The following is a 72,089-nucleotide window of genomic DNA, read 5'->3' as shown; positions in this document are numbered from 1 at the left end:
ACCGTCTCTCTCTATCTTGTGATGGGTGTGGCCCACTTAATCTCCACCGTACAAAGCCGTATGGGCCCACCTGGATGGATGTAACTGGTGGGCCATATGTATGAGGACCTCACCTTGATGGACATATTGTAACCACTGTCCAGTAGTGGATCGTCCAGGAATGCGTGAAAGGAAAAACAAATATCAGCTTTATTCATGGCTGAGGTGGGCCACATGTGTGGACCCACCTCTGATGCACGTGTTTCATCTATGCCATCTGTCTATCCATACGGTGAGTCCCATGCAACTTTAAGTTGCCATTGACGACACTAAGTTCTGTGGGTCTGTACCAGGTATGTGTAATACTATCCATCCATTGGCGCATGTGGGGCCCACCCCACATGTACTGCACGTGTGGGATGGGACCCACCTTAATGAACGTGCCTTACATCCTAGTCGTCAATCCTTTTAAAAAAAATAGTGGACCTTACCGTAATGTATGTATTTTATCTGCAACCCATCCATTTTTGGCTGCCGTCTGACCCACTCCACATGTGTTGCACGTGTGGAGGTGGGGCCCACACAAATGTATGCATTGTCTATTGGTGGGAGGATGTATTGTACATCCCAACCGTCCATCCAACATTCATGGATGCTAGAGCAGGTGTTTTATATATATATATATATATATATATATATATATATATATATATATATATATATATATATATATATATATATATATATTACATACATATGTATATCTGGTGGGCCCAACATGGGACCCACCTAGCATGGAAGAGATTGGCTAGTGTATGTTGGTCAGTAGCCATATAGATGTTGTATGCAGCAATTTCGGTGGGCCCCACACGATATATGTGGGTTTCATCCACACTATCCATCCATCAAGTGGGACCCAACTCCGATGGAATCTCGGCCGTCCATTTGGATGGTGGGGACCCTGCTGATGACGTCAACAAGTTATGTAGGTCCCGCATGATGTATGGAACTCACCCACACCGTCCACCTATTTTGTATCATCACTGTGCATTCGTGGGCCATATATGATAGATGTGTTTTATCCCTGCTGCATTGCATCCGTGGGACCCAAACACATGTGAACACCACCATGATGTATTTATTTCATCCACACCATCCAGATTGTGCTGGACGGTACTGGACAATGTTTGGACAGTGCTGATTTACATAGACAATGTTTAGACAGTGCTGATTTACATAGACAATGTTTGGACAGTGTTGATTTATATAGACAATGTTTGGATGGTGACGTGGGCTTCACCGCGAAGTATGTTGTACCCACGCTGCCCATCTGGTGGGGCCCATTTGCTATATATGCGGGGCCCACTTGTTATGTATGTTAGGCCCATGTGATGGGGCCCAACTTGGTGTACGTATTCTATATACACATCATCCACCTTTGGATGATGCCACATGGGGCCTACCATTGATGCATGTATTATATATCTATGTCGTTCATTGGTGAGGCCTACCATGATGTGTGTTGCATGCACACGGTTCATCCACTTTTCTAGGCCTATTGGTGCGGCCCATTGATGTGGCCCTCTTGATGTATATGTGTAACGTCTCGAAAAATCTGTACAAAGATCCGAGTACCACCTCAAGTAGAAATCCCTAAAGACCGTATACTATGAAAATTAGACGAAAATTAATTAAGTACTAAACTAAATTAATCGGTGGATTAGCTTGAACCACTATCTATACAAATTGCAAGACTCAAAACCATTAAAATCGCTAACACCACATTACTAAAACCTAGGAGAGAACCCAAAACCCAGTTGCTCTCGGGAGCACATTGAAACTCCGTATCGGACCAGTACCGCGTATCAAAAGTCCGATGACCATGAAACTATAGGGTTATGACCGCCTTATTGGGCTTAACAACCATCGCAGGAATCAATCTCAAATAGTATCCAGAAATGCACAACTTGAGCCCTGACCGAAGTGTGTGAGAAACACGAATATCCTTAGAAATTAACTTCAAACTTAAGTGATTTGGGTCATTCGCTTGTGTGTGAAATTGAAGACTTCAGACCGTCAGATTCTAACCAAACTTCACCCATGGGTCAGGGAAATTTCCCTGCACCAATCGGTATACTCATGGCCCTGATCGAGGGACGACGACTGTGGATCTAATACGGGTCCTTCACGGCCAATCAGTTTGTCGAATTGCACCATAAACACAGTCCTAGCATAGATCCATTGTCAGGGAACTTCGTAACTTAGGTGAGAAATGGACCTTCCTAAGGGCCCTGTTTGTTAAAAACAGGCACCATTTGGCTATAACCTAAGTATACCATGGCCCTAGGGCCATGGACATCACTCTAGGCCTATATAAGGACCTTAAAGCACCCCTCTCTCATTCCATACGAATTTCTCTAACCCTAGGAGAGAGAAGAGAGAAAAGAGGAGAAAAGAGTGAGTAAAGTGAGAGTTCGAGATATCGTTGCTGGGATTCACTCCCACTACACCACGTACCGAATTACCTCCCCACCATCACTAAACGACCCATTCTAACTTCAATTTAGGTAAGAAATCTCAACCTAAATCTTGTTTTAGGAATCCAAATAGAGGAATAGATGAAATAGTTAACCTATTTCGTGATTTAGGTAACCATTGTTCTGTAGACGGGAGCGTAGGATTCGAACCGAATTCAAAACAAGCAAACTGACAAAAGGTGTGGACTATAAATGCTTAGGTTATGGTTTTCAAGGCTTTCAATGTCAGCAATGATTTATGTCTGATTTGATTGCTGCCATATGATCCTAGTTACGATGTATTCGATAAATTATACATGTGTGTGAACTATGTGAATATATAATGCATTTCATGTGTTTATTGAAATATTTGAATGAAATTGCAATTATGATTAGTGTTGCCATGACTATTAATCTAGAATACATGTTTGTTGTATGTATGACAACTCTTTTATGAAAGGATTTGCCATAATATATGTTATAACTAATTTAGTTCATGTATGTAGTAAAGTGTAATCTAAGTGTTTGATAAAATGTCTAAATGAGAAATTGTTTGATGAATCATTTTTAATAAGGGTGTTGAAATAGTATTCTCAACTACCTTATCCATATCTATAGTTTCCTTCATGTAATGTAAATTGCTACTATATGATTTATGAATGAAACGCATATATATAACACATATTCAATGTGTTTGATAAAATGCTCAAATGAGAATTATGTTTGAATTGTTTGTTAAATGTTGTTATGATTAACATATGTGACTACCTATTGCATTTGAGTATGATTGGGACTATTACGTAGTCCAGGCAATCAGTAATGCTTCCCGATTGAGTGGTCAAACTAGTTTCACCACATTAGATACGTTCGATGAATCCGAGCTGTACAGTAATTATCAATAGTGGTTAGGCCATGTGGAGTGCTTATGCACTCCATGTCAATTAATTCAGCGTGCGCTTATACAAATCGAACTTGTCAAATAACCCGATTACACTATTATCTGTTTACCATGTATGGACACTACTGCTTGAATCTAAGGTACCACTTACCAATGTAAAAACCCATTTCAACCATGGTACCATGATCTGCTAAGACTCGTAACCCAGGCATAGTGGTATGGGACACTATGGTCGAGCTATTGGCATACGCTGGGGTGACGAGCCTCCTCGTAGTGTCCAGTGAGCAACCCAAACTTGTGAGCCAAATATGGTGGTGTATGGGACACTGTATTCGAGCTGTCGGCCTATGTTTAGGTGATGAGGCTTCCCGTAGTGACCTTGAGTATAAACTAGGCCTATGCTGAGGTGACGAGCCTCCCCGTAGTGACATCGAGTGTAAACTCTTGAACTTGCCTATCCACTACTTTCATTAGGAGTGACGCCCTACAACTTGCCTATCGTATGTGATTAGCTAGGATTGACGACCCTAGATGGATCTTTCGTTTGGGTTAATGATATAAACGGAGGTATCCTAGCTTCCCGAGTTTACTGTATGAATAAGCCTAATCAATTACTTGGCTAACACGACTATGCACCGCATTGCATGTGCTTTGGGGAGGAAGAGCACATTTAGGGAGTTTACCATGCGCGATCGTGAGATGAAGTTGCTGTGGGAGTGCAGGTGAGGGCATGCATCATTAGTGCATATCATTCCTACATAAACAAGAGTAATTAGGAAGTGATTGCTGTATTGCTTTATCATTACTGCTTGATTAAATTGATAACGCATTAACCTTTACCTTATAGTACCACTGAGTTGATCACTCACTCCCACTCTAGGACAATGTTTTAAAACACCAACCAGACTCTGATTTAGATACAGGTTATGGTGAGGCTTACGCGACGGAGCCAGATTTCATAGACAAGGAGGAGGAGTTCTCCTACGTGTAGCTCTTAGGCGGGTCTATATAGACCTAGAACTGCGTCGCCGGGATTACAGGGATTATATGGATTAGTCAGACATTCACACCTGGTCATTTTGGATATTTTGAAACAATAGTTGTATATATTCAGCCCGATAATACAATCATAATTTAGAGGTTATGAAACACATTTATACTTTATAAATTTTTCTCAGTCTTTCGCTTGCTTAATTACATTAACTCTAGAGTATGATATGTTGATTTAGTGTAATCCCTCTCATGTTTAATGCACTAGTATGGTCAACATTCAAGAGCATTATCTATGTTGCATAAGTGATGCGTTGGATCTCGGGAGTTGAACTTTGCTTAACCCCCGATTTTTGGGGTGTTACAAGTTGGTATCAGAGCATGATTTGATTAAACTGGACCTAGGTTATGGTAACACAACACACTCTGATGCACTTTGACTTAGGAGGGGGGCGAAAAATGTAGAAATGATCGTAAAATCCCAAGGTTATGCCAACGGGCGAAATTGGTCGTTGAAATGTGACCCATACGCGTCCGAGATCCTGTGAAATGATCTCGATTCTTTCTTAGGTCATCAATCGACTGGTTTAAACTATTAGTCGGTGAATCCCAAACTTAAAACATGTCAAAAGGTGTGAATATATGTGAAAGGGACCAAGAAAATACATTACATGGACGTAGGGCCCCATACCGTAAATTTCAGTGGGACCCAGGGGGTCCCCCGCGCCTTTTCGGAGCCTCGGGAGGGGGAGGCCACCGCCCCCAGGTAGCGGCACCACCAATAGTCCAGAGGACCGCGGCGGCACCGCCCGGTCGGCGGTGCACCACGCCCACCTCTAGCGGGCCGCGGCAGGCTCGCGTTTTCGGCGGCCCATTGGCCTCACCCACATGTGTGAGGCCACTCTATTTCTCCCCTTTTTGGCTATCCCACTCCATTTCACTCCCATTTCAAGCTCCAAACCCCTCCAAAATCTCATTTTCTCTCTCAAATCTCCATTCCATACACTCAAGCTTCTTCTTCTTCTACATTACACACCCATCCTCCACTATTCTCTCAAACCCATCTTCTACAACCTTCCATCTCCCTTATTTCTCCACATTTGAGCACACAAACCCATCTTTGTGTCTCAAAATCCATAAACTTTCGCATTCACTTCAATACATAAGCTTTCCCACTTCCATGGCACTCTTCGAGCTAGTTACCACCATATTCTCGCTCTCAACGCTCCTTTCCCTTATGGGAAAGAAGAGGCCATCTGTGGATGAAGTCGGGTCTAGATGCCCAACCCGTTCGAAGAAGAAGACGAGTGCTGAAGCAAGCACAAGCGCTAAACGAGAGAGAAGATTAAAACAGGATCTTGACCCACGGATCCCTACCAACAGGTGCCGAATTAGGTAGGTTCCATAACCGAAAAGTTGTATTCGAGGCTCATGTGAATGAAAGGCTGTTCAGGTTGTACCCAGTGATGGACATGCTCCTAAAAAATGGATGGGGTCCCATTTGAGGGAAATACCCATGCGAGTGAAGGAGAAGTGCGTGCCTTCTATGCTCATATAAGGGACCCACTACTGGAGCCACTACAGTTCACTATCCCTTTGGGAAGAGAGGAGGCCAAAGTAGACATGATAGCTCGTATCATGGGTATGGAACGTGGACTTATACATGCTAATGAGACAAACCTCGCTAGTGACCGAGAAAGGAATCGTCGCACCCGTTTTCTTTGTGGCCAGCTTGAGCGGTGAAGGCGAGAAAATATCCTTGCATCGACCAAAATGACAAATGATTTTCACCTGCTCCACCATATATTTATGTATAATGTATATCCCAGGTGGAGTAACCGCACGGAGTCTACTCGGGTCATGGTGGATTTCTTATACAGAGTTGGTCAGGGAGACAAGTTATGCCTGCTTACATTCGTATTGTCTCAGATTGTGGGTACGGCACGGTCTACACAGGGAGATGCCTCACTGCCCTTCGGTCGACTTATTTGTAAGATCACCCGAAATTTTAGCTTCCAACTCCATATGGAGAACCATGCCCCGATTCATATCATCAGTGATGCTACGCTCAACAATATGGGCATAGGCCCCAGGCAGTGACAAGCAAGGCTCGATGAGTATGGGGATGAGATAGAAGAAGAGGAAGAAAGTAGTGAAGAAGAGGAGGAAAATGAAATAGAGGAAGGAAGTGACAAGGAAGGAAGTGTGGGGGAAGGCAGTGATGAGGAAGAGCAGGAAGAGGAAGAAGAGGAGGCCCAAGATCTGCATAGGGAGCCTCTTACTGCGACACATGACGATCGCCATGATCAATCTGCCATAGAAGCTCGCATGGCCAAAATTGAAGAGGATTAGGCCTACTTAAAATAGAAATTCAAGAGGATGTCTCGCACACGTTAACTAGTGGGCCCGAGGCCTTACCTTAATTGTCAAACTGGCCATTCCTCAGCAAGAAGCCACGTACAAATTCACCTCCCAGGCTTATGGCTTCACCAACCTAGCAAAGGCAATCAGATCTATGGTGCACCTACTGTAAGAGGATGGGCCATTCAGACACCTACTGCTTTACTAAGTTGAGGGACAATGGTTTTACGCTACCTCAGAAGATCAACTGTCAGCCACCACAAGTTATATCAGCTCCACCTCTGCAATCGGCATGCCAGCACAGCCATTTTACCGACCACCTGTACCTTGAAATAGGCCACCTCAATGACCTATGGCAACACAACCGAATCGTCCTCAACAGGCACATGTACATGCACTAGCAACTGGTGCATCTGAGACAGCAACTGCAGTGCCTTTATCCTTTGAAGTCACTCCCACATTCAAGGTACACCTGTATTTCTATTAGTGGACACCGGGTCCACTATCTCAATAGTATCATGTTCTACAGTCAAGCAATTAGGGTTAAGCACTACCCCTACGGTTGGGGTGAGAGTCCTTACTACAACGGGGACTTTCTCCGACATTACTAAGTTTTATAAAGATTGCCCGATAGACTTAGGAAGTAGAACGATGCGCATTGACCTGATTGTCACCCTGCTGCATCATTACAACGTCATCCTCGGCATGGATTGGCTCATCGAAATGAAGGCAGAGATCGACTGCGATACCAAATTGGTGACAGCCCATGGACCTGAGGGCACGACCTTTACTTTCCCAGTTCAAGTCAGTTGGCTCTACTGTAAAAGTTGTTACGCTTCCTTATTAGAGAATGTTGATGGTCCAACACTTGGGGACACCCCTGTAGTCCAAGATTTGACAAACGTTTAGGACAATACCTGGACTACCACCTCGATGCGAGATCGACTTTACTATCGACCTTGTGCCTAGTGTGACACCCATTTCTTTACCGACGTATCGCATGCCTCCATGTGAAATGGATGAATTGAGGACACAGATTGATGATCTGTTGGATTCAGGTTTTATACGGCCTAGTGTGTCTCCTTGGGGAGCACCTGTTTTGCTTATAAAGAAGAAGGATGGATCGCTGCAATTGTGTATTGATTATCGCAGGTAGAAACAAGTGACAGTGAAGAACAAGTATCCTCTGCCCAGGATAGATGATCTGTTCGACCAGTTGAAAGGGGCACAGTATTTCTCCATGAAGACTTGCAGTCCAGGTATCATCAGTTACATGTCAGGGATGAAGATGTATAAAAAACAGCATTCAGAACTAGTTTTGGGCACTATGAATTCCTTGTGATGTCGTTTGGACTTACAAATGCACTAGCCGTGTTCATGGACCTCATGAACTAGGTGTTTCGGCCGTATCTGTACCGGTTCGTCATCATATTTATAAATGACATTTTAATATACTCTAAGAGCCGGAAGGATCATGAAGAACACCTGCGAGCGATCTTCGATACTCTTAAGAAAAATCAGTTGTTTGCCAATACCGAAAATGTGACTTTTGGAAGGAAAAAGTCAAGTTTCTAGGGCATGTGGTGTCCAAGGAAGGTATTTTTGTAGACCTTGTTAAGGTGACCACTGTACAGGACTTGGAAAAGCCTAGCTCGGTTACAGAAGTGAGGAGTTTCCTCAGACTTACAGGCTACTATCGCAGGTTTATCAAAGACTTTTCCAAGATAGCTAGACCGTTGTCTCAACTCACTCGAAAGGATCTTAAGTTTGCTTGGAACAAGAAAGTAGAAGCAACCTTTTAGGAATTAAAGGACAAGCTGATGTCCACACCCATGCTAGTATTGCTAGAGCAAGAGGTCAAATATACTATATACACCGATGCGTCTCGTGTTGGTTTAGGATGTGTTCTTATGCAGAAGGATAGGGTGATCGCCTATGCCTCGTGATAGTTGAGGAAGTACAAAGAAAACTACCCGACACATGACCTAGAATTGGTAGCAATTATTTTTGCATTAAAGTTCTGGAGACATTACCTCTACGGAGAGGAGTTCGAGCTCTTCTACAACTATAAGAGCCTCAAGTACATATTCACGCAGAGGAACCTGAATATGAGGCAACGACGTTTGAGGGAAACCTTGAAAGACTTCAAGTTTAAGGTCTCCTACCATCCTGACAAGGCCAACCTTGTGGCTGATGCATTGAGTCACAAGAAAAGAGTAAAATTTGTAGCTCCGTTGATGATAGAAGAATGGAATATGGTAGAGTTTGTGTGAGACTTCGAACAGACGCTTACAGTAGAGGAGTCGTTCGAGAGCATCGAACACATCCATGTACAGCCACTTATTGATGACCAAATCATTGCAGAATAGAAAGAAGACGAACTATTGGTGAAAATGAGAAGGCGAGCAAGTGACGGTGAAGACTCCTAATGGAGGGTTGGCTTAGATGGAGGTTTGAGATATCGCGGCCTCCTATACGTCCCGAACCTCCATGACTTGAGAAAGGAAGTCTCGAACGCCGCTCACAATTCAAGGATGGCAATGCATCCGGGCAGTACGAAGATGTATGGAGACATGAAGAGTTCGTACTGGTGGGCCAACATGAAGGCCCACATAGCAGATTATGTATCCCGTTGTCTCATGTGCCGGCAGGTCAAGGACGAGCATCGCCGACCTCCTTATTTGCTTTAGCCCAACCCCGTAGCTGAATGGAAATGGGACTTCATATCTATGCATTTTATTTCTAGGTTACCGAAGATGAGGAAGGGACATGACTCCATTTGGGTGATTGTGGACCGATTGATGAAATTGACTCATTTCCTCCCGATTAAAGTTTCAAACTCAGTAGATGATTTACCCAGGTTGTACATCAAGGAGCTTGTACGACTACAGGGAGTGCCTATGGAGATTGTCTCAGATCAAGACACGCGATTCACGTTCATTTTATGGACACGAATCCGGGAAGTGATGGGAGTGAAACTGAAGTTCAGTACCGCGTTCCGCCCACAGACCGATGGGCAGACGGAATGGGTAAATTAGATACTTGAAGATATGTCGCGAGCATGTGTGCTTGATTTCAAGGACAGTTGGGATGACTATCTTCCTTATGCCGAGTTTGCTTATAACAACAGCTTCCAAGCGAGCATTGGCATGGCCCCTACGAAGGATTGTATGGGCGCCCATGTCGAGCACCACATTGTTGGGCGGAAGTTGGCGAGAAGAGCCTGATTGGCCCAGATTTGGTTCAGGCAACCTCAGAAAAGATTGATATTATCAGGCGTCGACTTCTTGCAGCCCAGAACAAATAGAAGAGTTACGCCAATACACGACGGTGGCAGTTGGAATTCGAAGTTAGGGACCATGTGTTTCTTAAGGTTTCCCCACGAATGAGAGTACTCTGTTTTGGCAAGACAGGGAAACTCACACCGCGATTTATTGGTCCATTCCAGATTTTAGACTTTAACGCCCCAAAAATCGGGGGTTGAGCAAAGCTCAACTCCTGAGTTCCAACGCATCACTTATGCAACATAGATAATGATGTTTAAATGTTGTCCATATTAGTGTATTAAACATGAGTGGGATTATACTAAAACAGCATATCATACTCCAAAGTTAATGTAATTAAGCAAGCGGAAGATTAAGATAGGTATATAAAGTATATGTACGAGTTTCGTAACCTCCAAAGTATGATCATGTAGCTAGGTGAATATATACATAATTTGTTTCAAAATATATAAAATATCAAAATGTAAATGTTCAACTAATCCAATATCCCTGTAATCCCAACAACGCAATTCTAGGTCTACACAGACTCGCCTGAGAGTTATACGTAGGAGAACTCCTCCTCGTCAATGAAATCTGGCTCCATCACCAAAGCCTCATCGTAACCTGCATCTAAATCAGAGTCTGGTTGGTGTTTTAAAACACCATCCCAGAGTGGGAGTGATTGATCAACTCAGTGGTACTATAAGGCAAAGGTTAACATGTTATCAATTCAATCAAGTAATAATGATAAAGCAATACAACAATCACTTCCTAATTACTCTTGTTAATGCAGGAATGATATGTAGTAATGATGCATGCCCTCTCCTGCACTCTCTCAGCGACTTCATCTAACAATCGCGCAGGCAAACTCCCTAGACATGCACTTCCTTGCCAAATCACACGCAATGCGGTGCATGGTCGTGTTAGCCAAGTAGTTTATTAGGCTTATTCATACATCAGATTCGGGAAGCTAAGGTACCTCCCTTTTTATTATTTACCCAAACAAGGATCCATTTAGGGTCGCCAATCCTACTTAGTCACATACGATGGGCAAGTTGTAGGGTATCACCCCTGATAAAAATAGTGGATAGGCAAGTTCATGAGTTTACACTCGAGATCGTTATGGGGAGGCTCATCACCTCAGCGTAGGGCTAGTTTATACTTGAGGTCACTACGGGAGGCTCGTCACCTAAACGTAGGCCAACAAGTCAAATACGGTGTCCCATACACCACCATATTGCTCTCACGAGTTTGGGTTACTCACTGGTCACTACGGGGAGGCCATCACCCCAGCGTAGGCCGACAGCTCAACAACAGTGTCCTATACACCACCATGCCCGGCCCATGAGTCTTAGCGGATTTTGGTACCATGGTTAAATGGGCTTTACATTGGTAAGCGGTACCTTAAATTCAAATAGTAGTGTTCATGCATGGTAAACACATAATAAGCCAATCGGGTTATTTGACACGTAGAATTGATACGAGCGCACATTAAATTAATCGACATGGAGTGCATAAGCACTCCGTGTAGCCTAACCATTGTCGACAACCAGCGTACGGCTCGGACTCATCGAACGTACCTAATGTGGCGAAACTAGTTCAGCCACTCAATCAGGAATCGTTACCGATTGCCTGGACTATGTAGTAGTCCTAAACATATTCAAATGTAGTAGGTAGTCACACGTGTTAATCATAACAGCATTTAGCAAGCAATTACAACAAAATTCTCAATTGAGCATTTTATCAAACACATTGAACAAGTTATTAAACATATGCATTTCATCCATAAATCATATGGTAGCAATTTACATTACATGAAGGAAACTATGAACATGGATAAGGTAGTTGAGAATCTTATCTCAATATCCTTATTAAAAGCGATCCATCAATCAATTTCTCATTCAGACATTTTATCGAACACTTAGGCTACACATTACTACATACATGAATTAAATTAGTTATACCATATATTATGGCAAATCCTTTCATAAAGGAGTTATCCTACATACAAAAAATATGTATTCTAGATTAATAATCATGGCAAGCATAAATCATAATTACACTTTCATTCAAACATTTCAACAAACACATGGAATGCATTATATATTCACATAGTTCACACGCATGTATAGTTTATCGAATACATCGTAACTAAGATCTTATGACAGCAATCAAGTCAGACATAAATCATTGCTAACATTGAAAGCCTTGAAAACCATAACCTAAATGTTTATAGTCCGCACCTTCTGTCGGATCTCTCGTTTCGAACTTGGTTCAAATCCTACATCCCCATATATAGAACAACAGTACTTAAACATTGAAATAAGTTAGTTATTTCACCGATTCCTCTACTTGGATTCCTAAAACAAGATTAGAGTTAGGATTTCTTACCCAAATCGGAGTTGGAATCGATGGTGTAGCGAAACAGGAGAGGTGATTAGCCCGTAGAGTGGTGGGAGTGAATCCCAGCAACGATCTCTCTATCTCTCTCTCTCTTCTCCTCACTCTTTTATCCTCTTTTCTCTCTTCTCTTTCCTAGGATTTGGGGCAAATCATATGGAATAGAAATGGGGTGAAATAAGGGCTATATATAGGCCCAAAAGTGATGCAAATGGCCCTAGGGCCATGGTATACTTGGTAGCTAAAAGGCATCGGATTCGGGCCAACAGGACTCATCTGGAGGTCCATTACCTGTCTATGTCATAGAGTAAGTTCCCTAACAATGGATCTAAGCCAGGTTATGATTTCGGTACGATCGAATCAGTGGATCAACCGTGGAGGACCCATATCAGATCAACGGTTGTTATCACTCAATAAGGGCCACAAGTATACCAATCGGTGGAGGAAAATTTCCCTAATCCATGGGTGTAGTTAGGTCAGAATCTGATGGTCTAAAGTCTTCAATTTCACCAACAAGCAAATGGTCCAATTCACTTAAGTTCTGGTTCATTTTCTAAAGATATTCACGTTTCTCACACACTTCGCTCAAGGCTCAAGTTGTACATTTCTGGATACTATTTGGGCTCGATTCCCGCAATGTTTGTCAAGCTTAATAAGGTGGTCATAACCTTATAGTTTCGTGGTAATCGGACTTTCGACAAGCGGTCCAGGTCCGATACGGAGTTTCAATGTGCTTCCGAGAGTAACTGGGTTTTGGGATTTCTCTTAGGTTTTCAAGTAACGTTGAGTTAGCAATTTTATTGGTTTTAGGTCTTGCAGTTTGTATAAATAGTGGTTCAACCTAATCCACCGATTAATTCAGTTAGTACTTAATTGATTGTCATCTAATTTCCACAGTATACGGTCTTTAGGGATTTTCGCCTAAGGTGGTGCTCGGCTCTTTATACAAATTTTTCCTAGACATTAAAATCTACCCCCCTTAAAGAAAAATTTCGTCCCCAAAATTAGTACCTTTTCGTACTCCTCGAGGAAGTGAGTGTAGTTCTTATAGACTTCGGCCTCCGTTTCCCAAGTAGCCTCTTCCTCAGTGTGGAGTATCCATAATACTTTCATAAGCGGGATAACTTTGCTGTATAGCACCTGTTCCTTCCTATCCAATATACGTGTTGGTCGCAATACATAGGTAGCATCTTCACTTAGCTGCACCTACTCCCACTTGATAATGTGAGTAAGATCAGGAACGTATTTCTTCAGCATCGATACGTGAAATACGTTGTGCAAACTAGCGAGTGGTGTGGGCAAGGCGAGACGGTATGTTACCACACCCACTCAATCCAGAATCTGGAATGGGCCTATAAATCTCGGCGTAAGCTTCCCCTTCTTGCTGAAATGGAGTACTCCCTTCATGGGGGAAACCTTAAGAAACACATGGTCCCCAACCTCAAATTCTAACTGTTGTCATCAGGTATCGATGTAATTCTTCTGTCTACTCTGTGCTGGAAGGACTCGGCGTCTAATAATTTCAATCTTCTCTGAGGTCGCCTGAACCAAATCAGGGCCAATCAGGCTCTTCTAGCCAACTTCTGCCCAACAATGTGGTGCTCGACATGGGCGCCCATACAATGCTTGATAGGGAGCCATGTCAATGCTCGCTTAGAAGCTATTGTTATAAGCAAACTCGGCATAGGGGAGACAGTCATCCCAACTGTCCTTGAAATCAAGCACACATGCCCACAACATTCTTCTAATATCTGGTTTACCCGTTCCATCTGCCCATCTGTCTGTGGGTGGAATGCGGTACTGAACATCAATTGCACTCCCATTGCTTCCTAGATTCGGGTCCAGAAGATGGACGTGAATCGCGTGTCTCGATCCGACACAATCTCCATACGAACTCCATGCAGCCGTACAATCTCCTTGATGTACAGCTTGGCCAAATCATCTACTGAGTTTGAAACTTTAATCGGGAGGAAATGAGCCAATTTCGTCAATCGGTCCACAATCACCCAAATGGAGTTATGTCCCTTCCTTGTCTTCGGTAACCCAAAAATGAAATCCATATATATGAAGTTTCATTTCCATTCAGCTATAGGCATGGGCTGAAGTAAACCAGGAGGTTGGCGATATTCGGCCTTGACCTGCTGGCATGTGAGACAATGGGATACAAAATCTGCTATCTAGGCCTTCATGTTGTCCCACCAGTATGAACGCTTTAAATCCCGATACATCTTTGTACTACCGGGATGCATTGGCAATCTTGAATTATGTGCGGCTTCCAGAATCTCTCCCCTCAAGTCATGGAGATTCGGGACGCATAGGTGGCTGTGATATCTCAAACCTCCATCTAAGCCAACCCTCCATTCGGAGTCTTCACTGTTACTTGCTCGTCTTCTCATCTTCACCAACAGTTCATCTTCTTTATGTGCCTCAATGATTCGGTCATTAATAAGCGGCTGTACATGGATGTATGCGACGCTCTCGAACGGCTCCTCTACTGTAAGCCTCTGTTCGAAGTCTCTCACAAATTCTACCATATTCCATTCTTCTATCATCAGCAGAGCTACAAATTTTATTATCTTCTTGCGGCTCAACGCATCAACCACAAGGTTGGCCTTCCCAAGATGGTAGGAGACCTCAAACTTGAAGTCCTTCAAGGTTTCCATCTAACATCATTGCCTCATATTCAGGTCTCTCTGCATGAAGATGTACTTAAGGCTCTTGTGGTCACAAAAGAGCTCGAACTCCTCTCCGTAGAGGTAATGTCTCCATAGCTTTAATGCTAAAATGACCGCTGCCAATTCCAGGTCATGCGTTGGGTAATTTTCTTTGTGCTTCCTCAACTGTCGTGAGCTATAGGCGATCACTCTGTCCTTCTGCATAAGAACACAACCCAAACCAACACGAGAGGCATCGATGTAGATAGTGTACTTGAACCCTTGCTCTGACAATATTAGCATGGGTGCGGATGTCAGCTTGTCCTTTAATTCCTGAAAGGCTGCTTCTGCTTTCTTGTTCCAGGTGAACTTAAGATCTTTTCGAGTGAGTTGTGATAACGGTCTAGCTATCTTGGAAAAGTCTTTAATGAAGCGGCGATAGTAGCCAACAAATCAATGAAAACTCCTCACTTCTGTAACCGAACCGGGCTATTCCTAGTCCTGAACCGTGGCCACCTTGGCAAGGTCCAGGTGATACCTTCCTTGGAAACTACATGTCCCAGAAACTTGACCTCTTCCTTCCAGAAGTCTCATTTCCGGTACTGAGCAAATAACTGGTTCTTCCTGAGAGTATCGAAGACTGCTCCCGGGTGCTCTTCATGATCCTTTCGACTCTTGGAGTATATCAAAATGTCATCTATAAATACAATGACGAACCGGTACAGATACGGCCGAAATACCAGGTTCATGAGGTCCATGAATACGGCCGGTGCATTCGTAAGTCCGAACGACATCACAAGAAACTCATAGTGCCCAAAACTGGTTCTGAATGCTGTTTTCTGCCCGTCTTCATCTCTGACATGCAACTGATGATACCCCAACTGCAGGTCGATCTTAGAGAAATATCGTGCCCCTTTCAATTGGTCAAATAAATCATCTATCCTTTGCAAAGGATACTTGTTCTTGACTGTCGCTTGGTTCAACCTGTGATAATCAATACCCAATCGCAACAACCCGTCTTTCTTCTTTACAAACAATACCGGTGCTCTCCAAGGGGATATGCTAGGCCATATAAAACCTACATCCAACAGATCGTCGATCTGTCTCCTCAACTCTTCCATTTCACATGTAGGCATGCGATACGTCGGTAGAGAAATGGGTGTTGCACCAGGCACAAGGTCGATAGTAAAGTCGATCTCGCGCCGAGGAGGTAGTCCAGGTATCGTTCTGAACACGTCCGTGAAATCTTGGACTACAGGCGTGTCCCCAAGTGTCGGACCATCAACATTCTCCAATAAGAAAGTTTAACAACTTATGCGATAGGACCAACTGACCTACACTGGGAAAGTAAAGGTCGTGCCCTCAGGTGCATGTACTGTCACCAATCTGGTATCGCAATCGATCTCTGCTACATTTCGGTGAGCCAATCCATACCGAGGATGATGTCATAATGATGCAGCGGAGTGACAATCAGGTTAATGCGTACCGTTCTACTCCCTAAGTCTATCAGATAATCTTTACAAAACTTAGTATCATTGAAGAAAGTCTCCTTTGTGATAAGAACTCTCACCCCAACCATAGGAGTAGTGCTCAACCCTAAGCGCTTGACTGTAGAGCACGATATTATCGAAATAGTGGACCCGGTGTCCACCAATAGAAATTCAGGTGTACCTTGAATGTGAGCAGTGACTTCAAAGGCTAAAGGCCCTACAGTTACTGTCTCAAATGCACCAACTGCTAATGCATGTACACGTGCCTATTGAGGATGATTCGATTGCATTGTCATAGGTCATTAAGGTGGCCTATTTTGAGATACAGGTGGTCGGTAAAATGGCTGTGCTGACAGTGCCAATCGTAGAGGTGGAGCTGATATAGCTTACAGTTACTGACGGTTGATCTTCTAAGGCAACGTAAAACCATTGTCCCTCATCTTAGTAAAGCAGTAGGTGTCTATATGGCCCATCCTCTTACAATAGGTGCACCACAGATCTGATCGCCTTTGCTAGGTCAGTGGAGCCATAAGCCTAGGAGGTAAATCTGCACGTGGCCTCTTGCCGAGGAATAGTCGATTCGGCAATTCAGGCCGAGGCCTCGGGCCCACTGGTAAACATGTATGAGACAGTCTGTCTCCATCCTGCTTAGCTCACAGGGACATGTTCACTAGCTCAGCATAGTTGGGAATGCTAGCGCAATACATCTTCGTGGGGATATTGGGCCGCAGACCATCTGAGAAACGCTGCATCTTCATCGGCTCATTTGCTAAGATCAAAGGAGCGTATCTAGCTAGCTCCGTAAATTTGTTCTCATATTCCGACATGGTCATCCCTCCCTATCGAAGGCGAAGAAACTCTCCTTCTTTTTCATTACGGTAATTGAGGGGAAAGCACTTCCCATGTAAGAGGGTCTCAAATGCATCTTATGTCCACACGTATCCTGTGGGAACTGTTCGTAGGAAGCTGTCCCACCATATACTAGCCTCCTTCTCAAACATATAAGTGACCAGCTCAACTTGTTCTACCTCAGTGCAGTGCAGCGACTTCAGCATCTTAAAGATGCGATCTAGCCAGTTTTCAGCTTCCTCAGGCCTGTGAGTGCCCGCAAAGGTGGGAGGTCGAAAATGCTGGAAGTGCTCAAAAAGGCCGCTAGTATTCATATTTTCAGCAGGCTGCACAGGTGGTGCAGGCAGGACCATATTCATGTTCTAAGCAATGGCCCCGACAATAGTGGCCAAAAACTTTTACTGCTGCTACATCAAAAATATCATCTGCTCCAACCTATCAGGAGGAGGAGCCGACTGTGGTACAAAAGGTGTTGGCCCATTCGTGAGGCCAGTGGCCGGCTAAGAATCCAGCATTATCTCATGATTCGGGGTCGGGCTAGGGTCTGTCTCGCTATTGTTCAGTGGAGGTGCCCCATCAATCAATCTGCCAAGTGCAAGACGTGTCATATTCCAAGTGGTTTTCGGAGGCATTCCCTATATACAACATAGGGTGTAATATGTGCAAGATTTCGAATAACAACACTCAAAAATTTATTTTCTTCCAAGCATTCTACACATTCCAAATCAAAAGAAGCTTCATGAATTTCATTTAACCAAAATTTTCACAATACATGAGTTGTAGACTTACATGGATCCTGACAGAAGATGCATGTGAGCTAATCTAACAAAAGCTTCAAACACTAAGCACACTAACAACCAACCTAGCCTACCAAGGCTATTACAAAGGAAAATAAGAAACAAGAAAAATCCAAAGACGACTACAACATATGACTAGTCGTCCTACTCTGGTGATGGTGGAGGAGCACCCTTGTCCTACATACAACACAGGAGGGTTTTCAGAGTGCGAGACATCCTCTTAAATTTCTGTTTTAGATAGGCTTGATTCTCCTTGACCTCTTGTCTTAGGGTGGCCTGGTTCTCTTCAATCTGAGTCATGCGGGCTTCTAAGGCAGCCCAATCATGGTGGTCGTCATGTGTAGCAGTAAGAGGCTCCCTATCTGCATCTTGGGCCTCCTCTTCTTCCTCTTCCTGCTCTTCCTCATCACTTCCCTCTTCATAATTGCCTTCCCCCACACTTCTTCTATTTCATCTTCCTCCTCTCCTTCACTACTTTCTTCCTCTTCCTCTATCTCATCCCCATACTCATCAAGCCTTGCTTGTCGCTGCCTAGGGCATATGCCCATATTGTTGAGCATAGTGTCATTGATGATATGAATTGGGGCAACGTCACCCATATGGAGTCTGAAACTGAAGTGGCGGGCAATTTTACAAATAAGTCAGCCGAAGAGAAGTGACGCATCTCCCCATATAGATCGTGCAGTACCCACAATCTGAGACAGTACGAATGTAGGCAGACATAACTTATCTCCCTGACCAGCTCTGTATAAGAAATCCACCATAAGCCGAGTACATTCCGTGTGGTTACTCCACCTGGGGTATACATTATATGTGAATATGTGGTGGATCAAGCAAAAATTGTTTGTCAATTTGCTCGATGCAAGGCTATTTCCTCACCTCCACCACTCAAGCTAGCTGCTGAGGAAACTGGTGCGGCGATTCCTTTCTCGCTCACTAATGAGGTTTGTCTCGCAAGCATGTACAAGTCCACACTCCATACCCATGATACGAGCTATTATGTTAACATTGACTATGGCTTCCTCTCTTCCCAAAGGGATAGTAAACTGCAGAGGCTCCAGTAGTGGGTCCCGTATATGATCATAGAAGGCACGCACTGCCCCTTCGCTCGCATAGGGTAATTCCCTCAAATTGGGACCCCATCCATTTTCCAAGAGCATGTCCATTACTGGGTACAACCTGAAAAGCCTTTCATCCACATGAGCCTCGAATACAACTCTTCAGTTACGGAACCTACCTAATTCGACGCCCACCGGTAGCGATCTTTCGATAGGGATCTGCGGGTCAAGATCCCGTTTTAATCTCCTTTCTTGTTCGGCGCTCGTGCTTACTTCGGTGCCCGTCTTCTTCCTCGAACGGGTTGGGCGACTAGGCTCAGCTTCATCCACGGACGCCCTCTTCTTTCCCATAAGGGAAAGGAGTGCGAAAAGGGAGAAAATAGTAGTAAGTAGCTCAAAAAGAGTCATGGGGTTAGAAAAGCTTGAAAGGTAGGATGGGTTTGTGGATTTGGAGGGCTATGAGGCACAAAAGAGAGCCTTTGTGCTCAAATAGGTTGTAACATCTTAGAAAAATCCGTACAAGGACCCAAGTACCACCTCAGGCAGAAATCACACAGAACCAAATCCTTTAGAAATTAGGTTAATATTAGCAAGTGCTAAACTAGAGTGCTTATGAAATTATCACTAATCACTTTAAATATGATCTGCAAGACCTAAAATGTGCAGAATCATTGACGCTACATTACCCTGAAATCTAGAATCCATCTCAAAACCCAGTTGCTCTCGGGAGCACATTAAAACTCCGTATCGGACCTGGACCATACGTCGAAAGTCTGATTACCCCGAAACTATACGGATATGACCGCATTACTGGATTTGACAACCCCCTTAGAAATCAAGTCCTAGCTGTGTCTAGAAATGCACAACTTGAGCCCAGAGCGAAGAGGGTGAGAAACGTGAAAATATTTAAGAAAAAAATCTGAATTTAAGTAATCTGAGTCGTGTCGCTTACGGGCCAAATATAAGGATTCAGACCATCAGAATCTGACCCAAATACACCCTCGGATCAGGAGAAATGTCCCTCACATGTCGATATACTTGTGGCCCTGATCGAGTCACTGTGATCGTTGATCTGAAACTAGTCCGCCATGGCTGATCTATAAATTCGATCAATATAAAAACTCAGCTTGACCTAGATCAATGGTCAGGGAGCTTAAGTCTGACCACACGTGGAAAAGGGGCCACCAGAAGTGCTCTGTTGGACCGAAACGACCCATATTTGGATATAAATTAAGTATACCTTGGCCCTGGGGCCATTCCCATCAAACCTAGGCCTATATAAGGACCTTAAACACCCTCTCTCATATGCCATATGAATTTGATAAAACCCTATGAGAGAGAGAAGAGAAAAGAGAAGGGAAAAGAGAGAAAGTAAGGGTGAGAGTTGGAGATTCCTCCTGGGATTCAATCCCATTGCTCCTCGGCCTTAGTTACCGCATCTACATCACTAATCCGGCGTTTCCAACAACGTACTTGGGTAAGAAAACCTAACCCTAATCCGTTTTAGGGTTTCTGATAGTGTAGGTTATCAAATAACTAACCTAATTTATCCTATAGGTTGCCAAATTTGCCGTAGACAAAGACTTAGCTTTAAATTGAGTTCATTACAAGTCTACCGGTGAAAGGTGCAGACTATAAACGCATAGGTTATGGTTTTCAAGACTTTCAATGTCGGTTAATGGTTTATTATTGATGTGGGTGAAATTTCACATGCAAAATGAGATCATTGTATTGCGTTTCTGATATATATGAACTATATTGAGAATCGTGTATTCTATGTATAGGTAGAAAGTATCATATACGTATGAAATATGAACATGTGTTTGCCATGATTAATTGTCATGTGTTTGTGCTAGTTGTATGTGTAACAACTCCTTGGTGAAAGGATTTGTCCTAATATGTACTATCACCAACATACGTCATGTTTGTTGGAATATGTAGTCTAAGTGTTTGTAGAAATGTCTGAATGAATAAATGTGTAATATATTATACTTTATATGGGCATTGAGAAGAGATTCTCAACTATCTTAACAATGTGTATGATTTCCTCCATGCAACTTACATTCTTTGTCTGCTTAACTTAAACACTACTTATGTGTGAATTCATGTTTAAGTTAAAATCCATCAAATGCTCACATGCTTGTATGATTGGAATTGTAGATCCATTACTGTTCTGATTTGCTTGTATGAGTATCTGTTATAATTGAATGTGTTTGGGACTGCGGAATAGTCCAGGCAATCGGTAACAGGTTCTGATATGGTGGCTGAGGTTGTCTTGCCACATAGGACGTGTTCGATGAACACGAGTCGTACCTTGGTTGTCGGCAGTGGTTAGGCCACACGGAGTGCTTATGCACTTCATGTTAGTTAATTCAACGTACGCTCGTACCAGTCGAGCTCGTCAAGTAACCCGATTGACCCAATGTATGTTCACCATGTATGGACGCTACTTCTTGAATCTAAGGAACCAAACTCACCAGTGAAAATTCTTTTAAACCTTGGTACCTCGATCCGCTAAGACTCATGAGCCGGGCATGGTGGTATGGGACACCGTGGTCGAGCTGTCGGCCTACGTTGTGGTGACAAGCCTCCCCGTAGTGACCAGTGAGCAACCCAAACTCGTGAGCCGAATACGGTGGTATGAGACACAGTATTCGAGCTGTCAGCCTACACTGATAAGGTGATGAACCCTTTGTAGTGACCTCGAGCGTACACTAAGACTGCGTAGAGGCGATGAGCCCTTACATAGCAACAAGAGTACACTAGGCCTGCACTGATAAGGTGACGAGCCCTTTGCAGTGACCTAGAACTGTATCATCGTATGAGATTTACTAGGATTGACGACCCTAGAATGGATCATTGTTTGGAAATTAATATAAGGGAAGTACCTTAGCTTCCTAATCCTGCTGTATGAAAAGGACTAATAATAACTTGATAATCACGCTCATGCACCACATTACGTGTGCATTTGGCGTAGCAGGTCAAGCACTGTGGTAGTGTTTCATGTGCAATCGTAAGATGAAGTCGCTGAGGGAGCGCAGGCGAGGGCATGTATCATTATTCATATCATTCTTGCATTAATCACAGTACCTAGGGATGTTTACTTGTATTGCATTATCATTACTGCTTAACTGAATTGATAACATGTTAACCTTTGCTTTATTGTTCCACTGAGTTGATCACTCACTCTCACGTTCTGGGACGGTATTCTGAACACCCACCAGACTCTGTCTTAGTTGCAGATGATGATGCGACTCAGGAAGCGGAGCTTGATTACTATGATGATCAAGACGAGTTCTCATATATGCAGTTCTCCAAGGGTTTCACTTAGGCCATCCAGATCGACGGGGCTACAAGATTTATTTTTATAGTTGAACTATTTTGAACTATTACATGTATATGATGACTCAGTGGTGTATTCATACTCTGGAGACCGATCATGATCTTTTGGTTCATACACGTTTATATACATTTTCCAGTCTTCCACTTACATTATATGAATTGATCTGGAGTATGAATTTTTGTTTTGGTATAATCCCACTCATGATTAATACACTAACATAGAAAACATTTAATCATCATTAAATATGTTGCATAAGTGATGTATTGGAACTCGGGAGTTGGACTTTTACTCGACCCCCGATTTTAGGACGTTACAAGTTGGTATCAGAGCATGATTTGGATTAAACCGGACCTAGGTTATGGTCACACGATGTACGCTGATGCTTTTCAACATAGTTGGGTGCGAGAGAAATCTAGAAACAAGCCTAGGATTCCCCAATTTCGCCAATTGGCAAAGTTCACTGAAATCGATCATTTTGCTCGGGTCTGTACCCATCCGTAACCGCATGAGTCGACCCCGGATCATCCCTAGACCATCAATCAATGATTTTAGACCATGATTTACCCAATCCCAGCCTTTAACAATCGGCAACATAATTAGTTACACAAGGAATTACATAAAATGACCCGAAACGAGTCGAAACGGAGCGAGGGGCCAAACAAGACACTTCTAGGGGGACCCAGGGTGGGACCCACACCTTTTTGGGACCCAAGGGGTAGGAGGACCTCACCCAAAGGGCTAGCCCTCACCAGAAACTCCAGTGGTCGGCAAGGACCTCACCGGTTTGGCGAGGCCTCGCCGCTAAACAGGCCCGGCCAGGTGGGCCGGCTTGGGCCGATCCTTCCTGGCTGTTGTGGGGCCCACACATGCAGGTGGGGTCTATTAAAAACCCTTCTATACCATCTCCCCTTCATAAGCTACAACCCCAAGCTTTCCTTTCCTCCAAAAATTTCAGATTTTTCACTCAAATCCCTCCTTCAAGCACTCCCTTTCTCATTTTCGTGCAACCCTTGCACCACCCCTTTAAAAAACCTCTACCACCACTGCCAATCCCTTCCCATTTCCTCATTTGAGCTCTTAAACCCTCCATTTGAGTCTCAAATTCGTGTAAGCTCACTAACCTACTTGGTTTCATCATTTTCCCTCTTTATTTCCCTTTCATTTGAGCCTACACATCCCCCTTTTGTAGCTCAAGATTTCAAAACCCAACAATCCCTCTTCTCATCTTCCCTATTCCTTCAACTTTCTTCATTCCTTCTCTTTTTGGAGCACACAACTACCATTGTGTGCTTCAACACTCTTGTAAGCCTATAATCCACCTTATACCCACTTTTTCCTTCTAGTTCAATGGCTCTTTTTGAGCTTGTGGTGACTATTTTCTCTCTTTCCACCCTTCTTTCTCTCATGGGAAAGAAAAGAGCTCCTGTGGAAGAAATTGGGCCTAGTCGCCCTACTCGTTCGAGGAAACCGAGAGGTGCCGCTGTAAGTTCGAGCGTCAATTGGGAGTTTTAGACTAAACAGAATCTTGATCCTCAGGCTCCCGTCAGAAGGACGCTATTGGCAGAGCTGTTGCATGGAGTTTATGAGAGCCGTAGGGTACTTTTTGAAGCTCATGTGGATACAAGGCTATTTGGGAAATACCTCTTGCTCGAGCGCCTAGAAGAGGCCGGGTGGGGTCCGCTATCTGAGGGCGAGTACCGCGCTAACGTGAACACCGTCCGAGCTTTCTATGCCCACATTCGAGAGCCTACGCTGGAGCCCTTGCAGTTCAAGATCCCTTGTGGAAGAGATCGGGAAGCCACTATCGACGTTGGTTTAGTATCTCGGCTTATGAATATACCTCTTGGTGAGGTACATGCAACTGAAAAGAATCTGAGGAGTGTATGTGAAAGAGATCACCGCACATGGGCCCTTTATGGCCAACTGGTTCAGTGGCAATCCAACAATAGCCTTCTAGCGACCCATATGTCTGGCAATTTCCGTCTGCTTCACCATATCTTCACGTTCAACGTCTACCCCAGGTGGAGCAACCGCAGCGAGTGCACGCGCCTGATGGTAGATTTTCTGTATCAAGTGGGGCAGGGAGAGAAGTTGTGTGTGCCCACGTATGTTCTACGATAGATAGTTCTCACCGCACGCTCTAACAAGATGACGGATTCGCTCCCATTCTGCTGACTCATATGCAAGATTGCACATGAGTTTGGCTACAGACTTGGGGTGAAAAGGCCGATGTCGATCCATTACATCAATGAAGCGACTCTCAATCAGATGGGTATCAGGTCGTGGCAATGATAAGCCTAACTTGAAGAGAGTGAGGATGAGACAAAGACCGAAGAGGAAGAGAGTGAGGAAGAAGAGGGAGCTGAAATAGAAGAAGAGCAGAGCGAGGAAGAAGAGGAGGCCCAGGATACGGATGAGAACTCCCCTCTTGCAGAACCGAAGCATGGCACTGTTCAAGCTCACTTAGCTCAACTTGAAGAAGGTCAGGTTGTCCTACGATAGGATATAATGTACCTTTGGGGCCTCGTGAAACACAAGTTCAAGAAAGTGACTAGCACTTTGAAGTCCATCATGTGCTACCTACAGGATAAGGGTGCACCTCCTCCGTCACCAGACTCGGATGCCTAGTCATCCAAGTCGTTGCCCGTAGTTGTTTCGTTGTTGTCTTAGAATGTTTGTGTTTTAATGATTAAGAGCTTTGTAGCATCATGGGAAGATAGTGTGTTTGTGGTTGGCAATTGCTTTGCGTTAGTAGTCTTGCTTTGTAATAGCTTTCATGCATTTCCTGTCATGATTCATGTAATGTGTATTTCATGTATTGTGACAATTTTAGAAAATGAAAAGCATGCGGTCACTTTTTGCTAAGAAGTTGTGTGAAATGCTTAAAGGATTGTGTATTGCTATGCTACCTCTTACATAAGTGAACCCTATCTTCATATAGGGAATGCCACCTAAGGTCATGCAGAGCACGGCACGCCTCACACTTATTGATTCGATGGACCAGGCCCCTCCCCAGAGTGATGGTCGTATGGACCCTGGTTTGGGCCTGGTTCGTGAGAACATGCTTGAGCCTCGGCCTTCTACTGGTCCTACAGTTGGGCCACCACCTTTCACACTACTGATTCGCGATCAAAACCATGCGTCTTCTTTGACGCAGCATGAGCCTCAGTTGGCCCCACCTACTGATAGGTTGGAGCAGTTGATGACGATGATGCACCAAAAGCACCAGCAGCTCTTGACCACGATTGCAGGGGCCCTAGCTCAGGGTGGAAGTGTGACTCCACCTTCACCATCTGTACGCCCTTCTGGGACTATAGGGCCTTCCACTCAGGATGAGGGTGTGCCTTCACCTGCACCTGCTATATACCCTACGGAGAATTTAGGTATGAGTGGCCTTCTCAAGCGATTCTAACGCTTGCGGCCTCCTACATTTGCAGGTTCTTACAGACCCAAGGAGGCAGAATATTGGCTAGACCGCATCTCGAAGATGCTGAGGATGCTACATTGTACAGAGCCGGAGCGGTTGAGTTGGCCACCTTTATGTTTGAAAAGGAGGCCAGCTTGTGGTGGGATAGTGTCCTGCGGACCGTTGCAGTTGACTATGTATAGACGTGGGCAGCTTTTGAGTTCCGCTTCCATGAGAAGTACTACCCCAGACGTACTAGCACGAGGAGGAGAATGAGTTCTTATGCCTCAGATAGGGAGGCATGTCAGTGACAAAGTACGAGCATCGGTTTACAGAGTTGGGCAGGTACGTCCCTACAGTACTTGCTGACGCGCAGATGCAGATGCGGCATTTTTCAGAGGGCTTGCGACCTGACATTCGCTCGAAGATGTGTTGTGCTAACATACCCTCCTATGCTGAGCTAGTACACATGTCGATGCGGGCGGAGCAGGATGGGGATCGATTGTCACGTTCTCGTGGACCTATGATCCCTAGGCCACGACCAGATTTACCGAGCAGACCATTCCTTGGCAAGAGATCCCGTACCAACTCCCCTCCCAGGATCGCAGCGCCACCAGCTCCGATGAGGCAACCTGGTGTGACATGTACGTACTGTGGGAAACCAGGTCATGCGGTGGAGAGCTGTTTTGCACGCATGAAAGATAGTGGGTTTTCATCACCACAGAGAATCGACCGCTCTCTCCCTCAGGCTCTATCGGCTCCACCCCTATAGACAGCACCTGTACATCCTTCTTTTAGGCCCCCTATACCTCGATTTAGGCTGCCTCAACGGCCTATGGCACCTCAGCCTAATCGTTTTCAGCAGGCTCGAGTACACTCACTTACAGCTGAAGCATTAGAGGCAGCACCTCCGCCACCTATGGCTTTTGATGTTACAGCACATATCCAAGGCACTCCAGTCTTTTTATTAGTGGACGCCAGGTCCACTATCTCTACCATATCATGCGCAACAGTCAAGCGACTAGGCTTGGAAAGTAGTCCTATGGTTGGGGAGAGAATCCTTACTGCCACAGGGACTTTCTCGGACGCTCCCAAGATCTGTAAGGGGTGTTCGATAGATGTAGGGAGCGGGACAGTGCTCCTCGACTTGATTGTCACCCCATTACATCAATATGATGTCATTCTCGGTATGGATTGGCTCACAGAGATGAAGGCAGAGATCGATTGCGATTGTAGAGTGGTGACAATTTATGGACCAGAGGGCATGACCTTTACTTTTTCGGCGCAGGTCAGTTAGCCCTATCACATTGATTGTTATGCTTCTATACTAGAGGATGCTCATGGTCCAATGCTTGAGGACACTCCTGTGGTCCAAGAGTTCTCAGACGTGTTCAGGAAGATACCTAGACTACCCCCTCAACGTGAAATTGATTTCACCATTGATTTAATGCCTGGTGCGACGCCCATTTCACTTCCGACGTATCGTATGGCTCCATGTGAGATGGAGGAACTGAGGAAACAGATCAACGATCTGTTAGAAGCTGGTTTTATACGACCTAGTGTGTCTCCATGGGAAGCACCTGTGTTGTTTATAAAGAAGAAGGATGGTTCAATACGATTGTGTATTGATTATCACAGGTTGAACCAAGTGACGATGAAGAACAAGTATCCTTTGCCCAAGATAGATGATCTGTTCGATCAATTGAAGGGGGCAAGGTATTTCTCGAAGATTGACTTGCAGTCGGGGTATCACCAATTACGCATTAGGGATGAAGACGTGCAGAAGACGGCTTTCAGGACCAATTTTGGACATTATGAGTTTCTCATAATGTCGTTCGGCCTTATGAACGCACCTGCTGTGTTCATGGATTTAATGAATAGGGTATTTTGGCCATTCCTTTTCCGATTCATCATCGTGTTTATTGATGACATCCTTATATACTCCAAGAGTCGGGAAGAGCACAAGGAACACCTGCGAGCAGTCTTGGATACTCTGAGGAAGAACCACATGTTTGCACAGTACAAGAAGTGCGACTTCTGGAAAGAGGAAGTCAAGTTTCTAGGACATGTGGTGTCCAGAGAAGGGATAGCTATGGACCTTACTAAGGTAGCCGCAGTTCAGGATTGGAAGTAGCCTGGTTCGGTTACTGAGGTGAGGAGTTTCCTTGACCTAGCAGGTTACTATCACCAATTTATTTAGGATTTCTTGAAGATAGCTAAACCTTTGTCTCAGTTGACACGAAAGGATCTGAAGTTCACCTGGAATAAAAAGGCGGAAGTAGCTTTTCAGAAGCTGAAGGACAAGTTGACGTCCACCCCTGTGCTAGTATTGTCAGAGCAAGGGGTCAAGTATACGATATACACGGATGCGTCTCGCATCGGTTTGGGCGGTGTTTTGATGCAGAAGGACAGGGTTATTGCCTACCTGTCGCGACAGTTGAGGAAACATGAGGAAAACTACCCTACGCACAACTTGGAGTTAGCTGCCGTTTTCTTTGCTTTGAAGATCTGGAGGCATTACCTCTACGGAGGGGAGTTCGAGCTCTTTTGCGAGCATAAGAGCCTCAGATACATATTCACTCAGCGAGACCTGAATATGAGGCAACGACGATGGATGGAGACACTGAAGGACTTCAAGTTCGAAGTCTCTTACCATCCTGGCAAGGCCAACCTTGTGGCAGACGCACTGCGCCACAAGAAGGCATTAGTATTCGCGGCTCTGTTGATGATAGCAGAGTGGGACATGGTAGAGTTTGTACGAGACTTTGAGCAGAAACTCATGATGGAGCTGTATGAGGGCATCGCACATATTCGAGTACAACCCCTCATTGATGACAGGATTATCGCAGCTCAGGCTGACAATGAGTTATTGGCGAAGATAAGAAGGCAAGCTAGCAGCGATGACGACTCAGTTTGGAGCATTGGTACGGATAGGGGCTTACGTTACCATGGCCGCCTATGCGTCCCGAACCTCCCTGACTTAAGGAAGGAAGTTCTTGAGGCCTCTCACGATTATAAGATGGCTATGCATCCAGGCAGTACGAAGATGTATCGTGACATGAAGAGGTCGTACTGGTGGGACAATATGAAGATTCACATAGTAAATTGTGTATCCCGTTGTCTCACGTGCCAGCAGGTCAAGGTAGAGCATCGCCAACCTCCTGGTTTGCTTCAGCCCATGCCCATAGCAGAATGGAAGTGGGACTTCATCTCTATGGATTTCATCTCAGGGCTGCCAAGGATGAGGAAGGGTTATGATTCCTTTTTGGGTGATCGTGGACCGGTTGACGAAATCGGCTCACTTCCTCCTTATCAGAGTTTCAAACTCAGCAGATGAGTTGGCTAGGTTGTACATCAAGGAGATTGTACGTCTACATGGAGTTCCCTTGGAGATCGTGTCAGACCGAGACACCGATTTACATCTATCTTCTGGACTCATATCCAGGAAGCGATGGGTGTAACGCGTTCTACCCACAGACTGACAGGTAGACAGAACGGGTGAATCAGATTCTAGAAGATATGTTGCGGGCCTGTGTGCTGGATTTCAAGGACAGTTGGGACGACTGTCTTCCTTATGCAGAGTTAGCTTATAATAATAGCTTCCAGGCGAGTATTAACATGGCTCCTTACGAGACACTGTATGGGCGCCCGTGCAGAGCACCACATTGCTCGGCAGAGGTTGGCGAGAAGAGCCTGATTGGCCCGGAGTTAGTACAGGCGACTTCAGAGAAAGTTGACATTATCAGGTGCCGACTGTTGATAACACAGAGCAGACAGAAGAGCTACGCCGATATGAGGCGACGACCGCTAGAGTTCGAGGCCGGAGACCATGTATTTCTCAGAGTTTCCCCTATGAAGGGAGTCCTTCGGTTTGGCAAGAAGGGAAAGCTTACGCCTCGATTAATTGGCCCATTCCAGATACCGGATCGAGTGGGAGCGGTAGCGTACCACCTTACTTTGCCCACACCACTTGCGGGGGTGCATAATATATTTCATGTTTCTATACTGAAGAAATACGTTCCCGATCCTTCCCACATTATCAGATGGGAGCAGGTACAGTTGAGCAAGGGCGCTACATATGTACTACGACCGACGCGTATCCTAGACAGGAAGGAGCAGGTATTATGTAGCAAGGTCATTCCACTTGTGAAAATGCTGTGGATGCATCACATGGAAGAAGAGGCTACTTGGGAGACAGAAGTGGAGGTTCGAAAGAACTACCCTCAGATTCTCGAGGAGTACGAAAAGGTACTAATTTCAAGGATAAAATTTTTCTTTAAGAGGAGTAGATTGTAACGTCTCGAAAAAATCCGTACAAGGACGCGAGTACCACCTCAGGCAGAAATCACCCAGAACAAATCCTTTAAAAATTAGGTTAATATTAGCAAGTGCTAAACTAGAGTGCTTATGAAATTAGCACTAATCACTTTAAATATGATCTGCAAGACCCAAAACATGCAGAATCATTGACGCTACATTACCCTGAAATCTAGAATCCATCTCAAAACCCAGTTGCTCTCTAGAGCACATTGAAACTCCGTATCAGACCTGGACCACACGTCAAAAGTCCGATTACTCGAAAACTAAATGGATATGACCGCATTATTGGACTTGACAACCCCCTCGAAAATCAAGTTCTAGCTGTATCTAGAAATGCACAACTTGAGCCCGGAGCGAAGAGGGTGAGAAACGTGAAAATATTTAAGAAAAAAATCTGAATTTAAGTAATTTGAGTCGTGTCGCTTGCGGGCCAAATATAAGGATTCAGACCGTCAGAATCTAACCCAAATACACTCTCGGATCAGGAGAAATGTCCCTCACATGTCGATGTACTTATGGCCCTGATCGAGTGACCGTGACTGTTGAACTGAAACTGGTCCGCCATGGCTGATCTGTAAATCTGATCAGTACGAAAACTCAGCCTAACCTAGATCCATGGTCAGGGAGCTTAAGTCCGACCGTACATGGAAAAGCGGCCACCAGAAGTGCTCTGTTGGACCGAAACGGTCCATATTTGGATATAAATTAAGTATACCTTGGCCCTGGGGCCATTACCATCAAACCTAGGCCTATATAAGGACCTTAAACACCCTCTCTCATATGCCATACGAATTTGATAAAACCCTAGGAGAGAGAGAAGAGAAAAGAGAAGGGAAAAGAGAGAAAGTAAGGTTGAGAGTTGGAGATTCCTCTTGAGATTCGATCCCATTGCTCCTCGACCTTAGCTACTGCATCTACATCACTAATCTGGCGTTTCCAACAACATACTTGGGTAAGAAAACCTAACCCTAATCCATTTTAGGGTTTCTGATAGTATAGGTTATCAAATAGCTAGCCTAATTTATCATATAGTTTGCCAAATCTGCCGTAGACAAAGACTTAGCTTTAAACTGAATTCATTACAAGTTTACCGGCGAAAGGTGCAGACTATAAACGCATAGGTTATAGTTTTCAAGGCTTTCAATGTCAGTTAATGGTTTATTATTGATGTGGGTGAAATTTCACATGCAAAATACGATGTTTGTATTACGTTTCTGATATATATGAACTATATTGAGAATCGTGTATTCTATGTATAAGTAGAAAGTATCGTATACGTATGAAATATGAACATGTGTTTACCATGATTAATTGTCGTGTGTTTGTGCTAGTTGTATGTGTAACAACTCCTTGGCAAAAGGATTTGTCCTAATATGTACTATCACCAACATACGTCATGTTTGTTGGAATATGTAGTCTAAGTGTTTGTAGAAATGGCTGAATGAATAAATGTGTAATATTATACTTTATATGGGCGTTGAGAAAAGATTCTCAACTATCTTAACGATGTGTATGATTTCCTCCATGCAACTTACATTCTTTGTCTGCTTAACTTAGACACTACTTATGTGCGAATTCATGTTTAAGTTGAAATCCATCAAATGCTCACATGCTTGTATGATTGGAATTGTAGATCCATTACTGTTCTGATTTGCTTGTATGAGTATCTGCTATAATTAAATGTGTTTGGGACTACGGAATAGTCCAGGCAATCGGTAACAGGTTCTGATATAGTAGCTGAGGTTGTCTCACCACATAGGACGTGTTCGACGAACACGAGTCGTACCTTGGTTGTCGGCAGTGATTAAGCTACATAGAGTGCTTACACACTTCATGTCAGTCAATTCAACGTGCGCTCGTACCAGTCGAGCTCGTCAAGTAACCCGATTGACCCAATGTATGTTCACCATGTATGGACGCTACTTCTTGAATTTAAGGAACCAAACTCACCAATGAAAATCCTTTTAAACCTTGGTACCTCGATCCGCTAAGACTCATGAGCCGGGTATAGTGGTATGGGACACCGTGGTCGAGCTGTCGGCTTACGTTGTGGTGACGAGCCTCCCCGTAGTGACCAGTGAGCAACCCAGACTCGTCAGCCGAATACAGTGGTATGGGACACTGGATTCGACCTGTCGGCCTACACTGATAAGGTGACGACCCCTTTATAGTGACCTCGAGCGTACACTAAGACTGCGTAGAGGCGACGAGCCCTTACGTAGAAACAAGAGTACACTAGGCCTGCACTGATAAGGTGATGAGCCCTTTACAGTGACCTAGAACCGTATCAACGTATGAGATTTACTAGGATTGACGACTCTAGAATGGATCATTATTTGGGAATTGATATAAGGGAGGTACCTTAGCTTCCCAATCCTGCTGTATGAAAAGGACTAATAATAACTTAGTAATCACGCTCATGCACCGCATTACGTATGTGTTTAGCATAGCAGGTCAAGCACTGTGGCAGTGTTTCATGTGCGATCGTAAGATAAAGTCACTGAGGGAGCACTGGCGAGGGCATGGATCATTATTCATATCATTCTTGCATTAATCACAGTACCTAGGGATGTTTGCTTGCATTGCGTTATCATTACTGCTTGACTAAATTGATAACATTTTAACCTTTACTTTATTGTTCCACTGAGTTGATCACTCACTCCCACATTCTGGGACAGTGTTCTGAATACCCACCAGACTCTTTCTTAGTTGCAGATGATGATGCGACTCAGGAGGCGGAGCCTGATTACTATGATGATCAGGACGAGTTCTCATATATGCAGTTCTCCGGGGGTTTCGCTTAGGCCATCCTGATTGACGGGGCTACCGGGTTTATTTTTGTAGTTGAACTATTTTAAACTATTACATGTATATGATGACTCAGTAATGTATTCATACTCTAGAGACCGATCGTGATCTTTTAGTTCATACATGTTTATATACATTTTTCAGTCTTCCGCTTGCGTTATATGAATTGATCTGGAGTATGAATTACTGTTTTGGTATAATCCCACTCACGATTAATGCACTAACACAAATAATATTTAATCATCATTAAATATGTTGGATAAGTGATGCGTTGGAACTCGGGAGTTGGACTTTTACTAGACCCTCGATTTTCAGGGTATTACATAGGTAGGAAAAGGGAAGATGGGGGGTTGTAAGAAAGAGGTTTGAGAAAAATGGTGGAGGATGGGTGTGTAATGTAGAAGAAGAAGAAGCCTTGTGTATGGGAGGGAGATTTGAGAGAGGAAATGTGAATTTGGAGGGGTTTGGAGGGTTTCGAAGCTTCGAAGGGGGGTGAAATAGACAAAGGGCAATGGGGACCCAAATAGGGTGGTCCCACACGAATACAAGGCCCCACACATGTGAGTGAGGGCAGTGGGCCGCTGGATCTGCGGGCCTACCGCAGCCCGCTGGATTAGTGCACGACACGCCACCATCTGGGTGGTACCGCCGCCTAGGGACGGTGGCCTCCCCCTTCCGAGGCTCCGAAATGGTGCAGGGGACCCCATGGGTCCCACCGAATTTTGCAGTATGGGCCCCTACGTCCGTGAAATGTCTTTCCTCGGTCCATCTCGAACATATTCATGCCCTTTGGGTTGTTTTAAGTTTGAGATTAGACAACTAATAGTTTAAACTCATCGATTGACGGCCTAAGAAGGAATCGAGATCATTTCATAGGATCTTGGATGCGTACGGGTCATATTTCGACTGTCAATCTCGCCCGTCGGTGAAACTTGGGATTCTACGATCATTTCTACATTTTTCACCCCCACCTAAGTCAAAGTGCGTTAAAGAGCATCATGTTACCATAACACAGGTCCAGTTTAATTCAAATCATGCTCTGATACCAACTTGTAACGCCCCGAAATCAGGAGTCAAGCAAAGCTCAACTCCAGAGTTCCAACGCATCACTTATGCAACATATATAATGATGTTTGAATGTTGTCCATATTAGTGCATTAAACATGAGTGGGATTACACTAACAGAGCATATCATACTCCAGAGTTAATGTAATTAAGCAAGCCGAAGACTGAGATAGGTATATAAAGTATATGTACGAGTTTCATAACCTTCAGAGTATGATCATGTAGTCGGGATGAATATATACATAATTTGTTTCAAAATACACAAAATATCAAAATTTAAATGTTCAACTAATCCAATATCCCTGTAATCCCAACGACGCAGCTCTAGGTCTACATAGACCCGCTTGAGAGTTGTACATAGGAAACTCCTCGTCAATGAAACTGGCTCCATCGCGAAAGCCTCGTCGTAACCTGCATCTAAATTAGAGTCTGGTTGGTGTTTTAAAACACCGTCCCAGAGTGGGAGTGAGTGATCAACTCAGTGGTACTATAAGGCAAAGGTTAACAACTTATCAATTCAATCAAACAGTAATGATAAAGCAATACAACAATCATTTCCTAATTACTCTTGTTAATGTAGGAATGATATGTAATAATGATGCATGCCCTCTCCTGCACTCCCTCAGCGACTTCCTCTAACGATCGCGCATGGCAAACTCCCTAAACGTGCGCTTCCTCGCCAAAGCACATGCAATGCAGTGCATGGTCGTGTTAGCCAAGTAGTTTATTAAGCTTATTCATACAGCAGATTCGGAAAGCTAAGGTACTTCTATGTTTATCATTTACCCAAACAAGGATCCATCTAGGGTCGTCAATCCTAGTGAGTCACATATGATAGGCAAGTTGTAAGGCATCACCCCTGATGAAAATAGTGGATAGGAAAGTTCATGAGTTTACACTCGAGGTCACTACGAGGATGCTCGTCACCTCAGCATAGGCCTAGTTTATACTCGAAGTCACTATTGAAGGCTTGTCACCTGAACGTAGGCCGACAGCTTGAATACAATGTCCCATACACCACTATATTCGGCTCACGAGTTTGGGTTGCTCACTGTCACTACAGGGAGGCTCGTCACCCTAGCGTAGGCCGACAGCTCGACAACGGTGTCCCACACACCACCATGCCTAGCCCATTAGTCTTAGCGGATCTTGGTACCATGGTTAAACGGGCTTTACATTAGTAAGCAATACCTTAGATTTAAATAGTAGTGTCCATATATGGTAAACACACAATAGGCCAATCGGGTTATTTGACATGCACAATTGGTACGAGTGCACGTTGAATTAATCGACATGGAGTGCATAAGCACTCCATGTGGCCTAATTACTGTTGACAACCAGCGTACGGCTCGGATTCATCGAACGTACCTAATTTGGTGAAACTAGTTCGGCCACTCAATTAGGAACCGTTACCGATTGCCTAGACTACGTAGTAGTCCCAAACATATTCAAATGCAGTAAGTAGTCACACGTGTTAATCATAACAGCATTTAGAAAGCAATTACAACAAAATTCTCATTAGAGCATTTTATCAAACACATTGAACAAGTTATTAAACATATGCATTTCATCCATAAATCACATGGTAGCAATTTACATTACATGAAGGAAACTATGAACGTGGTTAAGGTAGTCGAGAATCTTATCTCAACATCCTTATTAAAAGCAATCCATCAATCAATTTCTCATTCAGACATTTTATCGAACACTTAGGCTACACATTACTACATACATGAATTAAATTAGTTATACCATATATTATAGCAAATCCTTTCATAAAGGAGTTGTCCTACATACAACAAACATGTATTCTATATTAATAATCATGGCAAGCATAAATCTTAATTACACTTTCATTCAAACATTTCAACAAACACATGGAATGCATTATATATTCACATAGTTCACACACATGTATAGTTTATCGAATACATCGTAACTAAGATCATATGGCAGAAATCACGTCAGACATAAATCATTGCTGACATTGAAAGCCTTGAAAACCATAACCTAAATGTTTATAGTCTGCACCTTCTGTCGGATCTCTCATTTCGAACTTGGTTCGAATCCTACGTCCCCGTATATAGAACAACGGTATCTAAACATCGAAATAAGTTAGCTATTTCGTCAATTCCTCTACTTGAATTCCTAAAACAAGATTAGGGTTAGGATTTTTTACCCAAATCGAAGTTGATATCGATGATGTAGTGAAATGGGAGAGGTGATTCAGCCTGTGGAGTGGTGGGAGTGAATCCCAGCAACGATCTCTCTCTCTCTCTCTCTCTCTCTCTCTCTCTCTCTCTCTCTCTCTCTCTCTCTCTCTCTTCTCCTCACTCTTTTCTCCTCTTTTCTCTCTTCTCTCTCTTAGGGTTTGGAGAAAATCGTATGGAATAGAAATGGGGTGAAATAAGGGCTATATAGAGGCCCAGAAGTGATGCAAATGGCCCCCGGGCCATGGTATACTTCGGTGATAGCAAAAGGCATCTGTTTCGGGCCAACGAGACTCATCTGGAGGTCCATTACCTATCTATGTCACAGAGTAAGTTCCCTGATAATGGATTTAGGCCAGGTTACGATTTCAGTACGATCGGATCAGTGGATCGACCGTGGAGGACCCGTATCAGATCAACGGCCATTGTCACTCGATCAGGGCCACAAGTATACTAATAGGTACAGGGAAATTTTCCCGATCCATGGGTGTAGTTGGGTCAGAATCTGATGGTCTGGAGTCTTTAATTTTGCCTACAAGCAAATGGTCCAATTCACTAAAGTTCTGGTTCATTTTCTAAAGATATTCACGTTTCTCACACACTTCACTCAAGGCTCAAGTTGTACGTTTCTAGATACTATTTGGGCTCGATTCCCACGATGGTTGTCAAGCCCACTAAGGTGGTCATAACCTTATAGTTTCGCGGTAATCGGACTTTCAACGCACGGTCCAGGTCCGATACGGAGTTTCAATGTGCTCCCGAGAGCAACTGGGTTTTGGAATTTCTCCTAGGTTTTGAAGTAATGTTGAGTTAGTGATTTATTGGTTTTGGGTCTTGCAGTTTGTATAGATAGTGGTTCAAGCTAATCCACTGATTAATTCATTTTAATACTTAATTGACTTTCGTCTAATTTCCATAGTATACGGTCTTTAGGGAATTCCGCCTGAGGTGGCACTCGGGTCTTTGTACAGATTTTTTTGAGATGTTACATAGACAGAGTGGGTGTGATAGCATACCGTCTCGCTTTGCCCAAACCACTCGCTGGTGTGCACAACATATTTCACGTGTCCATGCTGAAGATATACATTCCTGATCCCACTCTCATTATCAAGTGGGAGTAGGTGCAGCTAAGTGAAGATGCTACCTATGTACTGAGACTAACACATATTTTGGATAGGAAGGAACAGGTGCTACACAGCAAAGTTATCCCACTTGTGAAAGTATTATGGACTCACCACACTGAGGAAGGGGATACTTGAGAAATAGAAGCCGAAGTCCGTAAGAACTACCCTTAGATCCTCGAGGAGTACGAAAAGGTAATAATTTCGGGCTTGAAATTTTTCTTTAAGGGGGGTAGATTGTAACGTCTTGGAAAATCCATACAAAGACCACCTCAGGGAGAAATCCTTAAAGACCGTATACTATGGAAATTAGACAAAAATTAACTAAGTACTAAACTAAATTAATCGATGGATTAGCTTGAACCACTATCTATACAAACCGCATGACCCAAAACCATTAAAATCGCTAACTCCACATTACTTAAAAACCTAAGAGAGAACCCAAAACCCAGTTGCTCTCGGGAGCACATTGAAACTCCATATCGGACCTGGACCGCGTATCAAAAGTTCAATGACCACGAAACTATAGGGTTATGACGGCCTTATTGGGCTTGACAACCATCGCGGGAATCAAGCTCAAATAGTATCCAGAAAAGCACAACTTGAGCCCTAAGTGAAGAGTGTGAGAAATGCGAATATCCTTAGAAATTGACTTGAAACTTAAGTGATTTGGGTCATTCGCTTGCAAGCGAAATTGAAGACTTCAGACCATCAGATTCTGACCAAACTTCACCCATGGGTCAGGAAAATTTCCCTGCACCAATCGGTATACTTGTGGCCCTGATCGAGAGATGACGACTATTGATCTAATATGGGTACTTCACGGATGATCAGTTTGTTAGATCGCACCATAAACACAATCCTGGCTTAGATCCATTGTCAGGGAACTTGCTCCGTGACTTAGGTGAGAAATGGACCTTCCTAAAGGCCCTGTTTGTCAAAAATAGGCACCCTTTGGCTCTAACCTAAGTATATCATGGCCCTAAGGCCATAAACATCACTTTTGGGCCTATATAAGGACCTTAAAGCACCCCTTTCTCATTTCATACGAATTTCTCTAACCTTAGGAGAGAGAAGAGAGAAATGAGGAGAAATTAGTGAGAGTTCGGGAGATCGTTGCTGGGATTCACTCCCACTACACAACATAGTGAATCGCCTCCCCGTCAATCGCTACACGAGTCATTCCAACTTCGATTTTGGTAAAAAATTTCAACCATAATCTTATTTTAGGAATCTAAATAGAGGAATCGACGAAATAGCTAACCTATTTCATGATTTAGGTAACCATTGTTCTGTAGACGAGAGCGTAGGATTCGAACAGAGTTCGAAATGAGCAAACTGACGAAAGGTGCGGACTATAAACGTTTATGTTATAGTTTTCAAGGCTTTTAATGTTAGCAATGATTTATGTCTGACTTGATTGCTGCCATATGATCCTAGTTACGATGTATTCGATAAATTATACATGTGTGTGAACTATGTGAATATATAATGCATTTCATGTGTTTGTTGAAATGTTTGAATGAAATTGCAATTATGATTTGTGCTTGTCATGACTATTAATCTAGAATACATGTTTATTGTATGTATGACAACTCCTTTATGAAAGGATTTGCCATAATATATGCCATAACTAATTTAGTTCATATATGTAGTAAGGTGTAGTCTAAGTGTTTGATAAAATGTCTAAATGAGAAATTGTTTGATGAATCGCTTTTAATAAGGGTGTTGAGATAGGAGTCTCAACTACTTTATCCATATCTATAGTTTCCTTCATGTAATGTAAATTGTTACTATATGATTTATGGATGAAATGCATATGTATAATAACATGTTCAATGTGTTTGATAAAATGCTCAAATGAGAATTATGTTTGAATTATTTGTTAAATGTTGTTATGATTAACATATGTGACTACCTATTGCATTTAAGTATGATTGGGACTACTACGTAGTCCAGGCAATCGGTAATGGTTCCCAATTGAGTGGCCAAACTAGTTTCGCCACATTGGATACGTTCGATGAATCCAAGCCGTACGATGATTGTCGACAGTGGTTAGGCTACGTAGAGTGCTTATGCTCTCCATGTCAATTAATTCAGCGTGTGCTCATACCAAGCGAACTTTCCAAATAACCTAATTAGCCTATTGTGTGTTTACCATGTATGGACACTACTGCTTGAATCAAAGTACCACTTACCAATGTAAAAACCTGTTTCAACCATGGTACCACAATCCGCTAAGACTCATGAGCCGGGCATGGTAGTTGGGACACCGTGGTCGAGCTGTCGGCATACGCTGGGGTGACGAGCCTCCCCGTAGTGTCCAGTGAGTAGCCTAAACTCGTGAGCTAAATATGGTGGTGTATGGGACACTGTATTAGAGCTGTCGGCCTACGTTCAGGTGACGAACCTTCCCATAGTGACCTTAAGTATAAACTAGGCCTACGCTGAGGTGACGAACCTCCCCGTAGTGACCTCGAGTGTAAACTCTTGAACTTACCTATCCACTGCTGTCATTAGGGGTGATGCCTTACAACTTACCTATCGTATGTGATTAGCTAGGATTCATGACCCTAGATGGATCTTTCGTTCGGGTTAATGATATAAAGGGAGGTACCCTAGCTTCTCGAATATGCTGTATGAGTAAGCCTAATCAATTACTTGGCTAACACAACCATGCACCGTGTTGCATGTGCTTTGGCGAGGAAGCGCACGTTTAAGGAGTTTGCCATGCGCGATCATGAGATGAAGTCACTGTGAGAGTGCAGGTGAGGGCATGCATCATTACTGTATATCATTTCTGCATTAACAAGAGTAATTAGGAAGTGATTGTTGTATTGCTTTATCATTACTGCTTGTTTGAATTGATAACATGTTAACCTTTACCTTATAGTACTACTGAGTTGATCACTCACTCCCACTCTGCGATGGTGTTTTAAAACACCAACCAGACTCTGATTTAGATGCAGGTTATGGCGAGGCTTACGCGACAGAGGCAGATTTCATAAACGAGGAGGAGTTCTCATACGTGTAGCTCTCAGGCGGGTCTATGTAGACCTAGATCTACATCGCTAGGATTACAGGGATTATATGGATTAGTTGGACATTCATACCTTGTCATTTTGTATATTTTGAAACAACACATATATATTCAGCTTGATAATACAATCATACTCTGGAGGTTATGAAACACGTTTATACTTTATAAATTTATCTCAGTCTTCCACTTGCTTAATTACATTAACTCTAGAGTATGATATGCTGATTTGGTGTAATCCCTCTCATGTTTAATGCACTAATATAGTCAACATTCAAACATCATTATCTATGTTGCATAAGTGATACGTTGGATCTCGGGAGTTGAGCTTTGCTCGACCCCCAATTTTTAGGGCGTTACAATATGAGGCCCATTGGTGTGGCCCATTGATGCGGCCCACTTGATGTAATGAGGCCCATTGGTGTGGCCCATTGATGCGGCCCACTTGATGTATATGAGGCCCATTGGTACGGCCCATTGATGTGGCCCACTTGATGTATATATGGCCTATTGGTGCGACCCATTCTGATATATGCTAGGCCCATGTCATGCAGCCCATTGTAATATGTATTAGGCCTATGTCATGCAGCCCATTGTGATGTGTATTAAGCCCAGGTATGTGGCCTATTGTGATGTACTTGAGGCCCAGGTATGTGGCCCATTGTGATGTACTTGAGGCCCAGGTAGGTGGCCCGTTGTGATGTATTTGTGGCCCATTTAATAAGGCCCATTGTGATGTATTCGTGGCCCATATGGCGAGGCCCAATGTGGTGTATATGTGGCCCTTGAGCGAGGACCAATGCGATGAATGTGCGGACAAATGTAATGTATGTAATGATGTTTATGTGAGTCATTGCTTGGGAGCGATGATGGTTAAATACCACATTGATGGGAAATGATTGTTAGATGTTCACATTGTGACCTTCCCTTAGGTCCATTGTGAGGCCTATTCTTGTTATGAGTAAGCTTTCTAGGCCCATCCTTGATATGATGAGAGTACACCATCATCTTATAACATGATTAATATAGCTCCATGATCCTTGCCCATGCGCATCATATGTATGCTTGATATGAGGAGTGATTGATCATAGCACATGCCATTGGGCAAATGGTTTATGGGACTCCCTAATAGGTGGAGTCATCCCATATGAGCATACGGTATGCGCAGGATAGATGCATGATTGGACTGTGTGACTCATGCATCTCACATTTTATGATATGATTACTGTACGCCCTAGCGACATCAAGGTCGTAGCCTCCACGGGGATGTCGTGGATGGCCAGATGGGACATTAAAAATATTTGGTTCTAGCATACGGGTGTCATAGATGTCCCTGGGTGAAAATCCCTAAACCTCCATGGCCAAGAGACGCCCCAACGTCTGGACTGAGTGGATATATATGAGCGCATGAGGGCTGTATACCAGTAGGTCGCATCTCCCACTGTGTCGTGGTCGACTGAGAGGGGGTGTGACCTTACCCGCCTGAGTGAGGGGGCAATATCTAGGTTGAGTTTGACCAGCTTGAGGAATGGGTCCGGTATCGACGAGCTGGGCCCGATATTGGCAGGCGGATGGTGAGGTCTCTTCCACTTACCCAGTTATGCGCTCAGATAAGGGCGACAAGCTGGCATAGAATGTAATAGACCCCAGTGATGATCCCAGAGATGTACGGTACTGATATGTAGACTTATTGAGCAGGAGTTGCATATTCATTTATTCATTCATTCACTATCCACTCGAGCTAGTGGTGCGCAACTAATTGTTATGTGTACCTTCTCAATGGCTAGGATTTCGGTTGGGGCGCGCAACTAACCTGAGATCAGGAGTTTACCACATTGAGTCTGACTATCTAAATTTAGGTATGGGACTAGTTTGGATAGAAGTCCCTAGTGGTGGACTCCGTAGCTTGCGAAACTACGTACTACCATCTTGACTTCACACTCCAGCTTGGTCATTTCATTCGCACCGCATATTGCATTACATCTGCGGCATATAGTATTCTAGATTACTTTGTTTCTGTATTTATATGGCCTAGATGAGCTTAACGACATTCGTGGACTTGTCAGGATTTCTATATTGTACTGCATTCTCAGCATGTGATAGTGGCTTATTATGTTTTTACATCACATAGCCTGGATAAGGCTGATGATATTCATGGACTTGTCAGTACTTCTGCTTACTCTGATATTGTATACTTGGTACTTACCTTGTCGACACACTTACACCACCCTCTAAGCTTTCTATAAGCTTATGCATGATAGATGCATGTAGGTGGCGTTAGGTCACAGTAGCGTTGAGCTTGGAGTGTGCAGCTGTCTTCTGGAGCTTAGATTTTTCTATATATGTATTTCCCTTTCTGCACTATATTCAAATGTTTATATTAGTGAATATGTGATGATGATGTTGCCTTTGTGATTTGGGTAAACTTATGATTCTGCTTCTTACGAGATAAATGTATGTTGAAAAATCCTTCTCGTAGGATCCCAGGATCAGAATCTAGCGTAAGCGCGCTGGGAGCCGAGAATGGGGTACTATGGAGGCTATCGGCACCGGATTCGACGATCGAAAAATTTGTGAGCCCGATTTTTGAGTTTAGGGCGTGACATCGAGCCTCCCTTCACCGTAAAAATCATGGATGGGGTGATGCCACAGAGGTTCAGGATGCCTCCAGTCATCCAATACTCTGGGTCTATAGACCAGTTAGAGCATGTGAAGTCCTACCATTCGTGGATGCAGATCTAGTCAGCCACAGACACAATGATGTGCGGGGCTTTCTCCATAACCCTCTCCAGGTCTACTCGGAATTGGTATCGGCAGCTTAAGCCAAAGTCAATAGGCTCCTTTGCGGAGCTCAGCAGATTATTCATTACCCAATTCATCTCTAGTAAGAAGAGTCGGAAGCCGACTACTCATTTGTTCACCCTCAAGCAGGGGAACAAGGAGTCATTGAAGGACTTCATCACCCACTTCAATGAAGAGGCACTGTTAGTGGACGACTACAACGATAAGATGGCACTATCTGCTATGTTCAGTGAACTCAGGGAGGGGAAGTTCGTCTTCTCAATTGGGAAGAATCCCCCGACTACTTTAGCCAAGCTCGTCGCCGAGCTCAAAAATACACCAATGCTGAGGAGTTCTCCAACTCCCGCAAGAATGTCCAAGTTGTTGAGCAGTCGTCCAAGGAGAAGAGACCGAGGAACGAAGAGCCTCAGTCATCCAGCAAGAAGCCAGATGATTAAGCCTCTTAGGATCACCGACCGAGCAGGAGGCCTGAGAGCAAGTTCCGCTCCTACACCCCCCTCAACACATCTACAGAACAGATCCTGTTAGACATTAGGGATCAAAGACTTCTGCAGTGGCCAGTTTATATGAAGGCCAACGTAGGACAGTGAGATAAAAGCAAGTATTGTCATTTTCACCATGACCACGGTCATAATACGACCGACTGCGTAGATCTCAATGACAAAATCGAGACCCTCATCCGTAAGGGTCATCTACAACGATACACCAAGGAAGAGAAGTCGGCTCGGAGAGAAGAGTAACCAAGCAAGACTGCGGAAGAACCTACCGAGATCTGCACCATCTATGGAGGTTCGTCTAGTGGAGGTGACTCGAATAGGGCTCACAAAGCCTACTCTCAGAGCTTGGACCCCAAGCATTATGTCCACCTAACCGAAAGGCCGAGAAAAGAACTCCGAGTGAGCCCTTGTAGTTTGACCTTCACAGAAGACGATGCACGCGAAATTCAACATCCACATGACGATGCCTTAGTAGTGGCTATTACTATAGCTAACCACAAGGTTTACTGCATCTTGGTCGATACCGGAAGCTCGGCTAATATCATATACTCCGAGGCGTTCGAGAGAATGGGGATCAATAGGTCACGCCTCCGACCTGTGAAGACCCGCGTGCATGACTTTGCCAGAGATAAGGTGATCTCCGAAGGAGCCATCTCCCTCCCCATGACAGTCGGGGAAGGGCAGCATCAAGTCACACTTCTGATTTACTTCCTCGTTGTGAACGTACTGTCGGTGCACAATGTATATATTGGGCCGACCTTCCCATAATGCAATGAGGGCGTTCGTGTCCACTTATCACATCATGATGAAGTTCCCCACCCAGGGAGGAGTCGGATATCTCCGAGGAGATCAATGCAAAGCCCGAAGATGTTACTTTGTGGCGGTGAGAAAGGGTTCGATAAAGCAGGCCCACACCGTCAACATTCTTGACTCAAGAGCTCTTGCAGAAGATTCCTCCACAGAGGACTTAGTGACCGTCCTAATCAAAGAAGCTGACCCGAGCAAAACAGTACTGCTCAGATCATCACTGAATTCTGAGCAGCGGTCTCAGATGCTGGCTTTCTTACAGTAGCACAAAGACGTCTTCGCCTGGTCACACGAGGATATGCTGGGCATCTCTCCCCAGTTTATGGTCCATAGGCTGAATGTCACGCTCCAAACTCATAAACCGGGCTCACAACATTCCCGATCACCGAATCCGATGCCGACAGCCTCCGTAGTACCCCATTCTCGGCTCCCAGCACCCATATGCCAAATTTTGATCATGGGATCCTACAAGGAGGATTTTCCAACATATATTTAACTTGTAACAAGCATAACCACAAGTTTACCCAAATCACAAAGGTAACATCATCATCAAATATCCACTAATATAAACATTGAATACAGTGCTGAAAGGGAAATACATAAGTATCAAAAAATCAAAGCTCCCGAAGATGGCTACATACTCCATGCTCAACGCTGCTACAACCTAACGCCATCTACACGCATCTATCGTGCGTAAGCTTATAGAAAGCTTAAAGGGTGGTGAAAGTGTGTGCGCAAGGTAAGTGTCAAGTAAGCAATATAATGTCATAACTCATATAATATCGAAAATACTAGCAAGTTCATGAATCATACGATATCAGAGTAAGCAAAAATACTGACAAGTCCATGAATGCTATCAGTCATACCAAGGCTATGCGATGCAAGGCATGAATGCTAATGGCCATATCAAGGCTACGCAATGTAAAAAAACGTAATAAGCCAATATCATAAATTGAGGATGCAATGTAATATGTAAATCCTGATGAGTCCACGAATACCGTCAACCTCATCTACGTCATACATCAAACCTGCGCGTATCGCGGGATCATGTGGGGATAACTCTATCTCATAAGGAGTCTCATAAACATAGTATCTCAGGCTATGGGGTTCATCACAATAGACTTTTATCCAAACCAGTCCCATACCTAAATTTGGATAGCCAGACTTAATGTGGTAGACTCTTGATCTCAGGTTGGTCACATGCCCCAACCAAAATCCTGGCCATTGTGAAAGTACACATAATAATTAGTTACGCACCACCAGCCCGAGGGGATAGTGAATGAATGAATGAATGAGTATACAACCTTTGCTTAATAAGTCCATATATCAGTACCGTACATCTTTGGGATCATCACCGGGGTCTAGTACACTCTACATGCAATTGTCGCCCACTGGATGTGCATCCATGCAAGTGGAAGAGACCTCACTATCCGCCTGGCCAGTAGTCAGCCAATATCTATTCGGCACGTCGATAGCAGACCCAATTATGAGCTGGTCAAACTCAGCCTAACTATGCCCACTACCCTCAGGCGGGTAAGGCCACAGGCTCTCCCAACTGACCATGACATAGTGGGAGACGGGACCTGCTGGTATTCAACACTCGGGCACTCATGTATCCACTTGGTCTACACGTTGGGGCGTCTCCTGGCCACAAAAGTTTAAGGATTTTTACCCAGGGACATCTATGGCACCCCGATGTTAATAATAGATTTTCGGTATCCTATCTGGTCATCCACGACATGCCTATAAAGGCTACGGCCTTGATGTCGCTAGGGCGTACAGCAATCACAACACACGTGCGCTCATGTGAGACAATCTCCGCCTATCAGGGAGTCTCATAACAACCTGCCCAATGACATATGCAATGGTCAACCACATCTCATAACAAACATGCAGATGATGCGTATAAGCATGTATCATGATCTATCACATACTCATAATCGGTATCGACAACCGGCACCGATAATCGGCATTGATAATCAGCCTATACAATCGGCTTCAATAATCAAAATCAGCCTTGATAATCAGAATTGGCCTCGATGATCGGATTTGGCCTCGACAATCGAAATCGACCTATAGAGGCTACGGCTCTGATGTCGCTAGGGTGTATAGCAATCACAACACACAATGCAAGATGTGTGAGTCATACAATCCAATCATGCATCGATCCTGCCCATACCGTGCGCTCATGTGAGACAATCTCCGCATATCAGGGAGTCTCATAATAACTTGCCCAATGAAATATGCAATGGTCAACCACATCTCATAACAACCATGCAGATGATGTGTATGGGCATGTATCATGATCCTATACTGTCACATACTCATAATCGATATCAACAACCGGCATCGATAATCGGCATTGATAATTAGCCTATACAATCGGCCTCGATAATCAGAATCAGCCTCGATAATCGGAATCGGCCTTAACGATCGAATTCGGCCTCGACAATTGGAATCGGCCTCGACAATCGAAATCGGCCTTGATAATCAGCCTCAACAATCGGAATCAGCCTCAATAATCAGAATCAGAATCGGTAATGGGCCTAACAAAGGGCCTAAGGGAAGGTCACAATGTGGACATTTAACCATCATCGCCCATCAATGTGGACATTTAACCATCATTGCTCCCAAAGGGTGGCCCACATAGAGCCAAACGTATAGTGGGCCCATGGCCTCACATAATGGCCCAATATACATCACCATAGGCCTCTCTCAAGGGCCTAATACACATCATGATGGGCCTCACTTATGAGCTACATATGCATTACATTGGGCCTCGCTCATGGACCTCATGTACATCACAATGGGTCGCAATATATGGATCAGAAAATACTTCTCATTGGGCTTTACCAAATGGGCTAGAAATATATCACAATGGGCCTCATTATGTGGGCTGAAAATATATCACAATGGGCCTCATCATATGGGCCACAAATATATCACAATGGGCCACGTCCCACGGCCTAATACACACCACAATGGGCCTCCTCACATGAGCTACAATTGCATCAAGGTGGGCCTTAACAGATGGGTCATAAATACATCAAGATGGGCCTCATGGATGGGGCACACCAATGGGCCTCAAGTGAGAGCTTGGATTGCACCAAAAATCATTTCAATAGTTGCAGGTGTAACATGTATATCACTGTACACTATCATTCTATGGGGCACATGGCTCACTAATGATGATCATCACTGTCCAAACATTGTCCATGTAAATCAGCACTGTTCAAACATTAGACATGTAAATCAGCACTATCCAAACATTGTCTCTGTAAATCAGCATTATCCAAACATTGTCCAAGTAAATCAGCACCTGCCAGACATTGGACAGTGTGGATGCAATACATAGATCACGGTGGATCTCACACGTGCAACAAGTGGGGTCCACGGCTGGATGGTGTGGATCAAAATATACATCATGGTTGGCCCCACAACACTTGCTGACGTTAAATACAGTAGGTATATAGGTGGGGTCCACATACATGGACAGTGTTGATAAAATAGAGTCATCATGTGGGGCCTCGTCCAGATGGACGGACGGTGTGGATGAAACCCATACAGTTAAGGTGGGACCCACAGAACCTGCTGACGTCAGTACAGCAGCTATATAGCTGGTGTATGCGTACACCAGTCAATCTTCTTCATAGGTGGGTACCACGTTGGTCCCACCATAACGTTTATTTTCATCCAATCTGTTGATAAGGTCATAAAGACCTGAATTAAGGAGAAAAACAAATTTCATATAGATCCAGAACTTCTATGACCCAAAAAGGGTATCAATGGTAGACGTTCAATCTCCAACAACTTTTTACAGTGTGGTCCAATTGATAGATGGACGGTCTGGATCACAAATGCATCACGGTTCGCCCCACATAGCTATCAAATGGACGATAAGGAATAACACATCCATCATTAGGGTGGCCCACTACAACACCGTTCAATAGTCCAGCACCTTCCAGACAGTCTGGACGGTGTGGATGAAATAAATACATCAAGGTGGGGAAGGGCAGCACCTGCACATGGTGTCCAGCACCGTCCAAAGCATTAGACGGTGTGGATGGAAGACATACATCACAGTGGGCCTGTCCACTGGACGATGTGGGCTCCAACGTCCCAGCTGGACAGCTGGATGAAACACATAAATCAGGTGGGCCACACAGTCATCACAAAAAAGCGAGAGAGAGAGAGGGGGAGAACGAGAGAGAGAGAGAGTAGCGGAGGGGCCCCGCCATTATGGGCCCCTCTTTGATACAAATCATACATCAAGATGGGTCACACCACAAGTGAGCCCTCAAATCACAAAATCAATTCATAAAATCACCCACCTTAGATCTCTTCTTCCTTCTTCCACTAATGCATGCTAGAGCTCCAATGGAACATGATTCAATGGTTGAGATGATCTCTTGAGGGTGGGATTGGGTGGTAGGAAGGTGGGCCACACTAGCTCTTCTCATGGAGAACTTGGACAGTTGCTTCACATGGGGTTACTTGGGAGGAGAAATGAGAGAAAGAGGGTTGTAAGGAGAGAGGGGGATGGGTGAGTGATGGAGTGATAGGTGAGTGAGTGATGGGTGTACTTGACTAGGAATGGATTGTAAGAGAGAGAGTTAACTTTGGGGAGGGTGGTTGTACTTGGGGATGGGATAGAGTACTTGACTTTTGATGTGATTGATGAGACATTCCCTTGGGTTTAGCAAATGCGCAGTATTTTTCTCATACTAAACACGACCCACATCTCCTGGCGTGGGTATCGCATCAGCGTGCGAGACATGACGTTGGAACCGCGGTAACAGCGTGGTCGCAAGGATAGAAGTTTCGAGTCAAGCCGACTCTGATATACAGGATGTGACTCAGGGATGCGCGTAAATACCGATTACAGGTCACGGGTCACCAGAATTCAACAGGGAGGACCGCGGAAGTCTATAGAACGGTACAGTCTAGGATACAGGCCTCACACTGAATGTGGACCCAGATCACAGACCAGTGAAGCAGAAGAGGAAGGCGTTCAACTTCGGAAGGTACTCGGCCATAGCAGATGAAGTGTCGAAGCTCCTTAGCATCGAATTCATCGAGGAAGTGTATTATCTAGACTGGATCGCAAACGTGGTCCTTGTGAAGAAAGATAACGAAAAATGACAGGTCTGTGTAGACTACTCAGACTTAAACAAAGCCTGCCCCAAGGACAGCTTTCCCTGCCACGGATCGATCAGTTGGTGGATAGCACAGCCGGACACGAACTGCTATCCTTCCTAGATGCATACTCCAAGTATAATCAAATCGCAATGCATCCTCCATACAGGCAGAAGATGAGCTTCATCATAGATAAAGGTCTCTACCGTTAGTGGGTCATACCCTTTGCCTTGAAGAACGCCGGGGCAACAAATCAGAGGCTTATGAACCAGATGTTTGCTAAGCAAATCAGTCAGACCATGGAGGTTTATGTTGACGACATGCTGGTGAAGAGCGTCAAGGCGTCCGACCACATTGTGGACCTCGGTGAAACTTTCTTAATTCTTCGAGAGTACCGTATGAAGTTGAACCCAACCAAGTGTGCCTTCAGAGTCAGCTTCGGCAAATTCCTCAGGTTTCAAGTCAGCCAGAGGGGCATCGAGGCAAATCTCGAGAAGATCAAGGCGCTACTTGACATGAGCTCACCTCGGACCATAAAGGAAATCCAATGCCTCACCGGTCGGGTGGCGGCACTCGGTGGATTCATATCCTGAGCCACAGATAAGTGCCTCCCCTTCTTCCAAAAGTTGAAGGGTCATAAGAAGGCCAAGTGGACCTCGGAGTGCCAACCGATGTTCCAGCAGCTGAAACAGTACCTGGGCTCACCAGCCCCGCTATCCAAGGTGGAAGAGGGCGAGCTCCTATTCCTATACCTAACGGTCTCTGCTTCGGCCATCTGCTCTGCACTTATCAGGGACGTGGGGGGTAGGCAGCACCCCGTCAACTATGTGAGCAAAGCAATGGTACCTACCAAGACCAGGTACCTGAGTATGGAGAAATTAGCACTTAGCTTAGTCTTCTCGGCGCGGAGGCGGCGTCCATACTTCCAGGCACATACTATTGTTATCCTGACTGACTCCCCCCTCAGGCAAGTCCTTCAAAAGCCCAAGGTGTCAGGTCGACTGACCAAGTAGGCAATAGAACTCGGGGAGTTCGACATCCAATATCGTCTGAGAACTACAATCAAGGGTCAGGCTGTGGCCAATTTCATAGTAGAGTTCACTACTCCGAGTGTAGAGGTGACAAATGAAGGCGCAGAGGCAGTTCCCACAGTCCCACCATCTCTCCCACTGATCCAAGACGTAGAGTCAGACAGAGAGCATAGATGGATTCTTTATGTGGATAGGTCATCCAATTTCAAGCGCGTTGAGGTAGGGATTGTCCTAATCGCGCCCGATTCAACCTCCATCCAATGTGCTATCAGGCTCGGCTTCAAAGCCTACAACAATGAAACAGAATATGAGGCCTTACTGGCTGGACTCGGATTGGCAACTAGTCTGGGGGTTCAGTCCCTCGAAGTACGATCTCCACCATGAGGCTAAGGAGACTAGAACGGTGGCTTATCTTGCCGAGGCATGAAAGTTGATAGAGAAATTCTGGAGCTGCATCATCAAGCAGATTCTGAGGACGGAGAACTCTTGGGTCGATGCCCTCGCAAAACTAGCCTCAGCCGCCGTAGGAAAGATTCCCAGGATCATTCCTATGGAATTTTTAGATGATCCGAGCATCGACCAGGCTAATCAAGAAATGGTTAATCCAGTGGAGACCACTCCGAGTTGGATAGACCCGATATACAACTACCTCACATCTGGTGAGGTCCCCCAAGACAGACTAGAGACCCGACGTCTGGAGGTCAGAGCTGCACGATACATAGTCTTAGACGGGATCCTATACAAGAAGGGGCATTCACAACCCTACCTCAAGTGCCTCCGACCCGACGAAGCAGACTACGTGATATGAGAGACTCATGAGGAAATCTGTAAAAATCACTCCGATGGTCGTGCCTTAGCTCTTAAGATACTCTGTCAGGGGTACTTCTGGCCGACCCTTCGAGAAGACTCCAAGAACTATGTCTGGAGGTGCGACAAATGTCAAAGGTTCATTACCGTGCCGAGGCAGCCCACGGAGGAGATGACCCCTATGAGTGGGCTATGGCCGTTTGCTCAATGGGGGATTGACACCATCGGACCTCTGCCCACTGGGAAAGGACAAGTCAAGTTCGCTATCATAGTGGTCAACTATTTCACCAAGTGGGCCGAGGCCGAACCCGTAGCGAAGATTACAAAGCATAAGGTGACTGACTTCGTCTGGAAAAGCATCATCTGTCGATTTGGAATCACTCACACCATTGTCTCTGACAATGGGAAACAGTTCGATAATGACAGATTCTGAGGCATGCGTAGGGAGCTCGACATTTCAAATTCATACTCCTCACCTCATCACCCGCAGTTCAATGGACATGTGAAAGCCGTAAATAAGGTCATCAAGCACTACCTCAAGACAAAGTTAGAAAAAGCCAAAGGCAACTAGGCCAAGGAGTTCCCGTTTGTCCTTTGGGCCTATAGGACTACAACTCAGTTGTCTACCGAGGAGAACCCGTTTTCACTATCTTACGGCTCGGAGGCAATCATCCCAGTAGAGATCGGCCTCCCCACAGCTTGGATCAAAAACTACCAGGAAGGCCAGAATGCCGAGCAAATTGTAGCAAGCCTTGACTTGCTTAAAGAGGCCAGAGACGTCACCAGACTCTGAGTCACAGCTTGACATCAGTAAGTGGTAGATTCTACAATTATAGGGTCAAGACGAGGCGATTTTTATCAGGGGACCTGGTTCTCCGCCGTGTCTTCCAGAATACAGTAGAATCGGGAGCTAGGACGCTCGGACTGAACTAGGAAGGGCCTTATCGCATGGTCACACTACCAAAAAAATGGGCAAAGGCTACGGATAAAATCCGTAGCCATAGGCCTATGGCAACAGTTTTTGTTCGTAGCTAGTCCGTGGCACGACCATAGTCATAGGTGCCATAACAATAGGTCTAGAACCTATAGGTATGGATTAAATCCGTAGCTATAGGTTACAACAGCTATGGATATAATCCGTAGCAATTATATCTGTAGCGATAAGCATAAAGAGCTACGGATATTATTTGTAGCTAAAAGTCCGTAGCAATGTGCCAAATTCAATAATGACTACAACTGTCAGATTAGCAGCTACGGTCAATATCCGTAGCTATTTTGTACATTAAAAAAATATATAATCATTTGTTCATTCAATTACCACCTGGATAATCATCCATTCATTCCATTACAATCATTTATTCATTCCATTACAATCAATTATAATCCTTCATTCAATCAATTACAATTACAATAATGCTAAAAATACAAATCTTTGGCTTCATTAGAGAAATTTGCTCGACTTTACCCTAAAATTTCAATAATAAAGAATTGAAAAAGAAGATATATTTTGACGATATGATATTTTTTTCACAAGTAAATAGGCCTTTTTCAGCCATCAGCCCATCACCCACCTGAAGAATCAAAAACCGATTGTTCTCCAAGTCCACTCCTTTTCCTTTCAATTTCTTAGTGACCTCTGTAAAATTACTTCCACGGTCATTTATGTAGAAATTTGAAGAGTTGTCTCAAAATGCAACTCTAGTAATGACAAAGTCACTTCCTGCAATAGCTTCGTATATTCCATCATCCTACAAATAGTCATGGCATTCATAAATCGGAGTGACCATTAGGGGAAAGAAAGACAAAGTGAAAGAAGTGCATAATGTATAACCATTTTCTTTTTTATTCTTAATGAATTAATAAAAACTCAAAGAGGAATGAAATTGACACAAAAGGAATGGTCTCACCATATGGTTTGTAGGGCCAAAATAAACGTATAGACGATTTCTGCAAGGAGGACCATCGGTAGCCACAAGTACCCACTTCCCAAGTGGAATAGATACTGACCACAAGTATCTATGACCTGAAAAATGTGCAAGCAGAGCTGACCATCATGAAAAGAAAATCTCCATTTGCTTGTCAATTATAAGTAGGACATGCCAGTGATTAGTGGCAATGCCTCGAGTTCTAGATAGTTTATAGGTTTTGGGATTTGAGAATAGGTTTGGGTTATAAGTATAGGTTTAGGTTAATGTTGTAGGTTATAAGTTTAGGTTATAAGTTTATGTTAATGTTGTAGGTTATAGGTTTAGGTTTAGGTTTAGGTTTAGGGATTTGAGAATACATTTACGTTTTAGGTTTAGGTTTAGGTTTTACGTTCAGGTTAAGGTTACAGGTTTAGGTTTAGGTTTAGGTTATAAGTGTAGGTTATAGGTTTAGGTTTAGGTTAGGTTATAGGTTAAGGTTTAGGGAAATGAGTTTAGGTTATAGGTTATAGGTTATAGGTTAAGGTTTAGGTTATAGGTTATATGTTTAGGTTTAGGTTATAGATTTTGGGATTTGAGAACAGGTTTAGGTTATAAGTATAGGTTTAGGTTAATGTTGTAGGTTATAGGTTTAGGTTATCAGTTTATGTTAATGTTGTAGGTTATAGGTTTAGTTTAGGGTTATAAATATTTGTTTGTTTAGGTCTAGGTTTAGGTTTAGGTTTAGGTTATAGCATTAGGGAATTGAGAATAGGTTAAGGTTTAAGTTTAGGAAATCAGGTTCGGGTTTGGGATCAGGTTTAGGTTTGGGTTTTCAAGTTTAGGTTTAGGTTAAGGAGTTGAGATTAGGATTAGGTGTAGGTTTAGGTTTAAGGATTTGAGAATACATTTAGGTTTAGGTTTTAGGTTTAGGTTAAGGTTATAAGTTTAGGTTATAGGTTTAGGTTTAGGTTATAGCTTATAGCTTATAGGTTATAGCTTTAGGGAATTGAGAATAGGTTAAGGTTTAGGTTTAGAAAATCGGGTTCAGGTTCAGGATTGGGTTTAAGTTTGGGTTTTCAAGTTTAGGTTTAGGTTTAGGTTAGGGAGTTGAGATTAGGATTAGGTGTAAGTTTAGGTTTAGGGATTTGAGAATACATTTAGGTTTTAGGTTATAGGTTTAGGTTTAGGTTTTAAGTTTAGGTTAATGTTAGGTTATAGGTTATAAGTTTAGGTTATAGGTTATAGGTTAAGGTTTAGGTTATAAGTTAAGGTTTAGGTTATAGGTTTTGGTTTAGGTTAAGGTTATAGGTTTAGGTTTAGGTTAAGGTTTAGTTTTAGGTTATAGGTTATAGCTTTTGGGAATTGAGAATAGGTTAAGGTTTAGGTTTAGGAAATCGGGTTCGGGTTCGGGATCAGATTTAGGTTTGCATTTTCAAGTTTAGGTTTCGGTTAAGGAGGTGAGGTTAAGATTAGGTGTAGCTTTAGGTTTAAGGATTTGAGAATACATTTAGGTTTTAGGTTTAGGTTTAGGTTTTAAGATTAGGTTATAGGTTTAGGTTAGGTTTAGGTTTAGGTTATAGGTTATAGCTTTAGGGAATTGAGAATAGGTTAAGGTTTAGGTTTATGAAATCAGGTTCAGGTTCGGGATTGGGTTTAAGTTTGGGTTTTCAAGTTTAGTTTTAGATTTAGGTTAGGGAGTTGAGATTAGGATTAGGTGTAAGTTTAGGTTTAGGGATTTGAGAATACATTTAGGTTTTAGGTTATAGGTTTAGGTTTAGGTTTTAGGTTTAGGTTAAGGTTAGGTTATAGGTTATAAGTTTAGGTTATAGGTTATAGGTTATAGCTTAAGGTTTAGGTTATAAGTTAAGGTTTAAGTTATAGGTTTTGGATTAGGTTAAGGTTATAGGTTTAGGTTTAGGTTTAGGTTAAGGTTTAGGTTTAGGTTATAGGTTATATGCTATAGGTTATAGCTTTTGGGAATTGAGAATAGGTTAAGGTTTAGGTTTAGGAAATTGGGTTCGGGTTCGGGATCGGGTTTAGGTTTGGGTTTTCAAGTTTAGGTTTCGGTTAAGGAGGTGAGATTAGGATTAGGTGTAGGTTTAGGTTTAAGGATTTGAGAATACATTTGGGTTTTAGGTTTAGGTTTAGGTTTTAGGTTTAGGTTATAGGTTTAGGTTATAGCTTATAGCTTATAGGTTATAGCTTTAGGGAATTGAGAATAGGTTAAGGTTTAGGTTTAGGAAATCGGGTTCAGGTTCGGGATTGGGTTTAAGTTTGGGTTTTCAAGTTTAGGTTTAGGTTTAGGTTAGGGAGTTGAGATTAGGATTAGGTGTAGGTTTAGGTTTAGGGATTTGAGAATACATTTAGGTTTTAGGTTATAGGTTTAGGTTATAGGTTTAGGTTTAGGTTTGAGGTTTAAGTTAAGGTTAGGTTATAGGTTATAAGTTTAAGTTATAGGTTATAAGTTATAGGTTAAGGTTTAGGTTATAAGTTAAGGTTTAGGTTATAGGTTTTGGTTTAGCTTAAGGTTATAGGTTTAGGTTTAGGTTAAGGTTTAGGCTTAGTTTATAGGTTATATGCTATAGGTTATAGCTTTTGGGAATTGAGAATAGGTTAAGGTTTAGGTTTAGGAAATCAGGTTCGGGTTCGGGATCGGGTTTAGGTTTGGGTTTTCAAGTTTAGGTTTAGGTTTAGGTTAGGGAGTTGAGATTAAGATTAGGTGTAGGTTTAGGTTTAGGGATTTGAGAATACATTTAGGTTTTAGGTTTAGGTTTAGGTCTTAGGTTATAGTTTTAGGTTTAGGTTTAGGAAATCGGGTTTGTGTTCGGGATCGGGTTTAGGTTTGGGTTTTCAAGTTTAGGTTTAGGTTTAGGTTAAGGTTAGGTTATAAGTTATAAGTATAGGTTATAGGTTATAGGTTATAGGTTATAGGTTAAGGTTTAGGTTTAGGTTTTGGTTAAGGTTAGGTTATAGGTTATCGGTTATAGGTTATAGGTTAAGGTTTAGGTTATAGGTTTTGGTTTAGGTTAAGGTTATAGGTTTAGGTTTAGGTTTAGGTTATAAGTTTAGGTTAAGGTTTAGGTTTAGGTTATAGGTTATATGTTATAAGTTATAGCTTTTGGGAATTGAGAATAGGTTAAGGTTTAGGTTTAGGAAATCGGGTTCAGGTTCGGGATCGGGTTTAGGTTTGGGTTTTCAAGTTTAGGTTTAGGTTAGGTTAGGGAGTTGAGATTAGGATTAGGTGTAGGTTTAGGTTTAGGGATTTGAGAATACATTTAGGTTTTAGGTTTAGGTTTAGGTTTTAGGTTTTAGGTTTAGGTTTAGGTTTAGGAAATCGGGTTCGAGTTCGTGATCGGGTTTAGGTTTGGGTTTTCAAGTTTAGGTTTAGGTTTAGGTTAGGGAGTTGAGATTAGGATTAGGTGTAGGTTTAGGTTTAGGGATTTGAGAATACATTTAGGTTTAGGGATTTGAGAATACATTTAGGTTTTAGGTTTAGGTTTAGGTTTTAGGTTATAGGTTTAGGTTAATGTTAGGTTATAGGTTATAAGTTTAGGTTATAGGTTATAGGTTATAGGTTAAGGTTTAGGTTAAGCTTATAGGTTTAGGTTTAGGTTTAGGTTTAGGTTATAGGTTATATGTTATAGGTTATAGCTTTTGGGAATTGAAAATAGGTTAAGGTTTAGGTTTAGAAAATCGGGTTCGGGTTCAAGATTGGGTTTAAGTTTGGGTTTTCAAGTTTAGGTTTAGGTTTAGATTAGGGAGTTGAGATTAGGATTAGGTGTAGGTTTAGGTTTAGGGATTTGAGAAAACATTTAGGTTTTAGGTTTAGGTTAAGGTTTAGGTTTAGGTTAAGATTATAGGTTATAGGTTATAAGTTTAGGTTATAGGTTATAGGTTATATGTTAAGGTTTAAGTTATAGGTTTTGGTTTAGGTTAAGGTTATAGGTTTAGGTTTAAGTTTAGGTTATAGGTTTGGGTTAGGTTTAGGTTTAGGTTATAGTTTATATATTATATGTAATGGTTTTTGGGAATTGAGAATTGGTTAAGGTTTAGGTTCAGGAAATCGGGTTCGGGTTCGGGATCGGGTTTAGGTTTGCGTTTTCAAGTTTAGGTTTAGGTTTAGGTTAGGGAGTTGAGATTAGGATTACGTGTAGGTTTAGGTTTAGGGATTTGAGAATACATTTAGATTTAGGTTTTAGGTTTAGGTTAAGGTTATAGGTTGACATTTTGGTTATAGGTTACAAGTATAGGTTTTGGGATTTGAGAATAGGTTTAGGTTAGGGTTAAGGTTTAGGTTTAGGTTATAGGTTATAAGTACAGGTTTATGTTTAGGTTAAGGTCTAGGTTTAGGTTATAGGTATAGGTTTTGGGATTTGAGAATAGGCTGAGGTTAAGGTTATAAGTATAGGTTATAGGTTAAGGTTTAAGTTTAGGAAATCGGGTTCGGGTTCGGGATCGGGTTTAGGTTTTAGGTTATAGGTTATAGGTTTAGGTTTAGGTTATAGGTTAAGGTTTAGGTTAGGTTTTAGGTTAAGGTTATAAGTATAGGTTATAGGTGTAGGTTTAGGTTATAGGTTATAAGTATAGGTTTATGTTTAGGATAAGGTCTAGGTTTAGGTTATAGGTATAAGTTTTGGGATTTGAGAATAAATTTAGGTTAAGGTTATAAGTATAGGTTATAGGTTAAGGTTTAGGTTTAGGAAATCAGGTTCAGGTTCAGGATTGGGTTTAGGTTTGGGTTTAGGTTTTAGGTTATTGGTTATAGGTTTAGGTTTGGGTTATAGGTTAAGGTTAAGTATAGGTTTAGGTTATAGGTTATAGGTTAAGGTTTGGGTTATAGGTTAAGGTTTAGGTTATAGGTTATAGGTTATAAGTATAAGTTTAGGTTTAGGTTAAGGTCTAGGTTTAGGTTATAAGTATAGGTTTTGGGATTTGAGAATAGATTTAGGTTATGGATATAAGTTTAGGTTAAGGTTATAAGTATAGGTTATAGGTTAAGGTTATAGTTTAGGTTAAGGTTATAAGTATAGGTTATAGGTTTAGGTTTAGGTTATAGGTTTTGGTTTAGGGTTAGGTTTAGGTCATAGGTTATAGGTTATAGCTTTAAGGAATTGAGAATAGGTTTAGGTTATAGGTTTAGGGTATGGTTTAGGTTAAGGGTGTGGTACCTGCAAATACAGATATAAACACGGCCTATCCAAATGGCCAAGCCCCTCCAATGTTGTCCATAGGACATGGACAGCTTTATCATGGTCATAACAGCAGTTCCCACCTTCTAAGGACCCCCGCTCATCCGGATAGATCGGACGCACATCCGGGTCTGCTCCATTAATTTTAAGCGAATATATAAACACGGTCCGTCCAAATGGTCAGGCCCCTCCAATGTTGTCTATAAGAAATGGATAGCTTCATCATAGTCATAACAGCAGTTCCCACCTTCCAGGGACCCCCACTCATCCAGATAGCTCTGACGCACATCTGGGTCTGCTCCATTAATTTCAAGCAAATACATAAACACGGCCTGTCCAAATGGTCAGGCCACTCCAATGTTGTCCATAGGAAATGGACAGCTTTATCATGGTCATAACATCAATTCCCACCTTCTAGGAACCCCCGATCAACATTCGGATAGCTCCGACACACATCCGGGTCTACTTCATCAATTTTTACAGAATTATGCATGTCCTGCTCATGAGCATGCCTAATATTGCCAATGCATGGGATTCAGCACAAATACCTTTTCATGATTCAAAGAAGGAAACTAGAGGATTTTCCTTACCTTCCATTGTATGCTTCCAAGGTGCAAATGGCACCTGAAACACACATACATCCTTGGAATCACTTCTCAAAATCGCAGACTGTTTTATTTTGAAACTCATTCATCTCACCTGAAAACCTGTCACATAATGAATAACTGCAACCACAATGATAACTATTGTGAATGTTGCCTTCTAATCCTGCTCTATTAACTAAGTTTCATAAAGCAGTTGAACCATTGGAGGAAGGTGGAGACAGGTCTAATCCTAAAGAAATTGATGTTTGTATCAACTAGAATATGAAGCATTTCAACATCCAAATCTAAAGAGTGATCATTTCTTCATTTTCTGCATGGTATAAAGAAAATTCAGTAAGAACAGTTTTGAATGTCGCATTGCTCTTAATTTAAAGTTCTCTGTGTTCATTTCCTTCGACATGTGTGTGATGCCCACTTCTTCCAAAACTATCAAGATGGTTCAAAGTGGGCCGAAGGTGCATATACGGTCAGATTTGCATCTAACATAAGATTTGTTTCCAAGTTACAGCCAAGTCATGCTATTAATCATCCAGTTACATGCCAAAAGTCTAATAAAATCCTTACAATGTGGGGACCACCTAAAGTGACGCCTAGCATGGAATGCCGAATACTTGCCTGAAACAAAAACAAAAATAAAAAATAAAAAAATTGAAAACCAACCTTAATTGGAAGTTGGGATAAATGTTTGCAGCTCTGGCATTCCTCTTCACTTGATATCTTCATATCCCTACAAATGAGAGGTAGATTTTAGAAGAGATTAGATATATGTAGAGAGAGATTCTTCCTTTTATGTAGCATGTAGATATATTCCAACATATTTATACATGGGCATGAAATTATGTCCACTGCCAAAAGTCCATATGCAAAGGAGTCAATGAAGCTTATTTTACACTCATCTTTCTAGAAGAGAACCCGAGTCGAAGCCAACAACTTGCAAGGATGATTTTAGCATGAAAGATATTTGTCCATCTCCAGCAAAATGTATTCAAAATAATCCAATTGGAATGAAGGATGAAATTTTTTATTTTTTTTTAAACACAAACTCACACTCACACCCACACCACATGGGAAATCAATCTCATGACCTCCCATTTAAACATCTTAAAATAATAAATAAATAAACAAACAACTATATTGCAGTTGTGGCGCTCCTAACAAATAGAATTTGTTGGGGAAAAAAACTAAGTCCGGAGACCTGGTTATGAAATGGACCAACTCTATCGGCACTACCCGAGAGTCTGAGGCAACGTACGAGACAAAGCCTAGAGGAGAGACTTAGTTCGGATTCTTAGGAAGCGAATCCCGACCGAGACCTTAAGAGTCAGGAGCCATAGGCAAAGTATGACACATAAAGTTGGCTTGGTTAACGAGGCAGCAATGTCTAAAGGGACCGATTGATCACCTGAAGCTAAAAGCAACCCGACCGACCATAAAATTGACCCATACAAGGCCGGTTAAGAGTCAATTATCGGATTGAGGAAGAACACTAGCCGTAAGCCGATCCTGTTTTGTCCGATAGGAGGTAAAAAGCTTTATCATTGTAACCAGCCAAGACTGGTCTGTTACATGAGTCAGTCAAGGCCGAGCCGAGCGAGGAAGAGATGGTGTAAGCTTAAATACTATTCCGAAAATCATGGGAAAGGATTCTCGATCCCGAAGATCTCAGGATCGGGAAGCGTCCGTAAGTAGATTATGGCTAAATCAAATCTCCTAGAAATCAGGGAGAGAATCCCCATACGGTAGGATCCTACCTCTCCTATAAATGATAAACACTTCAGGGTGAAAGGTACGAAAAAACTCTCTCCCAAACCTAAGACCCAGATTCCTAGCCTAACTATGGCATCGGAGGGTCCCCTACTCTAGCCAGGGTCTCCTTTGTCTTCTTCCTGTGCAGGTACTCGAAGGTCTAAAGAGGGTGAACTAGATTTTTACATCAACAGTTTGGCACCATCTATAAGAACCGATACAAAGAGTCATGTTCCAGGCTCTATCCAGAAGTGTCAAGCGAGCGCTAATGGTGATAACCAGAAAAACTGGTCCTAGCAAACCAAATGAGGTTGATGATGCCGGACCATCAAGCCCAGACGGGGTCCAAGGAGCTCAGAATCAACCTGACAATCAACAAGGTTCTGCGGCTTGCCCTACAACATTTGCCACAACTAGAAATACCCAGCAGAATCCAGGAAATGGACGATTGGATCGGGGTGTCTAGGAACTCAGAGCCAACATAAACGTTATGAAATGAATGTTGGAGCAGATGCACCATCAACAGACTCAGCAACCTCGGCCCCAACAAGAACAGGCGATGAATGTTTTGCAACAAGTTGCCGACCTTCATCCCACTACCCCACAGTCGCTGGCGTAGCCCAGTCAACCCCATGGGCTGTCCGAGCCAGCGCCCGCTCATTCCGCGACTGTCGTGCTACCTTCCACTGATCTTCGACACAAGATAGATCGGAGGAGGCATGGTCGACCTCCGATTGAAGGGATGGCAGAAAGTAACGAGCCTTGGAAAGCTGACCTTCAGGACTTTAAAAAAGAAGTGCTAGAGGAGATGGCGATGTGAAGCATAGTCAGGATGCATATTCAACCAGGACAGAAATAAAAGCGTCCCCATTTGTTAATGAAGCGATGCAAGCCCGGCTGCCGGAAAGAGTTCACCTCCCTCAGATTACACCTTTCACGGGCAAAACCGACCCAACGGAACACATCGAATGCTTCCGAACGTACATGGAACTGCATGATGCCTCGGATGCCGTTATATATTGTACTTTCTCCCTCACCTTAGCCGATGTAGCCCGACTTTGGTTTAAGCAGCTGAAACCAAAGTCCGTCAGCACGTTCGCGGAACTCAGCGATGCCTTTCTCACCAATTTCATTAGCGGGAAGAAGAAGTTGAAGCCCCCCGTGCATCTGAACAACATAGTTCAAAAGGAGGGAGAGCTACTGAAAGACTACATCAAACGTTTCAACTTTGAATCACTCCAAGTTCGAAAACATTCAGAGGAGACGGCACTCAATTCCATCATGCAGGGCATTAGGGATAAGTCGTTTCTGGCATCCCTGGACAAGAATCCGTCTGAGACTTTGGCTGAATTCATAACTCAATCAGATAAATACGCGGACGCTGACGAAACAAGAAACTTACGAGAGGCCGCCTAGAACGCGAAAACCCGAGCCAAAGAGTCAGCCAAAAAGGAAGTTGACTCGGTCGGAGGAAAGAAGCATAAGGACGACTGAACACGCGATGAACGCAAGTCGGGCAAGCGACCAGACTGAAGGTTTTTTATACACACCCCACTTAATAAACCTCAAGAGCAGGTGCTGATGGAAATCAAGAGTGAAGGATTTGTCAGTTGGCCAAATAAGCTTCGGAGTAATCCGAACCGGCGGAATAAGGATAAATATTGCCACTACCATCGCGATCATAGCCACAGTACGAGTGATTGTTATCACTTGAAGGAAGAGATCGAAAGGCTTATCCGAGAAGGTCGGCTCAGAGAACACGTCGAGAGAACTGGGACAGCAGAAGAACGCTCGAGGGATAACCGACCCATGGAGGAAATTCGGACTATCGTCGGTGGTCCTCGCGGCGGAGGCGACTTAAATAATGCTCGAACAAGTCACGTCAGGAGCATCAGTCAACCCGAGTCCGAGATCCTGATCATAGCTCGACCTTCGAAGGAAAAGAAGAGAGAAAAATATTACATCTCGTTCACCAATGAAGATGCTCGAGGCATTCATCATCCTCATGATGACACATTAGTTATCACTCTAACCATCGCAAACCGAAGGGTGTTCCACATACTCATCGACACAGGATCATCTGCTAACGTACTGTTTACTCAGGCATTTGACAAAATGGGTATTGAACGAATGATCTTGCGGCCGGTGTGTACTCCATTGATCGGATTCTCTGGAGGAAAAATACTCCCAGAAGGTATCATTTCGTTGCCACTTATTGTTGGAAACCCTCCGCATCAGGCGACAGTAATGATCGACTTTCTGATAGTCGACTAGTTATCTGTTTATAATACGATACTTGGCCGACCCTCTCTGAGTCTCCTCCAAGCCGTGATATCTATATACCATCTCTCTATGAAATTTCCAACTGAGTCGGGAGTGGGAGTTATTAAAGGAGATCAGCAAGACACAAGACACTGCTTCACAATAACCGTAAAATCCCGACCGAGGTATCAGTGATCGAATCACTAGATCCCCGAGCTAAAACTCACGAGCGAGGGCAACCAATGAAAGACCTTGTTTTGGTACCTTTGGTCAAGACCGACGGATCTAAAACGGTACAAATTGGCTCGTCTCTGCGATCACCACTGAAAAATAATTTGATAGCCCTGCTCCGGCGATACGCTGATGTATTTGCATGGAACCATGAAGACATGCCAGGAATCGACCCATCCGTTATCACACATCGACTTAACATCAATCCGACCTACCGGCCGATCCGACAGAAGCGACGTCCGCTTGGTCCTGAAAGGTACGCAATCATTGAAGAAGAGGTTTGCAAGCTCCTCGAGGCCAAATTCATAGAACAGATATACTAGCCAGAATGGGTAGTCAACGTCATACTTGTGAAAAAAGCCAATGGGAAGCGGCATGTCTATATTGACTATACCAACCGGAATAAAGCCTGCCCAAATGATAGTTTTTCTCTTTCGAGAATCGATTAGTTGGTGGATAGCACTGCGGGGCATGAACTTCTTAGTTTTATGGATGCTTATTCAGGGTACAATCAAATTATAATGCATCGGTCTAATAAATCTAAGACCACCTTTGTCACCGACAAAGGTCTTTATTGTTACCGAGTGATGCTGTTTGGTTTGAAAAATGCACGAGCGACTTATCAAAGATTAGTGAACAAAATCTTTGCTCGGCTGATCGACCGAACCATGGAAGTGTACATTGATGACATGCTCATCAAAAGTGTACGCACAGCCAACCATATAGTTGACCTAGAAGATATGTTCTTGATCTTACGCAAGTTCCAAATGAAGTTGCTACCCCATCCATGGAACGCCGAGCATCTAAAAATCTACTATTCATAGGTCAGCCTAGCGAAGCGTTCAAAAAGATTCAAAACTAACAAGCATGTAAACTAAATTAAGATGAATAAAAGAAAACTGAGTATATTCATTTATTAGTACATTTGTTACATTGAGCTACATCTTGTTGCGGCATTACATTGATAAAGTAAAAGGTTTAAAAGCAAAAGGAAAAGTCGGCTATGACACGCGAGCATCTTCCTTGGCCGTGGATACTCTCGAGCCTGCCCTGGAGCTCGGTCTGTTTAAAGAGCTAGTGTGAGTGCCAAAAATGGAGCCGATGATGGTACCAAAAGAAGTGGTTCAGACTCAGCTACCACCACTAAGAGCAACCTCAGCAACTTCAGGGCTGCCTCGGCCTCGACCTCGACACCAACCACAACATCAGCAGACTCGGTGGCCTCGGCCTCCATGCTTTCAGGACCAGAGAAATCATCATCGAATCCCGACAAATCAAGGTTAGGAAAAGATTCCTTCATCACCTTGATACAAGCCATGTATCCGCTTTGATACAAGCGATCTCTCTCCTCCTTAAATTCTTGGGATTTGAAAAAAGCCTGCACAGCTCGATCATTTACCTCCTTGGCCTCCGTAACCTCGCCGATGGCCTTCTGAATGGTTGCCTCAGCCTCACCCTAGGTCCTGGCCAACTTATTCGTGCAAGAGGCATGAGTTTCACGGATTCACTGACTCTCTTCTTGAGCCTCCGTCAGTAGTGAAGCCAAGCGAGAGCACTCGACTTTGGCGTCAGTAGTGGCCTTCCGAGTAAGTCCCAACTTGCCTGACAGAATTCCAGCCCGAGCCAAGGAAGCCTCGACTTTTGCTTCCACCTCAGCTGCTTACTGTTGAGCAGAAGTCAGATCCGAGCAGGCCTTAACCAAACAAGGAGCCAACTGCACAAGAAAAATGTGAGGTTAGACTGAGTCACCAACAAAAGAAATCACAAACAAGAGAGATCACCGACGTTACCTCAAGAAGTATCTTCACTGCATAACCAAGAGTTTGCAGTGAAGAGGCATTGTAAAGACTAGTGAAGTCTCTCTCGCTCCCAAGAGTGATGGCCCAAGGATCATCCTCAATACTACCTGCTGGAAAGGTGAAGTCTCCTGTTAAGTCATTCCCCCTCCTGAGTCTCCCCTCTTTATTCCTCTTCTAGTTCCAAGACTCGCTTTGCAACGGGTCCCAGCTAAGAGGCTGCTTGAGACTCGGCAGGAGCCGCTCCTGCCTCTTCCGCCCTCTCTTTTGGGTCAGAAAGCATGATGACGGTCGAGACGATCGGAGCGGGGGCGACTGGGGCGAATGGCTCCTTAGCCTTCAGAGCCGTCTTCGCCTTCTTTGAACACCGAGGCTCCGACAAAAGCACCGATCTCAGAGGAGCCTTCATTTTCGATGTCGGTTTAAGAAAGGGTCGAGCTTCAGCCATCTTTGTATTAGATAAGGTAAAGAGTTAGATAAAATCTAAGAGAAATGCGTCAAAATAATTCAAGAATACCTGTCACGGCAGAGTCTAGGCCCGATAGAAGAAGACACTCCGGTTGAAGAAGAGTCTTCCAAGAACGATCTTCCGGACTTAGTCCCCTCAGATCCTTGATCCGAGCTAGAGCACCAGCTCCTAACTTCGGCCTTCTCTTAGAGATAGCTACAAAACGCGTTCGGTCAGACTCAGGAATGTCAAACAAAAAAGATACGGAGAAAGGAAATGCTGAGTCACCTGCTTTAGAAAATGCCCAGGGAATACGAGATTCGAAGAGCCCAGGCTCGGCAGTCTCCTAGTGACTGCATGCCCAGAACCACCTCTCTCTCTAGTGTTTGTTGGAGGTAGAAGGGTTGGTTATCAAAGGACCACCCTTCTTCCGCCAAGCGCACAAGAAGTACCAGCTGGGTTGTTGAGGGTTTGGCCGTATTTGGTACAGATAAAGGAACTCGTCCATATTCAGTGGGGGTTGCTCTGTCTCGGCCCACAACACTAAACATCTGAACAAGTTCCTCCACCTGTTCGACACTATCTGCACAGGAGCGATTCGGAGTTGGGACAGAAAATCTCAAACAATGGGTTGGAGGGGCAGACATAAGCCACATTGCATTGCGACTGGGAAAATTGTGACCATCCCAGCAGGAGGATGGTCAGGCAATTCACTTGGAAGGGGAAGATGAATAATAACTCAGTCGGGGACATGATACCTGACTCGGATCTTGTCTAAATCTGCCTCAGTTAACACTGATGGGATTGGACCCTTCTGGTCGTCTCCAACTTCTCCCTCGGTAGCATCTCTTTCTTCGTCTGTCGACTCAACGGCCCTGGCCGACCTTCTGAGGGGAACTGACTCAGTGGTTTCCTCTAACTCCTCATCCTCTTCTTCCAAGTCATCCCCAGAAAAACGAGGGTTAGGTCTCCCAGGGGCAATCACCAGAGACGCCCCTCCGCCGAAAGGACCCACAGAAGCAGGACGTTCCGCTGAAGTTCCAGACGTTCTCTCAGAGAACTGGAAAGCTTCATTGGCACTAATCACCATCTCCGCCAGTAATGAGGGCGATTCTGAGACATTCCAGAAATGTCTCGTTTCGTCCTCATCATCGAAAATCCCTTCCCGAGGACTTGAAGAATGCGCTGCCATTAAAAAGTTGAAGAGGAAAGGGAGGGAAAGAAAACTCACTGAAGAGGTGAAAAGTGCACAGTTAGGGAAGTAAAAAAGAAAAGAAGAGCAAAAGTAATAAAGAAGGTGGCGAAACACAAAGACAGGCAGAGAGGAGGAGAAAAGAAGAAGAGAGAACGGGAAAGGAAAGCTCGCGCGAAAATGGGAAACAAATCCCGCTCTCCTCTTTTATACCCGAGCCACGTGGCAACGACACGTGGCGCACGCCAACTGACGCAGGTAACGCCCTGGCCACGTGTTCGATGCTCATAAGCGGTCGAAACATTCTGACTGATGTCCGCTCGTGCGACCTCGAGGACCGAACCAATGCCAGTTAAGAACGACAAAGAACGACACAAGAAGCATTAAATGCCTCATCATAACCTCAGTCTCCAGGGCACACCGACTCAAAAAACTCATTACTCCTTAGTGTCGGCCTAACTAACACAAGGAGTAGGGGGCTTGCTATTAGGGAAAAAACACCAAGTCCGAAGACCCGGTTATGGAATGGACCAACTCTATCGTCACTGCCCGAGAGTCCGAGGCAACGTACGAGACAAAGCTTAGAGGAGAGACTTAACTCGGATTCTTGGGAAGCAAATCCCGACCGAGACCTTAAGAGTCAGGAGCCATAGGCAAAGTAAGACACATAAAGTTGGCTCAGTTAACAAGGCAGCAATGTCTAAAGGGGTCGATTGATCCCCTAAAGCTAAAAGCAACCCGACCGACCATAAAATCGACCCATACAAGGCCAGTTAAGAGTCAATTATCGGATTAAGGAAGAACGCTGGCCGTAAGTTGATCCTTTTCCGTTCGATAAGAGCCAAAAGGCTTTATCCTTGTAGCCAGCCGAGACTACTTAAGTCGGTCAAGGCCGAGCCGAGCGAGGAAGAGATGGTGTAAGCTTAAATACCGTTCCAAAAATCATGGGAAAGGATTCTCGATCCCGAAGATCTTGGGATCGGGAAGCGTCTGTAAGTAGATTATGGCTAAATCAAATCTCCTAGAAATCAGGGAGAGAATCCCCATACGGCGGGATCCTCCCTCTCCTATAAATGAGAAACACTTCAAGGGTGAAAGGTACGCAAAAACTCTCTCCCAAACCCCTCAATACTATAAGACCCAGATTCCTAGCCTGACTTTGGCATCGGAGGGTCCCCTACTCTAGCCAGGGTCTCCTTTGTCTTCTTCCTGTGCAGGTACTCGAAGGTTTAAAGAGGGTGAACTAGATTTTTGCATCAACAGAATTCTAGATATTAAAATAATCAGCAGCTACGTTAAATGCCAAAAAATCCAACTCACAAGTACATGTCTAGAAAAATCAGAGTCAAGATTTGTTGTTGAAACCCTCACTCTACCATTATCGGTATAACACGAAATGTCAAGAAACTACATGCGAACAGTGTTTCCTTCACAACATCAACGGGCCAACATGACATACTTATAAGAGATCCTAGGTGGGCATCAACATTCATTAGAGATAAATTTTATAAATTAAAAAGAAAAAAAGAAAGAAAGAAAAATAATAAGATCATGTGTAAATCATGCATACACATAACAAAAATGTCCAGAAATGCTTCAAAGCAATGAATTATTAAAACTAAAATTGCACATCATTCAGTTCAACTTTTAAGACAATATCATTGAGAAATTAAAAAAATAAAACCTAATCAAAAATTGGAAAGGTCCTAGATGAGAACTCTATAAGTATTAGTTGCACATAAACTGTGTGGCATTTTTTCATAGCCGAGCATTTGCCTTCATTCAAGATTAGAGCCTCTTCATTCACAAATATTTTTTGAAAGTTGGGGAAGCAGACAAAACTAAAGCATTCCATTTACCTTCTTTCTTTAAGTTTTAATGGCGTTCTCATGCAACATGAGGTATATAATGATTGATGACCATAAACAGTGCCAATTTCCAGTTGGAGAAGCAAACAAAACAATCAATTAAAAATTTAAGTGCTTTCTAGACGTGACTGGTTGCCAGCTGGAAAGAAACTGCTAACCGCTGAAATGCATAGCATCAGTCATTAAACAACCCCTGTGGTTCCCTTTGGAACCTCACACACAGCACTGACTAGTCTATTGTACCACTTGCAACATTGATATGCCATGAGTTTCATATTTACACTCGAAATTGAAGTATAGGATGATATAAAATGCAAATATGTTAACTATTTGGAGTATCTTTGTATCCTAATTGTAAGAAGGAGAACGAATGATGTGTCTTAGCTAAAAAATGCAGAACAGATGAGCCCACATCAAGAGAAATAAAAATACTTTCATTTCTTACTGGACTTGGAACAGGATGGATCACAGCAATAAGGACCCCAAACTGTGGAATATCATCAGCGAAGGGCTCATTTTTGGGTTGTTCACCAAGTGCGGACCACCATGAATAGCAGCCAATATCACACTATTTTGAACCAAACACCGCTCCGGCCAATATCTTTACCTGCAACACATTTATAAAATCAGCAATTTCATTTTATTTAACAAATCCAACCCATTTATAAAAGTACACAACCCATTTATAAAATCCAACCCATTTCTCTTCACTGCATGTATGATATGAAAACAATAGATGGACCAAAACAATTTGCAACTTGAAACTGTTCTAGACCATCCAATTTTATTTTATTTTTTAGAAAATGTATTGTCTACATGACAATTAACCAGCCTGAAATGAAATACACTGTTGGTTCCACATGATACATGGCTTGGGTGTCCCATGCGTACTAGCATTGATGTGTGTGACCTGGTGTTATAAACATCAATGTCTAAGTTAGTTAACAAGCACTCACATTTATGGGATCTGGACCATTCATCTGTTTGGCCACGCACAAAGAACCACACCAATCTAATGATCTTAGATTAACCTAATTAAAGCTCCATGAAGATTTTGGATGAGATATGAATAATGTTTAAAGTCCAGTATCGAGTGTGTATGTTGTACGACAGCAAAACATTTGAAAATTTTGATAACCACTCAACCTTAATCGAGTTATTTGGATTTGGAGAAAAATGAAAAGAAAACAAAATGGTTAAGCTAGTTTTTCCCAATATTCGTGTATTCATCCCACTCATTTTCCTTACCCAAGAAAATGTGAGGATATCTGCAGTTTCATGACGACCCATCAATCTTCTATAATTACCTAAGAAAGCCAGTTATACTAATACAAATTACAATGCCTTAAGATGATTCTCGCATGATTGTTTATGTTTTGTCAATCAATTATTTGTCAACGTGGACTACAAGTAGTAGGTCCTTACCGGATCAATGTGAATGTTCTTTCTAAGTTCCCTTTTTTTATTGTTTTCTTTCATTTCAAGGAAGTGGCACAAATTTGAGTGTAGGAGCAGGAAACCATCCATTTCAAATGTTAGCAAGCATAAACAATGAAGAAGCAGGAGAAGTTGGAAGCATGATTCAAAGTGGGAGCAGCACCTATCATGAGACTTGCCAAACCCTGGAGGCCCCAAACATTGGATCTGAGGTAAATCCTTAGATTAATGACTCCAAGATTAACGGATGTAAGCATCCAAATAGGATCTTATTTTTTGCAGGCAAAAAATATCATGAATGTTTCCCAGCTCTTTGATTGACTCCACATTATGCATTCTTCTCTACCTCTATTTCTTCTTTCCACTTCTTAAGATTTCTTGCTGCTGATTGAATAAAATAAGTGAACATCGAGTCTTTTGTTCTTATCAGCAACAAATAGATTTTGTTGAAAGAAAAGTACAACTATCCATCAAGCTAGTGTTGAGTCTAATTCCAAAATGATAAAGGAGCACAAGCTGAAACCTCAGTTTAGAATCAAGAATGTCCATGGATCCCCATAAAGGAGTTAATTCACAACTCAAGAATTAAATATAAATGTGAGGGTTAGCTTGATAACTTGATGGGTGTTAATCATAGATAAAGATGAGAAGTGTACAGCCTAAACATAATTCTAGCATCACACTCCTACAAATTACAGAAACACCGCTTACAAGTGAAATAGAAACCGCACAATATTAGAATACACCACAAGCTAAAATAAATGTGTGATTCAGTAGACGAGTGATAAACCGAACATGGACTGTACAACAAAATGGAATTTGTAAGAACTAAATGAAACTCAGTTGAGTCTGATCTAAAAATCAGGTGGGCACTAGAGAAAATAACAAGAATACAAATGTTTAAAGCAAAGCTCAAATTGAGTCTGATTTAAAAATCAAGTGGGCACTAGTGTTGAGGTGGAAAGGATCAATTAATGAAAATAAATATATGGGTGCACTAGCCTGATTTTTGCCCCTGGGTTTGCAGTGCCTGTATGTGATTCATTTCTCAGACTACAACATTCTTTCGGATTGGTGGAAAACTGTGGAAATGAAATTGAATTCCAAAGATGTGATGTTTCCCCTGTTTCCAAACATCACATCTTTGAAAGTCAATTTCATTTCCACGGTTTTCTTAAAAAAAGAAAAGAAAGACTTAGATGATTAAAAAAGAAAAAGAAAAAGAAAAACAAACTTTAAAAGCCATAAATACATATAAATTCAAAACATTTTAAAACTAGCCAATTGTCTAGTCTAACATCACAGAACACAAACATTTCAACCTTTCCAATCAACTTAAAAGCTTGGAGTGATATTACAGATACCATGTAGGGATCCACACTTGCAATTGTCCTTCTTAGCTTGAGCTGATACGCCTTGAATATGTGTGGTTTTTTTTTGTGTGTGTGTGCATATTATAACAAGCTCAAGCAGCATGTCTGCAAGCCAACCCACCTCAAATCACAAAGCATGAATCCCTTGTTATGCATGAACAGAGTGCACGATCTTAACTTGCTCTAGTCTTTCTAAAAGGGCACAAAACTCCACCCGCCTTTTCCTCAAATAAATTTTATTCGTTACTAAACCAGTAGGACTAAATCTGATCTTCCTTCTACCAGTGTTATAAACTAACCGACTGGACTCAAGCTAAAACATGCACCCAACCATGTCTGCAATAAATTTTATTGCATCAATGCAAAAGACCATTCTAAATAGATTAACTT

At 43.2% G+C, this 72,089-nt stretch overlaps 1 long non-coding RNA gene across 1 annotated transcript; it reads right to left on the bottom strand.

Moving 5' to 3' along the window:
* Positions 1-52,985: 52,985 nt before the first annotated feature.
* LOC131244495 (uncharacterized) lies at positions 52,986-53,775 on the bottom strand. The gene is made up of 3 exons (XR_009170328.1): positions 53,553-53,775; positions 53,217-53,393; positions 52,986-53,111 (listed from the first exon to the last, which is right to left on the bottom strand). It is a non-coding gene; the product is annotated as an uncharacterized LOC131244495 (long non-coding RNA).
* Between the last annotated feature and the right edge of the window lie 18,314 nt (positions 53,776-72,089).

The sequence above is a fragment of the Magnolia sinica genome, chromosome 4 (genome assembly GCF_029962835.1).
Source record: "Magnolia sinica isolate HGM2019 chromosome 4, MsV1, whole genome shotgun sequence".
Classification (NCBI taxonomy): domain Eukaryota; kingdom Viridiplantae; phylum Streptophyta; class Magnoliopsida; order Magnoliales; family Magnoliaceae; genus Magnolia; species Magnolia sinica.
The sequence above is the reverse complement of the archived record's forward strand: the minus strand, read 5'-3'. Positions and strand labels throughout refer to the sequence as shown.